The sequence below is a fragment of the Tetrao urogallus genome (genome assembly GCF_951394365.1).
Source record: "Tetrao urogallus genome assembly, chromosome: Z".
Classification (NCBI taxonomy): Eukaryota; Metazoa; Chordata; class Aves; order Galliformes; family Phasianidae; genus Tetrao; species Tetrao urogallus.
Window position 1 is genome coordinate 23,506,314 of NC_136816.1, and position 72,089 is coordinate 23,578,402.

Genomic DNA, 72,089 nt, shown 5'->3' on the forward strand with positions numbered 1-72,089 from the left:
GTGGAGAAAAAGATTTAAAGAATAAAAAGCAACACAATGCTGTGCATTAGTATTTGTGAGGGGTGAGGGAAGCTAAGGGCTGGTGCTTTCATTTGCCTTAAAACAAACAATAACCTAAAAACAACCCTAAAAAGCTCCAAGTCCATGGTACTGGTAGAGGCCAATGTGTGCATGCCATTGAAAGGCACAGTTGGACCAATCTGAAAAATGGCATCATCAGAGCAGAGCAGCAACTTTTCACTGGAGTGATCACAAAGGGTGAACAATAAGCCATTACTTCTCTCTTTTCATGAACACAGAAAGCAGTCACCAAGGCAAAAGAGAGGACACAGGAAAGAAGATGTAGAAACTCACATTAACCTGTAACACAGAAAACATGTTAAACTTAAATTTTGAACCTTCTGAGTGACCACTCTACCATAACGTTAGTTTTCAGTGATTTAACACCACACATAACATGGTTAATTAAATTAATGAACCATAGATATTGTAAAAATGTTACTGTAATCAAATTCTTCTTTGATGTGTTACACTAACTTTACTTGCAAAGATCTATAGACATCAGGATGCAGTCAGGACAATCTCTTGTTCATTATATTAAAAAAAGCCAAACACAATCACACAGTACTGCTTTTTAAAAATCAGGAGTGCATTTTAAAGTCATGCATCGTAAGGCACACGGCTATTTATAAGGAGATAACTGTGGCACGTGGAAGAATGTTCCTCCCTACTAATCTAATAATGCCAAAAAAGTAGAGATCAATACTTACTAGAAAGATATCCCCAAGGTTATCCTGCTTTTGTATCTACAAGTTGCATCTGAACATTTGCAGACAAGCCACCTCCATAGCCTCCCTTGGATTGCATTTGGTTCTGAATTGAGCTCACCTGGAGGACAAAGGGTAAATGAAGCAAAGAGAACAAGACAGGCAGTTAGAAGTGAACTGTGGTATTTTCCTGCTTCCAGTTTTCTTTTTGGATTGGTTTTCCAGAGCTCTTTTATACCATTAAAGCTACATTACTTTTCCGTGAGGAGATATGCAGTGCAGGCTTGCAGGAATTTTTGGTGCTGAAGGTAGCTCAGCAGGAGAGATTAAAGAACTGGTTCTGAGTAGAAGTTTTTTCCTCACCCCCAAAGAAAACTTCAGGTTTAACTTCAGGTTAAATTCAGGTTTTCACTGAACCATGTCAGTACTCAAGAAAATCTACCAAATCTTGTACTGATATCTAACTCCACTCCAGCTGACAAACTCTAATTTAGTTTGTTACATGAGAAACATTATTTGCCAATTGATTTGCCAGTGAAGTTAGCACCATTACATTAAAAAGTAGAATAGACAACTTATAAAACATTGGGATAACACCTACAGTACATAAGTAGCTTCAGATAATAATAATAAAAAATGCTTTTAAAATCAACCAAGAGCTCGTGGTGTATGGAAAATTTCTTACTTATCCATTTATGCAAAAGCATGTCCCACTTCACTTACTCAATATTATTCCTGTAACTGGCAAAGTATTTAAATCATACTGAACTACCAATTAGTCTGGAAACAACTAATTTAAAGGAATGGCTCTCATTACTTTTATCAACATAAGAAAGAGAATCCATAGCTCTTTCCTGCTGTGAAGAAGGCAAATTAATTATCTCTCAACTACAGGAAGACGTCTCCAACCTTACAGTCCCTTTTCTGTCTGCACACCAGAGCATGCGTAACAACTACACAACAAGCACAAAGTAACATGTGCATCTAAGGCTACAGCTTCTGAAAATGAACTTGCATCAGGGAGCCTGCAGGATGCCACTTGCAACTCTTTCATGCACAGCTCCTTCACCAGAGACCTCAGAACAACACCGGAAAGACTTATTTGTCCAGTGTGGCTTTAATACAGCTAAGCAGCATGCATAATATTTTCCCCATCTACAAAAGCAAAAGTATATTCTTTTTCACAGCAAAGCAAAATAAATGTATGCATACAAAATGAATTCAGCACAACTTTTTGCTGCATGCTGTTTCTCAAGTCAGCATGAAAAAAGTGTCTAAAACGGGTCTTTGTCTTCAAAAGTATTACGTATTGCAGTGCTGACCAAAAAAAACCTTTTTTTTTTAAAAAATCACTGAAGCAGCACAGTATTTTTTACCTTAGTGCTTTGCTCACAATGGTGAAGAAGCTGCAGCAAAGCAATATTATACTACATTTTTCCTGCAGGGCTACATATTCAGAGTCAATACTTGAGCAGGTCTGACATCACTGACTCAGTGAAAGAGAGTGCTACGATATTCATAGGGTGTTTGAAAATTTTTGCATCTAATCAAGTTGATCATCTTCTTCATTTGGCACATTCTGTTGGTCATTAGAACAAAATAAATTAGAATGTTATTTTCCCCAGAATATATCTAATATACATGTCATTGTATGCACATCTTAAGGACTGGATCCATTTAATCTGAATGACCTCCGGCTCTAGAGAAAAAGAGCTGGAAACCATCCCCAGGGCATGTTACTTTCCAGATTGACAACTTATAACCACAGAATCACAGAATCACGAAGGTTGGAAAAAACCTCCAAGATCATCCAGTCCAACCATCCACCTGTCACCAGTATTTCCCACTAAACCATGACACTCAGTACAATGCCTAAACATTTCTTGAACACCTCCAGAGTCAGCGACTCCACCACCTCCTCCAGCAGCCCATTCCAGCGCCTGACCACTCTCAGAAAATTATTTCCTAATGTCAAATCTGAATCTCCCCTGGAGCAAACTGAGGCCATGCCCTCTAGTCCTATCACTGGTTTCATGGGAGAAGAGGATGATCCCCAGCTCACTACAACCTCCCTTCCGATAGTTGTTTAGAGCCCTAATTCTGAGCCTCCTCCTTCCCAGACTGAACATCCCAGCTCCCTCAGATGCTCCTCATAAGGCTTGTGTTCCAGACCCCTTCCAGCTTTGTTGCCCTTCTCTGAACAAACAACTTGCCTACATTCCTTCAAAACTATAGAGGAATCAACACAAACTCCAAGGCGGAAGAGTAGATTTTACTCTAACCTTTAGAAGAAGGACTCAGAAATCTCTCTGGTACTTGAATGATACATACAGATATTTTTAGGAGTGCATTAGGAACTATCACTCTAAAATACAGAGGCTGTTGCATATAAAAAGTCTCCAGCAAGTTTAATCTTGATTCAGTGGCTACCTTGTGTGTTAAAACTTATATGCGAGAAATGTAATATTAAAAACTGTCAAAAAAGCCAGGTCTAGTAATCCACCTTACAAGGTAGTACTCCTTCTGAAGCACTTTCCTTTTGAGGCAGCCTGAGCTACAAGAACAAGCTTTTTTTTTCTTTTTCCCCCTAAAAAGATGCCACTCGGACGACATAAAGCAATGTTTTTTGTTTGTTTGTTTGTTTGTTTTTTTGCCTCTTACATGTAATTAGGTAGGATAAGGATTTAAAGGTTTTGCAAGGAGAAGAGGATCACACCAACTAAATATCATAAAACGTGCTGTGTGCTTTTCTCTCTCATTATATTCTTTCTTTCTTTCTTTCTTTCTCCATATGCTCACTTTCAGGATCAGGAAATAGCACAGATGGTCCTTGAGAAAAAATGCAAGGAAAATTACGAGAAGGAAGAAATATGCAAAATTAAAGGCTAAACTGAGGAATACAATGACAAAAAATAAAGCAGAAGACTCCATTGTGCAATACAAAGATTAAAAAAAATAGTAGAAGAGTGACAGACATGAGAAAGTAAGAATTCACTACTGTTAATGCTTATTTCACAAACATATAATGCTAATTTCACAAACGAGCAAGGCTCTTAACACAGAAGGCAAAAAAATCTAAGTATTTCAGTAACCAGGATACTACTGCACTCAGAAGTACAAGGGAATGAAGAACAACTCTGATGAAGAAAAGGCACAGATGAGCTACTTATTGAAAAATCAAAGTTATATGGCAAAAAGCTAATAAAACTGGAGGAGGCTCACAAAGGAGTATAATGCCTCTACCATAGAGGATGTTAAATAGTAGAAAAACAAGTGGAAATGCCACCATGACCTTGGGGATAAAACTGCAAAGAATAAGCAAGGAGACTGGATGCAATTTTACCCCAGTAAATCATCAAAGAAGGGGTAGAAAAAAAAGGTGATGTTAGAACTGGAGATTTCTGCTTCTGAAGATTATTTTTTGTATACAGTCTCTTTCTTTTATCAGAAAATATTCCTCTGGCCATTGAAAAAAGTGAAAAAAAAAAAAAAAAAAGTGAAAGATATGCCCAGTTATAATGTTCAAAATGGAAAAGTCTATGTAGCAACAGCAATCATGAAATATTATCTGGAGATGAACTAAGCATACTAGGCAAGGCTGAGGGCACGTGGGAGAAAGGCTGATGTGAAAGAGCGAAGCTTCAGGCAGCAAAGCTCCCAACAGGTGGTTCAGATGTGAGAATGAAGAAGGTTCTCACACGGGAGAGAGAAAACATTTAACGAGCAAACAGCCATGCTTATAAGAGAAATTTAAGAAAAATGGATCACTGACTTCATTATTTAAAATCACAATGCATTTATTATTTATTGAATAGATCATCAGCTTTAATTGAATTTTATCAAGTTGTAGCTATGTTTGTCCATTTACCTTACTGATGATTTAGTATAAATAATTTCTGCTCCATTATCTAGTTTCAGGGAAAACCTAGCATTTTGTTAGTCACGTCAGATATACTAGCTTTGCCTTTCCCTAACAGCTATGAAATTAAATTTTTTTTCTAATCACAGTAAGCTGCAAACTATTGACCTCAGCTTCCTACATTTAAACTGACCTTTTTCATTCAACTCTGCTCTCCACATTAATACCTCTGACAGAAGTCATTCTTCCTCTTTCCTAAAATCCACCATCTCAAAAGAAGTTTTTTCCTTTTAAAATAATTACTTAGGTTGAGAAATATTTTTATTCATCTAAATATCACCCCTTTTTGTAATTATTGACCTTAAAAATAGATTGATGTTTCACATAAAATATGGTTGTGAAGACAAAATATATCCTTGTAAGCTCATTTTCATTATCAATCTTAGCCTCTGTTTTTCACTTTCAGGGAGAAAAAATATTTAGTCCTTCAAGAATCTACAGGAAGCCATAAAACTCTGCTTGTGACATAACTGCTTGCTCTGGAAATAATTCACGTTGCAAATAGAGTTACAAAATATAGACAGTCTCATCAAGCACACACAAAAATATGTCTGTGCACCATAAAATATGGTGAACTGGAATTTCATGTAAATTACGTTTAAAATACTTTAAAGCATTTAAGCTAAGAAATCTAACTTGAATTATGAGACATGTTTAGAAGATTTTTTTTCTAAATAACTCTAGTACTTCTCAAAATGTTCCTCTATATTACTTTGCACATGCCATCAAAATGAGTTTTTCAGAGGTATTCTACACACAGTTTGCACAGTATATACAACATCTGCTACACAGAATCACAGAATCGTAGGGGTTGGAAGGGACCTCCAGAGATCATCGAGTCCAACCCCCTGCCAAAGCAGGTTCCGTACAGCAGGTCGCACAGGTAGGCATCCAGGCGAGACTTGAATATCTCCAGAGAAGGAGACTCCACCACCTCCCTGGGCAGCCTGTTCCAGTGCTCCGTCACCCTCACCATAAAGAAGTTCTTGTGCACATTTGTGCGGAACTTCCTGTGCTGCAGCTTATGTCCGTTTCCCCTTGTCCTGTCTCCACGTACCACTGAAAAGAGACTGGCCTCACCACTATGGCCCCCACACCTCATATATTTAGAAACCTGGATCAGGTCCCCTCTCAGTCGTCTTTTTTCAAGGCTGAACAGATCCAGTTCACTCAGCCTTTCTTCATAGGAGAGATGCTCCAGGCCCTTCACCATCTCTGTGGCCCTCCGCTGGACTCTTTCCAAGAGATCCCTGTCTTTTTGTACTGGGGAGCCCAGAACTGGACACAGTACTCCAGATGAGGCCTTACCAGGGCAGAGTAGAGGGGGAGGATCACCTCCCTTGACCTGCTGGACACGCTCTTTTTAATGCACCCCAGTAAGCCATTGGCCTTTTTGGCCACGAGGGCAGACTGCTGGCTCATGGCCAACCTGGCCCACCAGGACACCCAGGTCCCTCTCTGCAGAGCTCCTCTCCAGCAGCTCATCCCCCAACCTGTACTGGTGCATGCAATTATTCCTCCCATAGGTGTAACACTCCACACTTGCTTTTGTTGAACCTCATCTGGTTTCTTACTGCCCAGCTCTCCAGCCTGTCCAGGTCTCGCTGAATGGCAGCACAGCCTTCAGGCGTGTCAGCCAATCCTCCCAACTTCGTATCATCAGCAAACTTGCTGAGGGTGGATATCATTCATGTTCACCTCCACTTTTCAGTCCTGAGTTCATCTCTATTTTGTATCTCCTCCTAGCCGTTTCACGTGCCCACCAAGTCAAAGATAATTCACCATTATGTTGCCACTCCTGAGAAACTTCAGTCCTAGCAGCCCAATCCAGCTGACAGTTTCTCTTGATTTGATAGGTGTCTCAACCGGTCCTGGAACTGGGGCAAGAGAAGGCTCCAAAAGCACTGGGTACTCGGGCCTATAGGTAAGCACGTGTACAAGTCTAAGGGGGGCCCTTTCCCTCCATGCCTGACACCCCACTGGCAGGTCGGACGCTAGATCCAGGACTGGCAATCTCTCTCCATTCCTCCCCCTTTCAGTCTTTCCTCCTAAAGTTGCTATGGCAAGATTTCCAAAAGTTAAGCAACTCAAGGCTTGCTCTGATTTCCCATAAAATTGCACAGCTTGGGTAGACGTACAGGTGAGAGGACCAAAGCCTACAGGATAGCTGTTCTATTCAAATTTCCCACTAATGTACATGTTTATGTTTGGACCATGTTGCTCAAAGTGCATGATAAGTGATCATCAGATGCATCCATCTTACAGCATGATATGGAAGGCTACATATGCATGCACATGTAATTAATGAAGCGAACACCTATCAGTGTATAATCCTTCTGGAACTGACAATTGTTATCTGACGCTGTATTGTGTAAAGCATTTCACCATTGTGCTCCTTGAAAACTTATATTAATATGTATCACCATCTATCTTCGAGAAACTGTAATGTGCAAAATGTGTAAGACAGTTTGTCTGTGCAGGAATGAAGCTGCTGTGAGACTGGACAGTGGGACTACACTGACATCGAGCTGGCATTACGGAGTAGGAGACCATGCCCTGTAAGTCTGTTTTAAAATGACATTCTTTATGTCTCCTCTCAGTGCTGGTGACTGCTGTTGGCCAATTCGTGCCTATGACTTTTTTGTTTGCTTGCCTTTCAGGAGAAGCTATTTTACTATGTCTTTTCTTCCTGGACAGGTAAGAAAATGAGTCCCCAGCCTTGAAGGACATGTAGATGTGGTCTTTAGGGACATAGTTTAGTGGTAGATTTGGAAGTGCTAGGTTAAAGTTTGGACTTGATGATCTTGGAGGTCTTTGCCAATCCGGATGATTCTGTGATGTCACCGAGCAACAGGCTGTGACATCGCCGGGTGACGGATTGTGACAGCCTTGCCCTCACTGCTCATAGTGGGGTGCCGGCCGCGCCTGGCTCAGTCTGGCTCGTTCCTGGACCGTGCTGAGCAGCTCTGCGAGGCTTGGAGGTCGAGCAAGGTTTTGGCTGTGCTGTGCTGGGTCGTGCCTGGGGCTGCTCGCAGCATCTCAGTGCCTGACCCCGCAGCATCGCGTCTGTTTCCCCGGCCCTGCCTAGTGCAGGCAGCCGGGCCCCTACGGAGCGCACCCGCAGCAGCGGAGGTGAGTGGTGCGGGGACACCTGGGTCCCTCGGGGCAGCCGTGGGGAGCCTGGCCCTGTGCCAGCGGGGAGCACGAGAAGGCCCAGTCGTGGCCTTGGGAGGGCTTTGTGCAGAGGACTCGCACACCCTGGCACAGCGAGTGACCGTGACCTTCCTTCCTCTTGCAGGGCAGACAGCACCTCTGCGGCTGCGTTGAGGGAGAACAGCTCGTCATCCTCGGTTCTCCCAGCCCCTGCAGCGAGAAGACCATGGCTGCAGAAGAGGCATGGATGTGTCCTGTGTGCCGCGACGTGCGGCAGGACACGGCCTGTGTGATTCCGTGCAATCACACTTTCTGCCTTGGCTGCATCCAGCGGTGGGCGAGGCTGAGGGACAGCTGCCCGCTCTGCCGCTCGGCCATGCAGACCATCCGGGTCTCTGTGCGGGGAGACAATCAGTTCGTGGATTGCATCGTCTCCCCGCCCGCACTGCCGGTGCCCGCCGGCTTCGGCGCCACCGCTGCCACTGACCCTGACGGCGAGGAGGAACTTCTGCCACCCCTTCCACCGCTGTCCCCGGAGCCCATGGCCGAGGAGCCGGAGCGAGTGGGCGGCCTCCTGCCGGAGCAGTGGGCAGCACTTTTCAGAGTCCATCGAGACATCCTCGACCCGGTGCTGCCTTGGCTGGAGCAAGAATTGCGCCGCAACGGGGAGCTGCGATGGTGGAAGATCAACTGGCTCAAAAGCATGATCCTGGCATTCCTGTGCCAGGTGGGGCCGGACCGGGACGTCCTGGTGGAGTGCACAGAGCACGCCCTAGGACCCAGCTCCGCACCGCTCGTCCACGGCCTCATCACCGCTATCGAGAGCCGGTGCGGCCAGGCGGCCCGCAGGCTGCTGGGCGTCGAAGATCCCAGCGCTGCCCAGGAGCAGCAGGACGGCCCCGCGGCCCCGTCCGGTCCCGCCGCCTCCCCGCAAGACACCGTCGCTCGCAGCGCCGTGCCCTCCGGCAGCTCCGCGGGTCCCGACGCAGAGGAGCTCCCCGGCACGTCCAGCGGGGCCCTGGGCACACATCCTGGCGAGGAGCCGGGTCCCGAGGAAGCCGGTCCCTCTGGTCAGCGCCGCAGCCGCGGCCCCTCCGCTCGCGGCCGGGGCAGGAAGCGCTCGGCTGGGGGGGCCCGGCGCCCCACGAAGAGGAGGGCCGGCAGCGCCCAGCGCGCTCCCCCGCCCTGCAAGAGGCGGCGCCCCCGGCGCCTCTAGCGGGGCTTACGCGTTTCCAATAAAAGATTAGAACGCAGAAGCACGCGTTGTTCCCAGGGTCTGTCCTTTCCGAGGTTCATCCTTCACGCTCACACCCTACACACACTGTGCCCTACGAGACCCGGTGCTCTTTGCACCCAGTGTGGCTGTGGCACCCATAAACCCTTCTCCTGGGCCTTTTGTGCGGTGTGAGCTACAAATCACATAACCATGACCAACGCTCATGGATAGACTGCAATATCACAGAATCACAGAATTGTAGGGGTTGGAAGGGACCTCCAGAGATCATCGAGACCAACCCCCCTGCCAAAGCAGGTTCCCTACACCAGGTCGCACAGGTAGGCGTCCAGGCAGGTCTTGAACATCTCCAGAGAAGGAGACTCCACCACCTCCCTGGGCAGCCTGTTCCAGTGCTCCGCCACCCTCACCGTAAAGAAGTTCTTGTGCACATTTGTGCGGAACTTCCTGTGCTGCAGCTTATGTCCGTTTCCCCTTGTCCTGTCTCCACGTACCACTGAAAAGAGACTGGCCTCACCACTATGGCCCCCACACCTCATATATTTAGAAACCTGGATCAGGTCCCCTCTCAGTCGTCTTTTCTCAAGGCTGAACAGACCCAGTTCACTCAGCCTTTCTTCATAGGAGAGATGCTCCAGGCCCTTCACCATCTTTGTGGCCCTCCACTGGACTCTTTCCAAGAGATCCCTGGTTTTTGTACTGGGGAGCCCAGAGCTGGACACAGTACTCCAGATGAGGCCTTACCAGGGCAGAGTAGAGGGGGAGGATCACCTCCCTCGACCTGCTGGACACGCTCTTTTTAATGCACCCCAGGATGCCATTGGCCTTTTTGGCCACGAGGGCACACTGCTGGCTCATGGCCAACCTGTCGTCCACCAGGACATTGTCAATAACTACAGGATCTCATAATCTAAAATGCGAGTGACTAAGGCTTGGAATTAACACACTAGTAGTTATTCTTCAGTTTTACACAGAGCCTCCCTGTCACAATTCATTAGAGAATCATTCTTCATTGCTTTAGCCTCTTACAATGTTCCTGTACCCTGTCTAAGATGAAATATCTTCATCCACAGATGCTTACCGAATTCATTCCACTGAATAGGTCTCCCGATCCAACGTGAGCTGTGTGAACAAAGTTTGTTGGCTCCCCAATCATGCTTCGATCTATGCGTCGTCGTCTTTTCTGGAAGAAAGATAAAGAAACAATCTAGCTGAGATTAATTTAAAAGGCAGAACCAGGATGTGTCGTAAACATAAACTATACATGGGGTGTTCCATACACCATGAGACGTTCTCATGAAATTAAAAAGGAAAGTCTGAATTCCCAGGTTAATCTAAACATTGGTAATATGGTCCATTCTTTTCACTTAGGGTATCTTTAGAAGATCATTAGACCAGCACTGATACCATTCCTAAGCACTTAGGTTAACAAAGTGTTGGTTAAGCAATATTTGCAATGTTTCATACAGCAACTTCTATCCATCCATTTTTCCATCATTTAATCATGATGTGATGGACCAAATTTGACGTTTAGTTATTCAAAATGAGAATTAAGGATCATTATCAGAACATATAAGAGCATTATCAGGGCATACAAAGTAGCTAACTTATAGAACTTCTCAGCAGCATGTCATGGGAACTTGGGTCACTCATTCTATAGTAGAATAATACAGTAATGTCTCAATTGGCATCAACCACTATAATATCCCTACTGAACCTCATACACTGAGGTAACTTACACTTCTCATGTGGAATGTGAGCTGAAGGGGTGCAGAGGGTAGTGAGGCAGTGAGCTAGACTGTACCCTAGAGATACGCCAATTTCTGTTCTGAGAGTTTTATGGAAAGAACTGCTTAACTCTGCCTCCCTCTTCTCAGAGTCATGGCTTCAACTTTTATTAATATAAAAATATGCAAATTAAAAATCAGAAGCAGTAAGGACTTCCTCTAATTAAAGCTATGTGGGCTGTTTGCCTCCAGCCAAATATTGCATATAAAGGAAGAAAACAGAATACCTTGTCCTCATTTCTTAGGCCACAATCAGAACCTTAAGCAGAGCAGACCTTAAGCAGAGCAAAGCATTACAGTATGCAGCTGCCACTTGTCTATATGGTGTATTTAAAAAAATAATAGCCAAAAAGCACAACATGTATATTTCAATTTGAGGTATGTTAAAATACAGTATAATAGCTAACAAATTAGTTGAGCTCAATTAAAAGCTTCCCACTGTCCTAAAGTCCACTTGGTCTCATTTTAGTGGGATGTCCACTCCTAATCCGTACTATGATCATAAGACCACTCTGACTCAAGCCAGAAAGGTACATGCCTCATGAGTGAGCCAACTACTTTTGAAGTGCTTCTACAGACTAAATCTTAATGAATCAGACCCTCAACTACAAGAATCCACCACAGGGTGAAGCCAGCAAGCACAAAACACTCTTAATCCTTATTAAAACAAGTCTTAGGAGATTTCACTTTATCTCACTTTATAGTATTAGTGGCCTAAAGGGGGGTTGCAGGTAAAAGAAACACTTAACACACTCTAAGAGAAACAGCAAAAAAAGCTGATCTATGCCAAAACTGATGATGATTTCTCTGCTCCCAGTGTATTGACAAAACCAACAAAATAAAATAACCATAGCTATAATTCTGTGTAGTTTAAGGGCTTTCAAGGATAAAGTGTTTATGGAAATGGAGATGTCTCAGCTACAGAAGTCATTAGTATTCATAAAGCCAGGAGCAGTAATTTATCAAGATGTAAGTAAGTAAGTAAGATTTATCAACATGTCCCACCAACGAGTGAGTACTTCAGTGTGGAAACCAAAGCCATTGACAGAAACAGCAAACTACTTCTTAAGCTCAGCTTGACATCAGCTAGTAAAGCAGCGACTAACTTGGAGGAAAGACCTGATAGCAGGTTTCTAGTTACACTGGATGAGAGCCGCCAATCTAGCATGATCAGAATTAGGAGCATTCCCAGCAGGTGTAATGGACAAATGATGCTAAAGATGCATTGCTGGACTTAAATAATATTGTGGTACACTGTACTCTGACAGAGAAAGTCTCATAAGTGAAACAAGCCACTCAATTAGAACACTTAAAATTATTTCAAGTATCCTGTAGGTGCCCACCCCTAAATTTAAAACAAATAAACAGAAAGCCAGAGTATGAGTCACTTGCACACCTAAACAATACATCCGCGATTTCTTGGTTTTAGTTGAGTTTGGAAACATGGGGTCTGATGTAGGCCAAACACAGATAAACCTCAAAAGCTTGCAGATCATTCTTTATTTCTGGGGGGTGGGGGTGGAGAACAAACAAGCTCTTTTTTTTGGACAATTTCACTTATATTTTCCTTTTTTTTTTTTCATCGCAAATAGCACTAGTGAGCCAGAAACAGCATTAAGGAGTACTGGATCTCCAGAACGGCTGTAAATAATTTTCAGTATTCATCAGCTAGTGAACTAGCAAATTGCCATCAAGCGTGATTCATATCTAAGGCAAGTTTCTTAACAGAAGCCATCAGGCAGTTACACTGTAGCATGTACCCACTGACCTGATCCTGAATCAATGGAAAAACATTTAAATGCTTGAAGGATGGAATTCAACCATGTTTAAAGTCCCTCCCAACCCAAGCTATTCTATGATTCTAAAAGAAACCAAAATGGTATTAGGTGGCTGTTTTTTTTTTTTTTTTTTTCCCTTTGTTGTTATTATTACTATTATTATTTTTTGCTTCAGTTTGTCTTTACATTAGTGTTCCATATCGCATTATGAGCATACTTTAGTAGGAACTGTGCTGGTTCCTACTTACACACTTCAATTTGTATTTCTGAGTAATCCCAGACACGCTTTTTTGAAGGACCTGAACTGGAAGGCTAGCTGATGTACTCCAACAGCTAATGGACATCAAGGCCAGAGGAACAGGCAAACCAGTCTGAAGCAGAACCTGAAATATATGCCTCAGTTTCTCAATAGTGCTTTGCTCCACACTGCTCTCCTATTACTGTATGCTATTTCTGTAGTTGACACAGCCCAAGTCAGAACTGAAATGACTGATGAGTGCAGGGGAAGGGACATAAGACTGTAAGTCATTTTTTTTTCAAAGGATGTAACACAGGAGACAGCAGTAGGGCAGCATGCATAGCAAGGGTATAAAACGTTCACAGAAAATACTACAGACAACTTTTGTCAGGTCTATATTGTGTTATTTTATTGTAGCATTTTTTGAGGCCTTGCATCTGCAAATATACATGCAGTACCATTGCTCAGACACACAGACTGACTCTTCAGTAAATCTAGTACGTGTAATTTGAAAGCAGCTAAGAGACAGCACATTCATCTTTCACTTGAGAAGATGATAGCATGAATAGCTCCCTTCCATCTATGAACCGTTTGTGCCTATTCTGTGATTGTTTCTCAGTTCAATTCACATGTCTGAGCAGATAAAGCCATTCTAGCCATCCACATCTCTAACATCGCATATACCATAGACAATTAACCTGACTGAACATGCAAGTGCCCTAATTCTGGCAATCTAGCTGCAGTGACATCCTCTTTCTTGTTTCTGTACTTCTGTGGATGGATGTTTTCTTGGGAAATCCCCAAGATTAATTTACTAAGTATCTCAGTAAGATACTTACTAAGTATCTGTTATCTTTTTGCTTAGTTTTGGTTAAATTACTGAAAGATTTTGTATCAAAAGCTGAAGAAAATTTTATAACTGAATTTTCATATTTGATTCTTGCCTTATCTGAAGTCATTTATTTCCTTCTTTACTAAGGTGTTATGGCATGGCAAGGAACACAAGGGAGGTGAGATGAGAGAAGAAGACTTGTAGAGGGATCCTGGAAGTGGCGTATGAAATTCATCATTTAATGGCTTTACTCAGATTGTTCCCCTGAAAAAAATCTGCAGAATTTGCATTGCGAAGTACACAGATCGTAATCTTTGCCTCACAAAAAGAATTAAATCATACTTAAAAATAAGTAGAAGAGGTGCAGGCTTGTGTGTTAAATGTTTGAGAGGAACGGGAGCTGTTTGTGGGCCCATCCCAGTGGCTTCATTTTGAACACATATGCTACATGCACTGTAATGAGATCACATTTCAGCTGCCATAGTAATGAAGTAAAGAATTGATGTCTCTTCTAAAGCTGTGATTGATGCTTTGCACCCACACAAAGTAGCACCTCTTTTGCTGTAGAAGATTGGAATTCAGAAGGCCATGAACTGTTGCATCACATTGAAATATTAACCCTGCACATTTCTAGAAACTTCTCATAAGCTTTTTAAAAACTTCTTTTCAGAAGTTAGGTAACACCTTACTGAAGCATCTTTTTAATAGTTGAAAAAAATCTTAATGATTGAAGCTCAAAACTTTGATTTAAAAAACATAATAAAAACAACAAACAAAAATAAATCAACAAGTGACTGCCATCGATGAGCATGCACAGTTTCCTTTTAATTCTCCTTTGCTGAAATTATCTTTTCTGACCACCTCCAAATTTTGTCCAGAAGTTGGGATACACTTCCCTAGGTAAAGTAATTTCACAATGATGGCAATAACAGCGACTGCAACATTTCCAGACAACTTTTTAGCCTGTATCTGTATGTATGTACGTATGTGATGTATATAGGGCCTAAGTGGCATTCAGATCTTTTCTGACCTATTTGAGACCCTGCACTACTTAGTTTGGATATTTTTTGTGGTTTCCTACACACAGACACACAGGAAAGTTTTGGAAATTATTATTCTTTGCACAGTTAAGCATACATCTCTACCCTTCATGACATGCCTTCTCAAAAAAAAGAACGCCAATCAAGCATACAAAGAAAAAAGCACATTAAAAAAAAACAACAAATAACACCACTCACAAAACCCATAGCAGGTTGATAATTACATTCCTGAAAGTTGCTAAAAGCAAGTCACAAGTGAAGTCAAGCAGAATATCATTCAAAGAGAGTCCAATCAATGCACACAAAAGCCTAACTGATGTGACCTGCATAAGACTCCACCTCAGGCCCTAGCAGCTAGAGGTGGTGCTGTGGGTACAGGTTTGGAATATGAGTTCCAAACACGAAGTGATACACAGCAGGAACTGAAGAAATTAAAAGGAGATGCTAAGTTACTGCTACACGACAAACATGCACACAGCTTCTGAAAGCAGTACCTCTTTATTGAAATTATGACATGTGGTTCTTTTCTCCTGTCACCTCACATTTCATTTTATCTCCATTTTATACACAAGAAGATAGGGCCACACTTTTTTATCCCCACACAGCAATGGTTTTTACCCAAATGTATGTGTTGGACTGACTTTTTATGTCTTAGTATTTCAGTAATGTGAAGTCAGCTGTAAGAAACTAAGCAACAGAAAACCTGCTTCCCTCAGCATAACAAAAAGTATTAGAGGAGAAAATAGAGAACACCTACACTAGAAATAAGTCTGTGACAGAGACAGACTGCACCTTTGCACTGAATGCTGAAAATGAAATTCAGTATTTAATTCACATAATAAAATATTGCTATAATCATTTTTCTCTAAAAACTAACAGTTGTTTTTAGTTTCTTTTTCTCTTTTTTTCCCCCTTCTGTAGGAGAGCATTTTACCATTATTTCTCAGCATTAGCAAAATAACATAATGCAAGGATAGAACTTACTTTATCCCTACTAATATTGAACTCTGCAACAGTGAGAATTTTCACAACTGCATTTCCATCTATATAGTTTTGGCTTATTTTATATGAAATAAATACACAATGCATATAACTTTTTATGCAATAAATACACAGTGCATGTATTTGAAATGCTATATTAAACAATTTATATAAATACACATTATAGAACTAGATACTACACTATATATTGTATAACAAGGTATTTTTTTCCTGTAACTTAGTATTTACCTGTGCTTTAAAAAATGTACTGTGGAGTAGGTTAATTTGAAAGAAAACAGCATGCTGAGCTGACCTACACTCTACAAGGGCTGCTCCGAAAGTAATACCTCCTATTATATTATGGTGCTCCGTCATAGCAGAGGCAGATGTTGATGGTATGGCAGCAGAGATTGAATCTTCCTGCCAACATTCTGTTACATTTTGTTGTCATGTGACAGACTGCAGCAGAGGGGCAGTCTGATAAAATGGCATCAGACTACATTGTGGAAGTGCAGATGAAGCAAATGTGTGACACTGACTTCCTCCATGTAGAAAAAACGGCACCCACTGACATTCACTGATGCTTGTTGAACATTGGCAGAGATCAAAGAGCGGATGTGAGCACTGTGAGGGGTGGCTGGTGTATTTCAACAGTGGTGAGAGTGTGTCACTTCTGCTGGTGCAGACTGTTAAAAGAACAACATACAGGCCCTTGGTCATCACTGGCAAAAATGCATAGCTAATGGTGGTGACTGTGTTGAAAAATAGTGTTTTGTAGCTGAGAATTTTTTAGTATTAGCACTATTAAGCAGTTCTTTACATCTGTCATAGTTTCCATGGAAATAAACAGGAGGCATTACTTTTGGAGTGACATACATAAAATTTTGTGCAACAAGCCTCCATCCAGATCTAAATCAACACAAAGTGATTTGTACACAAAATGGCAAGTGATGCACCTTCACTTTTCTTACACAATTCTCTGTTTCATTCTAATTATTAGCAAAAGAACAACTCTGGTTCAAATTCATAATCATTACTGCTTACTGCACAAGACTATCTATATTGTTCTTCATGACAATCTGTTATTCTGGATTCTCTGTTAAGAAGTGACATTGTAGTGCAAAGCCTGCGCCTCACAGACTCTTCTGAATACGCTGAGAAACATCTACTGATTTTAACTTCAAAACAGCCTTGATATATAATTGGGCAAAAGAAAAAGGAAAAAAAAAAAAAAAAAAAAAAAACAGCAAAACCCACCATGCTTTGGTGCCTCATCTTATGCAAAGTAAAAATCTCAGCTTCCTGACATCCGTCCTCAAGCATTTTATCAGTCTCTCCTACAGTTTTAGACTATTTTTGAAAAACTAATTCCTTGAAAGGAATGGAGGTTGTGGAAATCAAGGTATTCATACAGTACACTTTAAAGTGGATGTCCCAGCAGCACATGATGCTAAAGTCACATTCTCCTGCTGGGGTGGCTTTCAAGTCAGCAGCACTCACTGGTGGCTTGCAGGCCCATAAGCCTCGCTAAGGCCAAAAAATATATACTTTTTTTTTCTCTTTTCTTACATGATTACTGTCAAAAATAGGCTTATCTCTCTTGGCAAGAAGATAAGTAAAGAACACTTAATTCCACTTTGAGGAGTGGTTGAAGACTCAATAAATTCACTTGCTGACTCCCTACTGGCAAACTTATCCTGATCAACAGAGAAGTGAATGATCCAGCTGGAGGCCCTAAAGGGCTCCTCTGCTGAATAAGGTTTTGTGGTCAGAAAATGACTACTTATATTTATTACCTCCAAAATTTTCCTCTTTCCAAAGAAGGAAGATGACTCAAAACATAAACACTAGTAACTAGCACAGATTTCAAGCTTGTCTTCGTAACATGAGGGCCATTTTTCAGACCGTTCAGTAACATTATTATCACATCTCAGTGATTGTAATGGCATCCTCTAGTACACTAAGAAGCAAGTTAGCCTCCACTACAATTTTTTTGCAGGCTTGGCTTTTAAGCAACAGAAGGGTAATTTGAATGTATTGAATCATAATAATTTTAACCACATGTTTAAATCTGTGCCACATTAGCGGATTTAGAAATAACACATCTTTCATACAAAAATAATAAAAATCTCAAACTCTACTAAAATAAAGTGAACTAAACTAAAATAATTCCCAGTACAGATTCCACTGCCGCCATTCTCATGCTAGGTATGACAAATACAAACAACGAAGGCACTGCTAGTTCTCTACCTGACAAGAGCATCGTTTTTCTTGACTAGGAGTTGGTCTGTGCGTAAATCCAATGCTGAACAGAGGGGCAATTAAGACAGGCAATTTATGCAATTTGCTAAACTGTTTTTGAAACAGGAACTGTCAGATCAAGGCAGGGAATCAGGGCTATCGTGGTTGGCCTTCTGCCACAAATAGCTCTCAATTGGCAATACTTTTTTTTTTTTTTTTTTTGAGAACTTCTGTCCCAGTCACAAAAGTGTTAATTTTTGCTAAAGCAGTGCAAAAAAGCAAGCTCTTTTAATCTGCTTCTTTGCTTTCTGGATTCTTCCATACCAATCTAGATATGCATTTCAGATATTCACCCTAAAAACAAAGTGATTTACTAAAGTTTCCAATGACATAAATACTTTGAAATAGCTGTTTACTAGCTTTGTGTTCCAGAACTCTGCTAAAAGCCAAAGATAAAAACTGAGATATAAAACTAAGAAAAGGATTTAATCAAAGCCAAGCTAGTCAATTATTTAAAGATGGGGAGTTTGGACTGTTAGAGGAGAAACTGGAAGAGACACCATCCTTCATTTTCTGTTCCTACTTTGACCTTTCTTGCACTGTACATTTTGCTTTTAAGAGAGAGCCAACAGCAAAAGCAATGGAGTCCCTGTGCAATGTCACTCAGCAGATTCTACACACGCTCATTCACAAGAGGAACTAGGTAATCTCTCAGAATAATAAGTACTGGATCACTGTGAAGAGGTGGTTTTCCGTTCTGCCACATACATGCTGTTCTGCTCCCAAATAAAGTCCGATGTGTGTAGGACAGCTGCATCCTCCAGTACAAACAACATAGCACAACCTAACAAAACTAACAGGGCCGTGCCTAAGAGCAGCACGGTGGCTGTGCTTCTCAAAACAAGCTATAGTCTGAGTGATGTATCTGAGTTCCCAGTATTGCTCCATCAAAATCAGCTATAAAGGTCTTAGAATATTATTCATCAAACCCTACATAAAAAGGACTGCAGATATAGGGTGTCCTTTGCATTTATTTATTTATTGCACTATTCTTTAGGATGCATTTCTCCATACTTTTTTCCATTATGAGGAACCTAGAGATCAGTGTTTAAAAAAAATAAAAAAAACAAAGCAAAACAAAACAAAACAAAAAACAAAACCAAAAAACAAAAAACAAACAAAACACACACACACAAAACCAAGCAGAAAGAAAGCATTCAAAGCAGAAATGCTGATACACTCTCAGTTTTAGCACTGGCATCATTACACAGCAAAGTAGTACCATGAAGCTCACAGTTAGACATGTAGTCATTATATAGCCAGTACGTTATTTCTGAAAAAGTAAAAAACAAACACCTCCAAACATCTCCCTGATTTCTGCAGTATTTTCCTTCTTTTTTTCAGCTTTTTAAACCCACAACATACACAGCTAATTCCAATATTCATACAATATGTTACTAGTATACTTAGACAGATGAAATTAAAGACACACCATCCATGGTAACATTAACATTCCAGTCAAGCAATAGTGTATATTAAATGTTTTAACATTTAACATTTTTTTTAATCAACTATAAATTGTTTCTGGCAATACTGAAATGCAGGACACTCTTCACCCTCTAAAGATGAAAGGATGAAGAATTAAAGTTTCAGTGTTCAAATGCTTTAAAACAATTTCTCTATTGTACAGGAGAAATACAAAGAAGGATAACTAAGTTAATAAAATAAATAAAATGCTAGCTACTTCCTCCAAATCACTGTATTTCAATGACAGATTTATTCTGTAAAACACTAATAATCAGAATCTAAGGCTGGTGTAATGATGCTCAGACCAGCACTGTTGTCTTCATTAACTGTAAGCGCCAAACCTGTTCCCATTAAGAGCAGATTTTTCTCAGTCACTTTCATTGGCATTTTCTAGCAGATTGCTTAGAGTCTTGATTGCTTCCATATCTTACAAACTATGTTTTTGACAGAGGAGAAGCAAGAGGAAATCAGGACATGTTTTCATGCCAATTATTTATCAGTAGAGATAAGTCGTAGGCCTCCAGCAGAGTCAGCTTTCCTGTAGTTTTCCAAAAAGCCAGGGTGCTGAATGACTGCTCCAGCTAAAGGACAGCTATGAAACTGAGACAAAGGGTTGAAAGGAGAGAGGTTTTGAAGAATCTTAAGTCATTATAATCAGAACCTAAAAAATTCATATCAAGAGCACACTGGATCTAGGCAACATTGCTTGGCATCTAACTGCCTCAAGAGACAAAAAATGAAAAAAACTAACAGCCTTTTGAATAAGTGAATGAAATAGCAGTTCATATTTTGAATAAGACAGAAGTATGGGGCAAATTAAAACAGTGGAGTAGGTCAAATCTTCCAAATTGCCATTGATTTTATGTACAACTTTACAAATCATTCTATTCTGTAAACGAATACCTCAGGCTGGATTGCTTTTTGTTATGTCAAGCAGCACTTTCATCTTTTTGTTTGTTTTTGTTTGCTTGTTTTAAAGCAAATTCAGCATATCATCACCTTTAATCTTTAGAGGTGCCTGCCTTCTAATCTGTTTACACAATATTCCCTTATATTATGATGGCGTTAGTCATCAGATGACAATACCGGCAATTGTAGCCTGCATTTTCTAAGCAAACAGGAAAAGTTGCCAGATTAGGTCAAATGACTACGGTAGACAATAGGTCATTAAAGAAATGTTTAGCTTACACATTAAAAGGAACTTTTTCTACTCCAGAAGCTCAGTCATATAGTAAATCTGTATCCATTTCATAGCTAGTAATCACATTCCTTTTCATAATACCCACCAGCACAATTTTAAGATTATATACATTCCCCAGAATTTGGCGGTCACATTTTACCACCAACTTCAATGCCTCTTTAATGTAATTAATAAAAAACCACAATCATCTAATATTCTATTTCTAACACAGGAATCATTTTTCTACAGCATCTTCAGACTGCATTGTCTGATTATAGAGTAGCAGATCATTCATCAACTAGATGAACAACAGGGCATAATGTAAGGCACAAATCTGTGATACAGGCTTGTGATTATCTCAATAAAAATCAGATCTTAGCATTTAAAATACCTGCTTTGCATGCAGTTGACAAGCATTATAACTCGCCGTACATCGGCTATTGCTTGGAATGAGTGCTTATTAGCAATCCACAGCTGGAAACAAATTTTAATACTGCAGCTTTTGGAATGAATCCAGAACTGCTGCATATGGCATACAAAAAGAGACTAAAACAGCGCATTTGTTCAGCCTTCCAAAGTGAAGCCTGCTTGTGGTTTTACTGGTCTTCTACTACCAAGAAGATGGTAAGAGAAGACAGGTTTGGAGCTACACTATGATACATTCAACAATCTCAAGCTGCAGCATACCAAATCCTGACCAACTTAGAAATGTGAATGTCCACTTCTAGAGATCTCCAGAACACAAATGATCATGGCCCTGAGAAAGCTGGTCTGGTTGACTGCTTTGAGTGGAGGCTTGCACTCGGCAGCATCCAGAGGTCTCTTCCTACTCAGTTTATTCTTCAACTCTCCAAGTTCAGATGGTGATGAAGAGAAGGAATACAGAACAGTACATAGGCTGGAACTGACTTTGCTGAAACACAGATATGGCATTCTTCCCAGAGATCAAAATCAGAATGTTAAAAAACGAGAGGTAGATTAAACAAATGATGTAAAGATACATTAGAGTGCAAGCTTTCTGGGTATATTTAATAGGCTCTTAATAAAACAAATCCTAGATAACATAGCAGAGATAGTAACATACTGAGATGTGTACCGTGTTATACTCTTTCATTTTACTTGCTGACCTTTTCCAAAAAGAACACAGGAAATACTTAAAAGGTGATGTGGCCTGATGAGAGCTACATTTCTCCAGAGGAAGAGGACTTGCAACACAAAGCCCCCCCTGCTCAGCCAAGTGAGTATCACCCTCATCAACAAACACAACTCCGTGTCCTTAAATATTCTGCATTTTGAAATTCTTTCATCAAGAAGTTAAATTTCATGCTTGCAAATCCCCCAAGATCTAATCCTAGAGTTAGCTGGCTAACTTTGCAGTCTTGTTATGTCCCCTATGATGCATTACATAAATTACATATAAGCCTTCAATACTCCTATGTATATTCCCCTCTGTTTGATTCTCTAACTCAGAATTATATATGTCCCAAACTCCACTATAGGAAAGCACAAGAGCTAAGACAAACTAAAATAAACATAACAGCCACTACCAGATATTGGATTCTCAGTCGTACTCACAATGCAAAACCAAACACTAGTCTATGTCTAACACCAGCTAGAACACTTTGTTAGAACACCTGCGTTTCTGAAGATAACAGCTCTTAACACACTGCAGTTTGTGCTACCAAGCAGTACTCATACTGCACGTTGTAATCTACGTGTGACTACTGACAACAAAATGGGACATGTGATATTCTCAGAGTGCTTCTGCACATGACTCCCAGTAATGCCATCAAAAGGAGAAGCTGGATTTTCTGATGTTACAGCACTGACATTTTTTTAGTAATAGGACTTACAGGTGCTGAAGGAGCTTGGTGGAAGCAATTGCTAGGCCACTTTCCATCACCTTTGGTAAGTTGTGGGGAATGGGAGAGGTGCCTGAGGACTGGAGGAAAGCAAATGTCACACCAATCTTCAAAAAGGACAAGAAGGAGGGCCCTGGTAACTATAGGCCAGTAGGCCTCACCTCCAATCCCTGGAAAGATGATGGAACAACTTATCCTTGGTGCTGTTTCTAGACATATCAAGAATAAGAGAGCCATTAGAAGCAGTCAGCATGGGTTCACCAAGAGAAGGTGATGTTTGACCAACCTGATAGCCTTTTATGAAGAAATATCCAGGTGGACAGATGATGGTAAAGCAGTGGATGTGGTCTATCTTGATTTTAGTAAAGCATTTGACACCATTTCCTACAGCGTCCTCACATCTAAACTGAGGAAGTGTGGTCTGGATGCTGGGGTAGTGAGGAAGATTTTGAACTGGCTGGATGGAAGAAGCCAAAGAGTTGTGGTCCATGGCATGGAGACTAGTTGGAGGCTTGTCTCTAGTGGAGTCCCTCAGGGATTGGTACTGAAACTGGTGCTATTCAATACATTCATCAATGACTTGGAGGAGGGAACAAAGAACATAGTTAGCAAGTTTGCTGACTACACAAAACTGGGAGGAGTGGTTGATAGCCAAAAGGCTGTGCTGCTATCCAGCAAGACCTAGATAGGCTGGAGAGTTGAGAGGGGAGAAATTTAATGAAATACAACAAGGGCAAGTGCCTCGCATCTGGGCAAGAACAATCCCAGGTACCAGTATAGATTGGGAACTGACCTGTTGGAGAGTAGCGTAGGCAAAAGGGACCTGGGGGAACTGGAGGACAGTTGGATGACCATGAGCCAGCACTGTGACCTTGTAACCAAGAAAGCCAATGGCATACTGGGGTGTATTAGAAGGGGTGTGATAGTAAGTCAAGAAAGGTTATCCTTCCCCTACTCTGCCCTGGTGAGACTGCATCTGGAATATTGTGTCCAGTTCTGGGCCCCTCAGTTCAAGAAGGACAAGGAACTGCTTGAAAGAGTCCAGCGCAGAGCCACAAAAATTATTAAGGAAGTGGATTAATGGAGATTGGAGGCAGCCTGGGCTGCAGTGATCATGCCCTGGTGGAATCTGTGATCTTGAGGACTTAAGGCCTGGCAAAAAGCAGAGTCAGGAGAGCAAAATTTCAGGGAAACATTACTCCCATTTTTCAGAAAGGGAGAAAGGATTACTTGGAACTACAGACCGGTGAGCCACACCTTTGTGCCTGGGAAGATCACATAACAGACACTCCTGGTTATCATGTTAAAGCATATATGAGAGGAAGAGATGATCCAAGACAGACAGCATGGCTTCACCAAAGGCAGATTTTGCCTGACCAATCTGGTGGCTTTCTAGGCTGGAGTGATGGCATAGGTGGACAGGGGAAGGGCAATGGATGTCATCTACCTGGACTTCTGCAATGCCTGTTGACACGGTTCCTCACCACATCCTTTTCTCTAAACTGGAGAGGTATGGATCTGAAAGATGGACTGTTTGATGGATTAAGAACTGGTTGGCTGGTCGCAGTGATTCTACATCTGGATGAAGATTAGTCACAAGTGGTGTGCCTCAGGGCTCAGTCCTGGGACCGGTGCTCTTCAACATCTTTGCCAACGACACAGACAATGGAATCGAGTGCACTCTCAGCAAGTTAGACACCAAGCTGAGACATATAGGTGACACACTGGAGGGAAAGGAAGCCATCCAGAGGGATTTGGACAGGCTAGAGGAAGTGGGCACATAAGAACCTAATGAGGTTCAATAAGGCCAAGAGCAAGGTGCTGCACTTGGGCCAGAGTAATCCCAGGTATTTTTACGACTGGAGAAGATTTCTTTGAGAGCAGCCCTGCAAAGAAGAACTCAGGGGTCCTGGTAGATAAGAATCTGGACATGTGCCAGCAGTGTGCACTTGCAGCCCAGAAGGCCATCTGTGTTCTGGGCTGCAGTAAAAAAAGGGGTGGCCGGCAGGGAGAGGGAGATGATTGTCCCCCTCTACTCAGCTCTTGTGAGGCCCCATCTGGAGCACTGCGTCCAGACTAGGGGGCCCCAGCACAAGAGAGATGAAGAGCTCTTGGAACAGGTCCAGAGGAGGGCCACGACAATGATCAGAGAGCTGGAGCACCTCTCCTGTGAGGAAAGGTTGAGAGAACTGGGATTGTTTAGCTTGGAGAAGAGAAGGCTCTGGGGAAACCTCATTGTGGCCTTCAAGTATTTGAAGGAAGCTTATAAACAGGAGGGGGAATGGCTCTTTATGAGAATTGACAGCGATAGGACAAAGGTAAATGGTTTTAAACTGAGACAAGGGAGGTTTAGGTTAGATTTTAGGAGGAAGCTTTTCACTCAGAGGGTGGTGATACACTGGAACAGGTTGCCCAAGAGGTTGTGGATGCCCCATCCCTGGAGGCATTCAAGGCCAGGCTGGATGTGTCTCTGGGCAGCCTGGTCTGGTGGCCAGCAACCCTATGGTAGAGGGATTTAAATTGGATGATCATCATGGTCCTTTTCAACCCAGGCCATTCTATGATTCTGTGATACCACTGCTGCAGCCACAAATCAAAAACAAAGCCATAATGCTTAATAACTATACTCTTAAGAATAAACACCTAAAGACACAGAAAATTCATGAGCTTTGTGAACATAATCTCCAAAACTTGACAATACTAAAATAGAAGTAACTTGTTCAATTTTGTATGTATGCAATATAAGACCTAAACACTCATCTGGTTTGCCAGTAGTACTGAAGTACTCGTACTTCTTACAACAGTAATAAAATTATTTATTTATTTATTTACTGTAATTCCTTTTCTAAGAGAAGTAATTCCTCTACAATTTTATATATGCCAGGTTCATGAGACACATTGCTGGCCTTTCTGGCAATCCTTCCACTGGTATTTTCTTGCTATGCTATTTTTCACCTGTGTGAACTCATCATTAGTTTTCCTTGCTATCCCAATGACATCCTCACCCGTTACCTCATCAGCATGGAAGTGCCATCACACAGCCTCTAGAACACCCACTTCATCTTCAGAGTTGGGATAGGTATTCATAAATGTGGAATCACAAATTTCTTCAGTGACCATCTTACTTTTTAGTCATATGAGCAAAAAGCTCCCAAATTTGACTGTCAGTATTGGATACGTGTTCGTCTACTTTGTGTTAGATAAACCACCTGAACAAGCACATCCCAGAATATGTTACAACATAACCAGTCTTCAATTGTACTTATAAAGACAAAGCAAAAAGGAGTTACAGCTTACACAAAGCAGAAATAGCTTTCTATCCATACAATTCTATCCATGCAATGAAAAAAACTAGTGAAATCACCTTTCAACACATTTGAAAGGTGATCCCACTAGTGCACTTCAGAAAAATGAAGCACTTTCAAGCAGTGCTCTTTCCCTAGCAAAGCAAAGGAGTCTTTGCTGCTTTGTCCAACTCAAACTGAAAGGAAAATGCTAAGCATGTACAGGCACTTTTCTGTAGTCCAGCTGAGGCATGACACAATTCCACAGCTCTTGGAGCGTAAACAATCATTAAGTACTCACATTTCATCAAGTCAGAAAACGCCCCATATTACTAGCTTTCTTGTCAAATTCTACTCTTTCAAAAAAAGTACGTAATCAAAAGTAGCAGCAGTAGTTCCTTATTCCTCTGGTAACACCAAGAAGATGCACAGATTTTGTTAACGACAAGTCTCACTTACTTTTACTATTCAGAATTTACTATCAGACTCAAAGTAGGATCAAAAACACATTCAATTGTTTTTCAGAGACTCCACAGGCTGCTCATGCAGTTCAGAAAATCTTGCAATTCCTATTCCATTTATTTGGCAAACCAGTTCCTCCTTACTTTGCAGATCACCTGCACTAATATGATAAATTTACTACTGTGAGAGAAGAACTCCTATTATTGTGTGTCTTACGTTCACATACTTTGCGACACCAGTAGTTCCATCTGCGTCTGGTAATTCTGAAGTTGGATGCGCTATGGAAATCCAGGAAATATTGTGGCTTTCTTAGTGTACTAGATTCACTGGTCATGAAAAAACAAGCTTATATTCAGGAGCTTCTTAGGGAAGACAGAATAGGAAAACATGGTTCTTTAATAGTCAGTAAAGAAAGGGAAGATAAGCATTACAACATAAGGCACTACAGAGATCTATAATCCCTCCATCTGAGGGGGATGAGAGGTATCAGCGTTAAGCTGCACTACCGGGGATGTGTGGGTTATATATTACGAAACTTTTATTCTCAGAAGGAGTGGTGAGGTATTGAAATAGACTGCACATGAAAGTGGTCAAGTCACCATTCATGGCAGTATTCAAGAAATATCTGGATTTGGCACTGACGGACATGTTTTAGTAGGCATGGTGGTGATGGATCTAAATGATCATAATGGTCTTCCCAAATGTAATGATTCTATGAATTGCCATTATTGGCAATTTCACGTCAACTCAAGTTCCACAAATGTAGTCAGCTCCTGTCAAAATGCAAGACACTGCCAGCATCAGCTACTGGCTACAGATTTACAGTCAGACAGTTTGACAACAATAACAAAAATGTTAGAGAATGGAGAAAAGAAAAAGCTACAAATATACAAAACAGAAACAGGTTTTCTAAAGATCTGGAGGCTGAGAATTTCCAAACTGGGTGCATAAAAATAAATGCAGACTATTCATTGTACGTATTTTTTCTTTACAGGAAAAAAATTGAACCATATGATACCTAAAAAAGACAAGCACACAACTTCATCTTCCCATTATCTAGAGATGTGATAAAAAAAATAAAACAGTAATTGTTGATAGGAAAATATCTATCACTCCACAGTTACAGAAGAAAATTAAGCTAAAATACCACCACAACACTCTTTTGTAGCTGTATTCAGATATCCTTTACCAACACACAGGTCTCCAGTGGTGAATCCCAGGCATGGGATTTGCAATAAATTCGTTTTCTTCCTAGATTTCCTATATGGTTTATATGCCTCATCTCCATTTCACTATCTGCACAAGAGTATCCTCTCATTCCACTGTGCTTCCCTGAGATTATGGGAAGATCCAAAGATCTACAGCTACAGGCGTAAGAGTAGCCTTCTACAGCTGCTGCCCTCAACAGCCTATTCAGTCTACATACTTCTAGATTGCTTCAAGATTTCAGACTGAGAATAGCAGTAAATTAGTTTCGCACAAGAAGAAACATAACAGCATGAATTGTTGCACATTTAATACTATATGATTTCAAATGCAGCGTTTGAATAATACACTGTGAAATGAGCAAAGTACAGGCCACTGCTTTAAAGTTAGCCTACAGAGGGTTTCTCGGAGCTTCTTCATCCTTCCACTTCTGATCTCTGGAAACAGTGCAATAGAAACACTTGAAAAATAAGAGGAATGGGGTAGTCTTTTTCACATCTTCACTGCTCTCTCTTTCATTCGCTTTATATCGCTCTGTTCCTGTCATACACAGAAATCCAGAGAGATACCACCCTTCCAGATGACTGACACATCCAGCCTACATTTTACTTCTCAGAAGCCTTCCCTTCCTTCTTGACTCTTCTCTTTTTGAGTGATTTTTATGTCTGTTCTGGTCCCCTACAAACACCTCTAAACTTCGTCATTGGACAGGCAACCAGGTAGGAATTTCACCCAAGTGATGCTAGTAATTCTTACTGCAAAGAACTGATTGACAAGTTACTATTGTAAAGGCTGCATAAATTATAAGACAGAACAGTATTAAGGAATTGTCCTACTTACAGATTCTGGCAATTCCCTCACATTCCTTAGTCCTAAATAATTTGTAAAGGATATGTTAAAATCCCTGAAAAAAGGGAGTATGTTTTTTTCAGATATTTATATTTTTTTCAGAAATTTAAAATGTTTATCTTTATAAAATAATCTATATTTGGTGTATGTGCAAGATGCTTTTTATGCAAAACCAAAGATTATGGCTTCAGAAGTAACCTTAGCTCTATGACATAATTTTAGACAATCTTAAACAACCACGTCTTATGCTTTAGAGTGCTAATTTAAACACATCACACGGAAAATCCAAATAATTTTTAAGTACTTGGGGTGAACACCTAAATGGTTATTCCATCTGCAATAATGAAAAAAGTCAAGAACTGAAGAGACATCAAAGCTCTCAACATTTCTTCTTTGGAATCATAAAAGAAAAAATTGAAGAATCCAAACCTTTCTGCCTTTCCCAATTCTGTTTCCCAGGCTTCATCTTCAGACCACTATCCTGCATTCTGAGACTGTATAGTTACAGGGCATGCTTACTTGTAGTCTCTTAAGCAAACGTGCATAAACACAACATAAATTGCTATGGTTTTATGTTATAAAAACATACCATTAGGTATGGCTAGGGAACAACTACAGCACTGAACTGAACCACATTTAGTGCATCCTGCAGCATTTCTAGTCTTACATACTGCAAACATAAATGTGCCTGCTGAGTTAGGTTATAAAAACAGTATCTGCCCTTACAATGCCTGCAGGGCCAAAATAGCTTAAGAGCCTAAGTTGAATTCTATTCCTTCTTGGGCATGACCAAATTATTTACTGAATTCCAATGAGCTGAAGCAAAGGAATTACTTGCAGAAAACTTAACTGTGCCAGTGTGAGAAAAGTACTCAGCTTGATTCAGAACTCTGAGTTTCCAGAACTGGCAGCTGAAAGTTCTACCAATTTTCAAAGGTGATTCTTTGTAAATATTGATCATTTATGCACATTTAATTGAGCAACAAGCTACTGTACAGTAAAAACAGGTTTTTGAATTGTATTTCAGACTATGCTTGGAAAAGCAGCTTTTGTCTGTCTTCTTACATTAAAAAAACTACAAGGACACCAAAACCAAACCAAATCCTCACATTCAATTTATCATTTTTTTTACATTTTAACTGAGGAATAATATGAACATTTTCCCTATCTTCCTAAGGTAAGATAGTTCAGATCAAGCTATGGCCTTCATTTCAAATTGACTAAGTAGAAGTAAGTATTTACAATGGTGTAAATTAAGAGAGTAAGACAAAAAAAATTACAGAATGTCATTTTGATGGAATGAAACCTCATACCAACAGCATACCATTTTGTTGTCTTCAGAAGATAACAAAGATGTCCTCACATTTGTATTTGTAAAATATTATGGCAAATGCTGCAAAGAGGTTATTTCATATAAGCATTACACACTTTAGAAACTCCTATTTTAATTAAGCTCTTTAGATATGAAAAGTTGTTTGAAATGAACATCAAATGAATTCAGTGTATAAAATAAAACAGATTTTAATTAACACAACCCATTTTAAAAACTAGTGAGAATTAATGTTTGCCATAACATTTAAGCTTTGCTACCTTCATTAAAAAAAGTCATGATGCTTCTCAGGCTCACTGTTGGTAGCAGCCTAGCATTGGTTATATAATGTTTTACTTTGATTTTTAATTTACAGGAAATGTAATATCCACATGGCAGAATGAGCTTAGATATCTTTGAGAGATTTAAAATATGCTCTGAAAAGCAATAATCAGCATCCCAAAATCTTCTTTCTCATCCAAGTTTCATTTCCTTATTTTCTTAAGTACAAAGACTACTTTTCCTTTGCATTACAAGTTCACAAGTTATTTCATTTTCTAAGCTTAATTCTGCTTTTACAAAAAGGAAACATGCTCCTGATACTTTTCCATGAAGAGGTACTGCAGGCTCTCTTGCTTACTTCATGTAGATCAGCACACGTCATTGTTCTGGTATTTCCTTTTCTCTTCATAAGCTCATCAATGCCCAGCTATGTAAAAGCACAACTATAACCACAAGCATACTACACACACATACACAAGTGCGTGTACTGGCATATTGTAATGGATTTATTCAGAATACATGTCTACTTCAGCTCACTGCCCATTTTAAAACTAATCTACTGTGTAACCAACACCATGGTGCCTAGGCATTAAAATATTTTTAAGTTGCTGGCATCCCACAAGCTATATTTAAAATACGCCATGTTTGTTCCAAGCAGAGTTTAATAACATGTGCTATATTAATGTTGCATTTAGACATTCATATCTCTCAAGAAATTTACCTGAAATTGATTTGTCTTGGAAGCTCACTATGTTCACAGGAATTTTATGAATCACAAAAATTAACTTCCTTTTATAAATAACACTCTCCACTGATATATAACTGTAGTTCCCAGTTGATTACGAACAAGCGTTCTTTCTTCAGGGAATTTCATTTCTGATAGCATCAGTTTTTCAGATAAAGCATCCCAAAGGGCAAGATATATGCAATTATACATAACGAGATAAAGATTAATAATTAGAGCTTATGTCACTTTGGGGTTTTTAAAAAGACAGTTGTATAATTCCAATGTAATCTCCCAATTAACATCTACTTGCCAATCCTTTTGAAGTCTGTTCCTTCATTTTATTCTCTTCCAAATCATTTCTCTCTACTGACCACCATGTCTTATGTGCCTTGGCACTTTTTGTCTTCTCCTTTCTCCCCATTTAAGAGGAAAGAATTGGAATCTACTGATTAAATACCATACACACAGCTCTCCAAATCAATTGGCCTTGTGCCTCCCAGCTGAGTCAAACCTTAGCTGCCAAAAAACAGTTTAAGATCAGAAGCATCCTCCAGGCTTTCAGTGCTTAAAGCAGTCTGAGCCTGTGAGGGACCCTGATGCCAACTCCCAGAGCATTCACCTCAATTCAGCTGCTACCACATTCATGGCCCATTGGAAATGCTCTCAGTATTTGAGTTGAGAGACTGATGAGACCTCAGTTTTCTTCAGCAAACCCAGAAGGCTATGTGACATTCCACAGCCTCAGAGGACAGTTGCAAAGCAGCAGTGAGGCACTCCCATGGCCAGGATGCATGCTTCCTACCATACCTAATGCGTGGTGAGCCCTACACTGCTGCTCAGTGTGGCTCTGTGCAAAGAGATGCTGCCATCTCTCAGCTACAATGAACTACAGCTCTCCTGAGGGTAACCCAAGCAGCTTAAAAAGTAAAATTATTTGAAAACTGGATTCAGAGAGGTGTCACTTCCTTACATCTGAATCTGAGACACTTCACAACTTCACCTCTTCTGCCCAAATTCCAGCTCAGAACTACGCAAGTGAGCAGTTCAGAGTGTCAAGCCAAGCAACCCTGAAGACGCAAGTGAGAAAAATCACTGCAAGCGGTTATGTGTTGAAGTCTCTGGCTTAAGGAGCACCTTATAAAACTCTGAGTACACAAGAAGAATAGCTATAATACAATTTAATGGGAACTTTAATACCATGCATGGCTGATATAAACAAGAGTCATAATAGGAATTGCAGAAGGTTTGAGGAACAGTCTGAAAAGGGAAAACTTTCATGATTTTGGTAATGTTAGGAATTAAAAATGTAAGTTAATGTGGAGATATTTATATTTAAAACAGCCAACTAAAATGTGTATTTTGTGAGTTATATTACATGAGTTGCATATTGGTCTTAAGAATCAACTCTAATGAAGCACCTCAGGTCCGCTGCAGGGAAGCTGCAGTAAAAATACAGAAGGGTACCAGCTGAAGTAGTTACAGAATCACAGAATCAAAGAATCACAGAATCACAGAATGGCCCGGGTTGGAAGGCACCTCAAGGATCATGAATCTCCAACCCCCCTGCCACAGGCAGGGCCACCAACCTCCACATTTAATACTAAACCAGGCTGCCCAGGGCCCCATCCAACCTGGCCTTGAACACCTCCAAGGACAGGGCATCCAGAGCCTCTCTGGGCAGCCTGTTCCAGAACCTCATCACTCTCTCTGCAAAGAACTTGCCCCTGACATCCAACTCAACTTCCCTCCCTCAATTTAAAACCATTTCCCTTTGTCCTGCTGTTATCTACCCTTTCAAAGAGTTGATTCCCCTCCTGTAGGCTCCCTTTAGGTATTGAAAGGCTGCAATGAGGTCACCCCGCAGCCTTCTTTTCTCCAGGCTGAACAAGCCCAGCTCCCTCAGCCTGTCTTTGTAGGGGAGGTGCTCCAATCCCCTGATCATCTTCATGACCCTCCTCTGGACCCTCTCCAACAGCTGTCTGTCTTTCTTGTACTGGGGTCTCCGGATGGGGTACTCCAGATGGGGCCTCACAAGAGCAGAGTAGAGAGGGACGATCTCCCTGCTGGCCACCCCTTTTCTGATGGAGCCCAGTTTGTACTCTCTAAATTCCCTTTCGTATAAAAACAGTCAAAGGTAAAAGGCTGAACATTTAGTTGCAGGGCAACAACTGACATCTCTGTTCATTAATACAAAGCATACTTTTTTTGGAGTCTGGAAGTATAAATTTTTCAAGCTCTGAGCTAATGCTCACTGCTCCTAAAAATGTCACACACATATTCATAATTAAGGATCATAAAATATTCAGTTAATTACAATGGGGGAATGCTGCCTTTCTTTTTTACTTTCTTTATAAATATTTTTATACTCAAACACCATAACAGATATTTCAAGACTGTGCAGGGACTAATTTAAATTTAAAAGAAATGAATGTAAAACAGTCCAACCAGGCTAAAAGCAGCACAAGCAGATACAGTTCAAGAAAGAAAAGCTAAGTATTTTGCTGCTTATTGGACTCTGACTCCATTTCAAAAGATGTTCCTGCAGCCTAGCTCTACAGCACCACTGAAGAGCAGAAAGAAGGAATTCCAAACGTCTGAAACTGGTAGCTCAACACATAATTCAATACGACAACTTTGAAATGTGAGGCCTCTGTGGAGCCGTCACCTTTACATTAGACATTTCCCATAGGCTTCCTGAACACAGTAAGCTCATCAAACTTGATGAGTAGGAGACCCTAAACATTTTGGTAATTTTGACTCAGAATCTGAACTTGCTGAATATGGCAGTATGGAAGTTAGTGCTTCTCCAGCAGCAAACATGCACCAAGACTGATTTGTTCTGCATTTGTTATGAGTACTGAAAGCGTAATTATATTTACTGTGCACAAATTGTTGAGAATTATAGTGGGAAATGGATCAGGTGTGTTAGCCTATCTAGTTTTTTCTACCTCTTCTCATTCATGTGAACTTGCTCTACTTCTCTCCTAATAAAATTTATTTTTTTACTTTATCACAACTAGGAGAAAAGGGAAAAGAAAAAAAATTACTGTCAAGTCTCCAAAACAGTGTACTTTTCAAAAATGTTAAGGCAGGAACACCTAGCATATCTTAATGGCCCAATTCAATTCAGCTGCATAAAGTTTGAGGTGGGAAGGGACCACTGCAGGTCAGCAGATTCAACCCCTACTCAAGCAGGGACACCCACAGCAGGCTGCCCGCAACCATGTCCAGGCAGTTTTCAACAACTTCTAAGCAGGGAGACTCTATAGAACAGGCTGCCAGAGAGGTTGTGGAGATATCTCCTTCTCTGAAGATACCGAAAACCTGCCTGGATGCTCTCCTGTGTAACCCACTCTAGGGAAACTGCTTTAGCAGGTGGTTGGACTGAATGATCTCAGAAGGTGCCTTCCGACCTGTCACTCTGTGATCCCACCACTTCTCTGCACAACCTCTGCATGTGTTTGGTCAACCACACATCACAGAAGTGCTTCCTGATGTTCATAGGGAACCTCCTGTGCTCCAGATTCTGTTTCTCCTGTGTTCCTCTTTTCAGAGCCCTGAGCACCAGAAGTTAAATTCTTTTACAACCTAGTTTGAAATCATTTGCATAGAAACCCACTTCTCACAAATGCCCAACATTCATTTTTGACCTCCATGACACTGTTATTCAACCGGAGATAACACAATATTGCTTGAGGTGAAAACAAATTTTTTTTTTTCTTTTATCTTATGTTGTGCTTCCTCGCTCAAAGTTTGTCAATTCTGTTTCGCATATCAAAAATGACATAAGGGAAATGTCACTTTCTAAATTACTTCTAACATTTGTGGCACAATGTATCATAAAAACGTTTATCAAAATGCAAAAATCTTAAACAGGAGGCAAGCAACAGAGAAGGAACTAATTAACTGGAGAAGGAATTTTAGAGCTAGCCAGGTGAGAACAGTTTATTCCTTTATAACAGAGCAATATTTTTAATGCAAGGTCAAGGGACTATTAAGATCTCAACTGTACTGAGCAGTAGCACAAACCAGGTGAGAGGGCACCAGGCTGTGACCAAGGACTTCTTAGACTCTGCAAGATAAAAATGGACAGGACAGAAACAAATAAGGAGGAAAACAGCAGTCTCCAGGTATAGGCAATGAGTTTAACATAGGTAAGAAAACAGAGAAGTGTTCTACAAAAATCTTCAAGACAAAAGGCTTACAAACTCCTCCTAACAAGCAGTGTAGATGGTAGTGGAGATCTGGCAGAATTTACTGAAACATAGCACGGGATATGGTGACAGCACATATGTACACGGAAAGAAAAACTTATCACTGGAAAATGCAAGATAGATAGAACCTAAAAAGTGTATTTATAGGAGTGTAAGAATGCTGGTGCAATCACAGAAAGTGCTACTTTTCCCAAAATAAAACAAACAAACAAACAAACAGTGGAAGGTCAGATCACCCATCCACTGAAATTAAATTTCAACTATATACAGAATAGAGAAAAAAAATGTTTCCATAACTATTTCTTCAACAGATCAACATCACCTCAGAATCTTAAGGAAATTGGCTGATGTAGCCAACAAGCCACTCTCAATGATACTGGAAAAGTTGTGGCAATTAGGTGAAGTCCCTTGTGACTGGAAAAAAGGGCAACATCACACCCATCTCTAAAAACGCTCAAAGGATGAGCCTAGGAACTACCAACCTGTCACTCTCACCTCTGTGCTGGGGAAGATCATGGAACAGATCCTCCTGGAAGCTCTGCTAAGGCATGTGGAAGGCAGGAGGTCATATGAGAAAATCAGCATGGCTTCACCAAGGGCAAATCCTGCTTAACCCACCCAGTCGCCTTCTATGATCAGGTCACTGCATCAGTGGACAAGAAAAGAGCCACTGATGTCACCTAGCTCAACTTCAGTAAGGCCTTTAAGATGGTACCCCATCATATCAATATCCTTCTCTCCAAATTGGAGAGGTATGGATTTGATGAGTGGACTGTTCAACGGATGAAGAACTGGCTGCAGGATTGAGTCCACAGAGGTGATCAGTGGCTCAATGTCTCGGTGGAAACTGGTGACAAGTGGTGTCCCCCAGGTCAGCGCTGGGGCTGATACTCTTTAATATCTTCATCAGTGACACTGACAGTGGGGTCAAGCGCACCCTCAGCAAGTTTGCTGATGATGCCAAGCTGTGGAGTGAGGTTGACACAACACATCAGAGGGACAGGATGCTATCCAGGGGGACCTACACAGGCTTGAGTAGTGGGCCCAGGTGAACCTCATGAGGTTCAACAAATCCATATGCAAGATCTTGCACCTGGGTTGAGGCAACCCCCATTACCAACACAAGCTGAGGGACAAAAGGACTGCGCACAGCCCTCCTGAGAAGAACTTGGGAGTGCTGGTGGATGGAAAGCTGGACATGGGCCTGACCAGGGCAGAATAGAGGGGGAGGATCACCTGCCTTGACCTGCAGGCCACAGTTCTTTGACCTGGAAACCAAGACACACTGGCCTTCTTGGCCATCAAGGCACACTGTTGGCTCATGGCCAACTTGTCATCCTCCAGGACTCCCACGTGCTTCTCCACAGAGTTTCTCTCCAGAAGATCACGTCCTAACCTGTACTGATACTTGTGGTTATTCCTTCCCAGATGCAAGACTCTACACTTGCTTTTGTTATACCTCATCTGGTTGCTTGCTGCCCGACTCTCCAGTCTGTCCAGGTCTTGCTGAATGACACCACATCAGCCACTCCTCCCAGTTTTGTATCATCAGCTCAGTTCCTGAGGGTGGACACTAATTCCCTCATCAAAGTTGTCGATGAAGATACTGAACGAGATTGGACCCAGTACCGACCCCTGGAGAACACCACTAGTCACAGGTCTCCAACCAGACTACGCCACTGATCACAACCCTCTGTGTTCAGCCAGTCAGCCAGTTCTCACCATCTACTCATCTTTCCCACACTTTCTCAGCTTCATTATGAGGATGTCATGGGGGACCGTAACAAAAGCCTTGCTGAAGTCAAGGCAGATGACCTCCACTGCTCATGGCCCATCTTTCCCTATCATGGAGAAGATCCCAGGATACTACAAGACTAAAATCACACATGGGAACATGTTTCCTCCAATTGTCTCACTATTTATTTTCGCCTCTTTGCATACTCCATTCCTTTATTTATCCTCCTATTGCAGAGAAGAATACAGACCCCTGTTGAAACATGCCTCTTTCACAATCATCTTAGGAGTCTCAGAAGCACCAAGTGAAAGCAACATTAGCAGAGCTAATAAAACAGTTTTTTTTAAAGAAGCAACACAGTATATCTGTCCAGTGTTGACAAAAGACAGGGGCTGAAGCTGCATGGTGATACATTTCTGTGAAACATGATGGTAATACCTCAATACCAAAGGAACCTCCTCAAATGCACCAATATACACTAACACTGTTACTGTAGTGCTCTGGGATATGCTATTAGAGGGATAATACCAGTGAAACTAGGTAAGTAATATGTTTTTCTAACCATAGTATTCACAGATCTGTTTGCAAAGGCATGGTTCAAAACCATGAGAAAGCACTTTGAAAGCACAAGTATGTAATTCTGGAAGGTCTACAGAGCAACCAAAGTGACCTCGAAGATGTTACTGTGTGCAGTCTAAACCAGCTTTCTGTAAAAATGATTTAAATGTCTCAGTGCCTCTATATATTTTTCATTTTAAGTGTACTACAGGTGGAAAAAAACAGGCTGTACAGAAGATACCTGATACGATATGCCAGCATTTGGCTAGAATGAAGCAACAGTCTGCTCTTGCACCCTGCCTTTAAAGAGAAAAAGAATATCCTGCAACTCAGAAGAAGTTGTGAATATCTCAGAAACACATGCAGTCACTCAAATATGTTTTCTTTTCTCACTAGTCATGTGGCTTTAAACTTATGTTGATATCCACAACATTAAAGATGTCCCAGACAGCAGCACCTGTCAAAAATTATGAGAAAAAATATCACATTTCAGAGAACATAAATTTACAAACAACAGGAACATTTTAAGCTTCGAGCAGGGTAAGTAGAAAATTAAGCAACATCCTGCTTTCAGGGTGTTTATTCTGAGACGCTGGTTGCTTTTAATGTTGCTGCAAGATGAGATGAGGCCTTCCCAGAAAGAGCATGCTTTACGGCAGAACATGAAAGTGAAAGCTGGAACATCATTCACTGGGCCATGAAAAAGTTGAGATGTAGAAGGTAAAATGAAAGAAGGCACATGAAACAGATGAAACTGGCTAGACATTACATTTCTTCTGAGAAACTTTTGGATTGGATTACACTGACAGATTAAAGGTATCACAGGATTGGATACACATCTGCTATGCAAGTCTGTGTTTTTTATCTATTCTGAGAAACTTTTAGAACAATAAATATCAGTATATTTGGATGAACCACTTCTAACATCCAAGTCTCCTGAATTACACAGTCCTTGCAGAGGTAGGGTGAGAACAGTTTTCTTAACACCTGTCTGGCCTAAGAGTTTGCTTACACTGATAGAATACATATCTATATGTGCATGTCACAGAATAAAAAAAATCCGTACTTATTCAGATGCATGTTTCTGATTAAATCCACTTAATGCAATGGTGTGTGGCAGAACGAAGGCTGTCCAGGACAACAGCGCACAGTAAAATGAGCTCATCTCTGTGGCGGAAGGACAGCTAAACATCCATGGTGAAACACAAGAAGGCCAGCCCACAATGGTTTCTTTTTTTTTTTTTTTTGAGTTGTCTCCTGAAGGATAAATCACTTTATAACAAGCAAACTCCTACAACATACACATCCTTCTTTCTTAATTGGAAAAGTAGGGATTTGAAGGATTGACTGTTCGGTGGATCAATAATTGGTTGGCTGGACACAGCCATAGGACTGTGATCAATGGATTTGGAGACCGGTGGAGACCGGTCAAAAGTGGTATGCACTAAGCCCATCTTTATCAATGACAGAGATGATGGAACCAAGTGCAGCCTCAGCAAGTTTGCAGATGACACCAAGCTGAGTGGTGCAGTCGATACACTGGTGGGAAGAGAAGCCATCCAGAGGGACCCAGAAGTAGGCCCATAAGAACCTAATGAGGTTCAATAAGGCCAAGTGCAGGGTGCTGCACATGGGTTGGGGCAATCCCAGGTATTTATACAAACTAGGGGAAGACTTCCTTGAGAGCAGCCATGCAGAGAAAGACTTGGGGGTCCTGGTGGATGAGAAGCTGGACATGAGTCAGCAATGTGTGCTTGCAGCTGGAAGGCAAACTGAGCTGCATTATGAAAAGGGTGGCCAGCAGGGAGAGGTAGGTGACTGTCCTCCTCTACTCATCTCTTGTAGAATCATAGAATCACAAGGTTGGAAAGCACTACAAGATGTAGTCCAACCATCCTACTACCACTGCTATCACAAGCACTAAACCATATCTCATAGCTCCTCATTCAGGCACCTCTTGAACACTGCCAGGGACAGTGACTCCACCACCTCCCTGGGCAGCCATTCCAGTGCCTGACCACTCTCTGAGAAAAAAAGTTCTTCCTCATATCCAATCTAAATCTCCTCTGGTACAACTTGTGGCCATAAAAGGACTGGATTTCACCCTGCTTTTTCTAATAAAACTTCTTTCACCACTGTCCAGCCACACCTCAAGACAGGCTGGGGACATTGAGTCACAATGTCCAGATTTCCAGCTGCTCTCTGGCAGTACCAGGTTAGGTCACCTTCACGTTTCCTTCCCTTTTCCCCCTCTACTGAATTCAAAGATATACAAGCTTCCATTTCAAAGACTTTGGACAGATCTGAGATTAAGAATAGGGAAAGCAAATGTGCAACATCCATCTAGAAGACATTCTTCTGTCCCCACTAAGCCAGTAGTTAACCCAAGTTAACTGAAGTTGGTCAAATGGCATTAATTCAAAAAAGCATAAAAAAGCCATAAAATCTGCACAATGAAATTAATTTATGCAAAAAGCAGCGTTAATATTCATACTTACAGGCTGAGGCTGTTCTGCAATGCAGCAGTTGAAACACAACCAGAATTCACTCATTGTTTACAGTCTGAAGTGTGATCACAGTTGAGAACCAGGACTTGATCTCTATAAAAGTATCCCCAGGTCGCAAGTTCTTTAAATAGATTTATTTGTGATGGTTCTGATGTGGGAATTTTTCCTTTCTTGAACTCTTCTCTCAAGATACTCTCAGGACAAACACGATGTAGTTAAAAAGTTACTTCAGAAATCTTCTCTCAACAGACTGGTCCCAGCACCATGGAAATGTTACTTATGCTTCTTTGGTCCCTAGCGTTATGTGAACCTGAAAACAGAAGAACATTATATTAAAAAGAAATAGGATACTGAATTTCATACTCCCAGAGAGCCACCCATACCAGTGATTTTGTGGTAATATCTTGACTACTGAATGAAGAGATGCTAGCAAACAAGTCACATACTAATTTCTTCAAAAACTACACAAAATGTCATATATTAGAAATTCAAATGAGGCTTAGATTCTAGTTTTTTATAATGAAGCAGTATAATGGATTTGTGTCCAATCTTTTGGCACTCAGTGTTCAATCTGTTTCTAGTTTTCTAATGTTGTTTTAGAAAATCACAATTGACTATACACCCCTTTAACTTATGGAATTCAGCCTATTGGCACTTAATTTATTTACCCAGTCCATTCAGAGAGCAAGGACGTAACACAGCTGTCAAGCAAAAAACAAGCTTTCCTAAATCCAAACAAAAAAAAATCTGCAAAAAGGATAAACTTGGTCAAAACAAAATGGCTTTATTTTCATTCTGTCTGTTCCACTGCTACATGTACAGTTGACCTCAAAAATAGGAGATTACTTGTAGAGCTTGAAACTGTTTCCTTAAACCTTCAAAATTCCTCACGTGGAACAACTGAGGCTCCAGATTCCAGTCACTCCTTTGCTATAATAATCTTTATTGGCTAATCTCCAACCCAGTTTCTTTCACTAAGTTTGCAATAAAAATTCCTCTCAGATTTCACTGAAATCATTTGCCTTGCCATTAATCATACACTGGTTTGCAGAGAAATGAAATAGAGAGCATTTTGAAATTTTTACATATGTAATCCTAAAAAATTCTAAAGATGGCTGCATCTTTATTTAGATTCATTCAAATTTCCTTTGTGTATAGCTATGCATCATTATTTGTATGCATTTTCTCACAGTATGAAGTAGTTTAGGACACCATGGGATATAGAATCATAGAATCATAGAATCACCCAGGTTGGAAAAGACCTAAAAGATCATCCAGTCCAACCGTTCACCTCAATGCCTTTCTTGCAGTGAGGGGCCCAAAACTTGACACAGTACTCGAGGTGCGGCCTCACTAGTGCTGAATATAGGGGAACAATCACCTCTCTGCTCCTGCTTGCAACGCTGTTTCTGATGCAAGCCAGGATGCCATTGGCCTTCTTGGCCACCTGGGCACACTGTCGGCTCATGTTCAGCCGAGCATCAATCAATACCCCCAGGTCCGTTTCCTCTACGCAGTCCTCCAGCCACACCGCCCCAAGCCTGTAGCGTCGCCTGGGGTTGTTGTAGCCGAAGTGCAGGACCCGGCATTTGGCCTTGTTGAAACTCATCCCATTGGCTTCAGCCCAGCTCTCCAGCCTGTCCAGATCCCTCTGTAGGGCCTCGCTACCCCCAGGCAGATCCACGCTTCCAGCCAATTTGGTGTCATCTGCAAATTTACTGAGGGTGCACTCGATGCCCTCATCGAGGTCATCAATAAAGATATTGAAGAGGACAGGCCCCAGCACCGACCCCTGGGGAACACCACTCACGACCGGTCGCCAGCTGCATTTGACTCCATTCACCACCACTCTCTGTGCCCGGCCCTCCAACCAGCTCCTCACCCAGCCAAGAGTGTACCCATCCAAGCCTCGGGCTGCCAGCTTCTGCAGGAGAATGCTGTGGGAGACAGTGCCAAAGGCTTTGCTGAAGTCTAGGTAGACCACATCAACAGCCTTTCCCTCATCCACCAGATGGGTCACTAGATCATAGAAGGAGATCAGGTTGGTCAAACAGGACCTGCCCTTCACGAACCCATGCTGTCTAGGCCTGATCCCCCGCTCATCCCGCACATGCCGCATGAGCTCCCTCAAGACAATCTGCTCCATCACCTTCCCTGGCACCGAGGTCAGGCTAACAGGCCTGTAGTTCCCCGGATCCTCCTCACGACCTTTCTTGTAAATGGGTATACTAGGTACATCTATGTGTATATACACACGGTGAGGCAATTTTTAATGGGTGTGGATGAGTTGATTCTGTGGTACAGGAGGCCCACTTAGCAGCTGTCTATATCAATTCTCTACATACGATAAAAATGAAGCCCTTAATTTACTGCACACAAGCCAAGGTACTGTACCATGCAGCCACAAGACAGGTACTTTCCAGTCCTGTTGGCTATCAGGCACATGCAGAGAAGGAGCAGTACCTTTTCTGTACTAAGTTGAAAGCCTACAGGTAGCCCTTCCACTTCTTACCTTTCAAGAGACTAAAGGAGGGTCTTCAAGAAATAAATACATGCTGTGATAAAACCATCTAAATAAGAAACACCAGCGAAATTATTTCTAGCTGTGAAAGAGATCTCAGTAGTGTTTAAAATAAGTTTATATGCATTTCTTACCTAGTTATCAGAATAGAAAAAACTAAGATATTTTACCATGCTTCTTTATAATGAATACTATACAAAGCAAAGCAATTTGAACAGCTAAAAAAAATAATCCTTCCACATAATCTCTATTTTGTCAATCTTACTTCAAAAAGAGGCCTTATTACAGTGCTAATACGATTTATTTTCACTAGTTAGAAGAAGATCTTTTCTACCCCCAAAATGACCATCTAAAAACCCCAAGTGTCACAAAGCTACAATAAAACATGGGAACAATCAACCAACAATGTGAAATGTAATACTGTAATACTTCAAATAACTTTAGACATTAAAGGTCTGTAAGGAAATTCTAATGTCATAATTAGGTAAAGTCACATAATTTTCTCAATTTTTCTAGTCAGTGAAGGTTTGATTGAGTTCAAGCAGTAAGAGTATAACATAAAGCTTGTAAGAAAACACACTGCTCCCCCAGTCTCAGAATATGCATCCAATGTAATTATTTTCTGTACTTCATTCAATATGTAACAAAACTGGAATTAGAACATGGTTAATTTCAGAAATGCATATAAAATTAACTTTTTTTTTTTTTTTTTTTTTTTGATCCTGTAACTGTATAGCTTATCTCTACTTAAAATTAAGGCTTCTGCTATTCAGAAGATGGACTCCAAAGCTGCTCTGAAATGAAGCAATTCTCTCCTAACTCTACCTACTCAAATTATGAGCAATTGAAAAATGAAGTACTCAAACTTACAGCACTCTGAAGCTTAATACACCTCAGTCTGCATAAACTATATAAACAAGTGTCTTGCACTGGTCTTCTCTTGTTGGGCAAGTGATGCAGAATTTTTATGTGCAGCTCTTGAAGTTCTAACAATGACATAAATTTCTCACCACTTCTTTTGACAAATTCCACATTTTGCATATCAAGTTCGTATTTTCACAGAGGGTTAATTTTCTCCCATGCTCTTGGAAAGCCATGGAAATTCCTCTGCTGACCAGCCTGCTCAGTTCCATGCTAGCAGCTAGCACACTCTCCTGCTTGCTGCAGCTTTAAGCACCGTGCTCACCTGAAGCCCTGAGAACAAAACTGAAAAGACTGGCTATGCTACTCTGAGCCCTGAATGCTTTTCCTGGTTACAAAACACTCAAGTGTGCAGAAGACCTTCTCAACCCAGTCACAATCATTGTGCTGGACTTGAATCCTCACAGACACGATTCTCTCTAAAACTGACTTTGATCCTGTGTGAAGAGCAACTGAATGCCAAAATTAACCTGTTATTGCTTTAGTAATAAGCATTTTTTTCTATCAATTCTCTTCTAATTATTTTTTTTCAAGGTAGAGAGAGGAAAAACATCTCAGAACTCTGGAGAAAACTGACTGTAACTGCATCCTTTAAAAGGTAAAAAAACATTCACAGGTATTTATTAGAGTGAAGGAATTTTATATACCTCACTCTGCTATACACGTGTTCTTTACAGTGGACAAGTTAATATAAAAGACCAGACACAAATCTGCTGCACCAAAATGGAAAGAAAATGCTGAAGGCAAGAAGAGATACTGACACTTGACAACATGACTCTTGATCTTATGCTGTTACCAGAGCCCCTGAAGAACACACTGAAACAGGAAAATTGCTTTTTCAAATTACTGGAAAGAAAAAGATGACCACAATGACCAACATCTACAAGCTGGGCAATTATGCAGTACCAGTCCTTCAACAATTTGATTATAAAGTGTTTCTATAGACCTGGACTATAGCAAATCTGAGCACATTTTATAAGATTCTGAAACAACACCTCACAGCTTGTTCTCTGCTTTGTCACATATTCCAGCTGTTAACATGGCATCATGCGAAGAACATATTCATCTCTGTAGACCTGCCAGATCAAGCAGACAGTACCTGGGATGTTTGAATGCAGTTGAAGCACGCAGTTCGAAAAAAGCACTATTACTTCTCATTTTTGCTCTTTACATAGCTTTATGATGCTCAGAGAAGCAGAATATCACACAGCTCAGGCTGAAAGCCCAATGTGCTTATTCTGTCTGAACTACAAGGACAAAATAGTGATCGGTGTCGAAACATCTACTTGCTTTTTTCCACTTTGAACTTTCCGAACACAAAGCCATATTTTATACCACACAATTCATATTAGAAGAGCATGTAAAACTACCATGCCAAAATTCTTTGCTGTGTTTCAAGTTTCTTATATCTTACCTATAACTTTTATTTTACTCCATTTATAAGAAGTATGGAAAAACAAATACATAAAAAGAGGGATGCATCATTATTTAAAGTGGAATAATGAAAGTGAGCTTTCTGGTTTCCAAATTTATTCCACAGAAGCTGATCTAATGCCAAAAAAACAAAAAAGATAATGTATTGCTTACTGTTAAATACCAGTCACAAAGGTGGAAAGTGCAAAAACTATGTTAGCAACTGAAGGGTGGAAACACATTTTGTTATAGTATCAGTAGTTTATCTTATTAAACTAGAAATAAATTTTCTAGGCTAACAAAAAAGCAGGAAATATGAAAGGATAAAAAATGAATCGGACATTTTCCCAGTTGAGCTTTTCAGAATTACTAGCAAAAAGGAATTAGAGAGAATTTACCTGAGTTGATCCAAACAGGGATACACTGCATTCTGTAGAGAGCACAGTTGTAATAAAGCTACTTATTAATTATGTAGGTTAAGAACAGCCCACTGTTCTATTAAGTTTCTTTCAAGGGTCAACCTTCTATATCCTCTAGCTGCATACTGTTTGTTATAGCTTCAGACAGGAAGTGTGGTAACAAGGCTCTCACAATTACTTAAAGCAAATAAAACCACAGGAAGAGAAAGAAAATGAGTGCAGGTGTTAATGTCTGAATTTTAACTAACTTGCCTCAAAGCTCAGACTACCATTTAAGGAGAGGGGGAAAAATTACTAAAAAAAGAAAAAAGAAAAAAAAGAAAGAAGTGTACACAAAGTCATAACTAAGTATGCTATGTCATATTATAATGGATCTGTTATGCTTAAGTATGCATACAGTAATGGCTAGGACTACTACATTTTTTTTCGTCTCTAATAATTGATAGGAAAGAAATTTTAAATATGTATGTATATATATATATATATATTTTTTTTTTTTTTCCTTTAGATTCTCCAAAGAGCTATTGTAGAGTGTTTTTTTGTTTGTTTTTAAATTTTTTTTCATATTGTCCCATTAATCTCTATTATGGCTGTACCATTTCTTCTTGCTGCTTAGAGGATACGCTCAAGTGGCAGCAACAAATGACATTAAGCTGCACCCAAACCCCAAACTAACAAAGAGGTCAAGCTTCTGTACTCCTTCCATGCTCTTTAAGCTGTAGCAACTGAGGGATGCTTTCCAGATCTCAAAGGAAGCTGGAAGTGTTTCCTTCCTTGCCAACCTGTTTTTTAAACTACTTTTTGAAACAAAGCAATATGTAGGGCAAGCAATATAGGCTTAAAAAAACCCACTATCTATTGAAAAATGTGCACACATTTTATCAGTCTGCCTTGGCAGGGCAGGGCAGAGGCAATCAGGCAATTCTTCCTTTCCCCATCAGCAAAGCAGATGCTGCAGGGGATTTTGCTGCTGCTTTCAATGGTCTGGATATCCTTTGCACTCTCAGATGCTGAGATATCTGAACTGCAAGGAGCTCTTGCCAGATCAAAGATGTTATTCAACATCAGCACAAGCTAAGTAATGCAAAAATCCCTTTTCCACTTCCCTCTAACTTTCCAATATCTATCCCTGTCCCTGCAATATACTTTGAGACTTAGTTTCAAAACAATGAAGTTGAAATTCTTCAAACTTTAAGACTTTCTTGTATATTTTGAACACTGAAAGTATCGGTCCTGACTTTGTTTTAAAATAAATATTTTATTCATATATTGTCTTATTTGAACATTATAACTAAATCTGCTTAGAATTAAGATTTTATTTTAGTGTTTTATTTGAGGATTACTGGTTGTAATTGATCATTTGGACTCAATCCCTCCCTCCCCTTTTTTTGCCCTCTCTCCATACTTACAGTGAAATAGTTTTCATCAGTTTATTTCCCAAAGTAACTTGAGAACAGGTTGTACTTCAAATCAAGATGAATACAAACTAATAGCCATGGAGGCCTAATAAAATTGCTTTGTTTCCAATTGAAAAATTTCAGAAAATATGGTCTAAGATGAAGATTCCCTTACAGCTTACTTGAAGGAAAAAGTTTTTTTTGTTTTTTTTTTTTTTTAATTCTTGTTGTTGCTTATATAACACTGTCAATCTCATATTTTACTGGAACAGAAATGCTTCAAGTTTGTTTGTGTTCTCAGTTGGTAGCAGGCCAACAATGATTTCCCTGCAACAAATGCACCCACTTAACAGGAGGGAAGGCAGCAAAAGATGCAGGAAGGGAGCTACAGCAAGTCAGCCAGGTATTTTTTTACCAAGTCATTGACTTAAAGAAAGCATTAAAATAGTACAGGAAGGAAAGCATACTACACGGTCAAAGAAAACAGCTCACTTGGTACAAGCAGTAACATTGTGGGTGCTAGTGCAAAGTTTAAAGAAGAGTCTTTAAGCATCTTTAAAACATACCGGTAACAGGAAGCTCAAACAATTGTTTTACCACTGACCACTGTCCTGATGGTTCACTCTCCACCCACAATTCCCTGTGTTCTAATCTCCAGTAACTGCTAAATTTTGTTCTGTAGTTCAGTTGAATGTCCCAGCCTCCAAGGTCCCTATTGCCCTGTGCACAAAATTAACAACTGAAATAGACAATATTGCATGTGTCTCATTAAAATTCCAGTATTGTTCAGTCAGAAACAAAACACTTTTTCAAGATTTAATCAAATTTTACAGGCAATACTGTATAAGCGATTGTGCATGACAGGCAAGCTTTTGCCCTGTACTGATGTTTTAAAGCTGCCTGTGCCTTCAATTAATAATGACATGGGACCAATGGAGCTTTCTGACAGGACTTGTATACACAGTTCATACTAGTTCCTCTGTAAAGATTTGTCATACATGTAAACAGTAACATTCTTCTTTGAAATACAGTGCAAAACATCAAATAATTCTGCACTTTGAAAATACCTGAAGACTAACAGAAAACTAAGATCTAAATTTTTTATAAAAATGATAAAGGAAATTCTAAGACAAAATAGATACCTTTTGTCATTCTTAAGACCTAGTCTAGACATAATGTATTTTCTCCTATCTAAGAAAATCTATTAATAACGAGTGAAAATCTTTAAGAATCTACGCTAAGCACACTGCTATGCATACAGGAAATCTAAGTTCACGATTCTTATCAATTTCCATTGACTAACAGGATTTTTTTTCCTAAATTTTCAGTTGATCAATAATACTACTACTTAGCTGACAATTCCTGTTGAAGGTAACACAAAAGAAAACAAGAGTGGATGAAAAGAGAAGTTATTTATCTTGACAGGTAATACCAGTCAGAGGGAAAAACTAAGGAGTCAAAAAAGGCAGGCTCTGAACAAGGCATAATTTCCACAATGAATGGAAACAGAAAATCTCTATGAGCAATCCCCCATTTTTACTTCTACGCTGATGACAAGAATTAGTCAGCATCTGGGTCCCTGGAGTTCTCCATCCGAACACTGTAGTTATACAACAGTGGAACAACAGCCTACTGAAAAACAAACAAACAAACAAAAAGGAACCATGACAAACTATTTGTTAGGCCATATGAGTTAATCAAGGGACTCTTATCTGTTGTTCTAGTATGATAATAGGTAAAAAGAATTATTCACAGCATTTAATATTCCTTTTTTCAAGGAAACCAATGTTCCAAAGCAATTTCAAAGGAAGGTTTAGGATAGAGAAAAGAGTAAGTGGGAATCAATAGGGAAAAGGCCATGAAAACTATGAGTAAATCATAGAGGCAACTCTTCAACAGAATGGTAAGAGCTTCATTTCAAAAGAAAGAAAATAGGAATATGGAACACTACTATTTGTGATACTAACTTACTGTTGTAACTCAGCCGGCCTTGCAGTAAAGCCTGCCATCCTATCCAAAGACACGATAAGCCCTAGGAACCTACTGTTACCATGTCCTTGCCTCACATCCAAGAGCAAAGCAGTTCTGAGACTGACAACATAATCAAAGCAGAGCCAGGTTCTGTGGGATGAGACAGGAAAGTCTGTTTGGCAGTACAGGATGCCAGGAAGGCTGAACGTCACTGGTGTGCGGAGCCAGGTGCACAGACTCCATTCCCACCTTCCCTGGCACATTGTGTGAGAGGACTCCCTCAGGAGGTTCTACTGTTGCTCACTCAAACCAAACTCATACAACTACCATGCATACCTCAGAATAAATTAGGCTGCTAAAATAGAACCAAATGGGCTTATTAGGACTTGATCACCAAGACAAGCATCTGGAGCTACACCAGTAGACTAATGATGTAGGCCTCAAAAAGTATGCTCTAGTCAGAAACAGACGTACATGTGATAACACTTGCCACAGCTGCACTTGCTGTGAGACAAGAGCAAAACTGAAGTTTTGTCTTCTTCCCATCAATACCTAGAGTCCTGCTAAGGCAGCACCACAAAACACGCAGCACAATGTAACATCCTGATGCCAGGGTCAGATTTCATCTCTCCATACAATTATATAGCAAAGGCTGTCTCCTCCCAGACATTTCTCATCTCACTGAAGCAGAAAGAAAATCTAAAAATAGCTGTAGAAATGAAGAAGCTGGGTCTGTGTAATATAACCTATATCTTCCATAATGCAGTGAAGTGTCTTAATTCTAGAATTCCTGAATAACTGACAAAACAGTAAACAAATCATTTGTGTTTTGTGTTCACCTCACAGTAAATTTAAACTAAACTGCTAAGAAAGAAGAACATGTGGCTTCCACAGTACAGGTAACCCCTCCTGTCAATTTCTAAACACCAGAAGCCTACAAAATACTACGACTGCATGTGTCTGTGTCTGTATGAAGCCACACACAAAACCTGTAACTCTGTAACTGCGATGGTCAAAAAATATTTGATTCACTGGGCTAAGATCATCACGTTATGTGCAGCAAATATGACAATAGCCATAAAGCTAACAAACTCTTACCTCTACGATCCTCAAACAGCACACCTAAATAAAAGAGAATAATATTGGAAAAAAGTTTCTAGGTTAGATGGTAAAGAAAATTCGCTGCAGTCAGAAATGCAGTCAGTCTGAAATGAGATTTTAATAGGTCAGCAATACCTTTTCTTCTCCTGAAAGTAATGATTATTTTTCAAAACAGGATGAGATTTAGAGAGGAGAGAAGGATGGAGAAAAAAGTTTTCAGGAGATTTTTGTCACTACAATTGTTTATGCTAGGTTATTCCACCTCTCTCTTTTGGGACAACCTTCAGATGCAGCTTGATTCAGACAATTATGAGGAATTATTTCCAGTTTCTTCCCATTCTCCCAAGGTTGTGAGCGTCACTGAGAATGATACTTAGTATTCAGTTAGGATCTTTACAAGAAATATTTCACCTCAGGCAGCTCTTGCATGTCTTTTTTTAAAACACTGATGTAATGTTTATCTACTCACTCAAAGGCTGGAGTATGATAAACTTATTCAGAAAGAAAACAGTGAAAATTCTCAAAGATTTTAGTTTTGTGATAGATATGCATTTATTAATGTTATGGTTGAAAGTACGAAACAGGTTTGTTGTTTGGCATACTTTCTTATACACAAGAACTTTACCAAATAAGGGTTTATTATAGATCAATAAAGCTTAAGAATTCAGGCAGAGTTGTGCAATTTTAGAAACAAATATTTTGAGAGAAAAGACACTATGCCATAACATACATAGAAAAACAGTCAAGTGAAGATACAGACAGCTTGAGACAAAAATACGTGCTGCGCAACACATATTTCTAGTGCTAGAGAACTTTCAGTGGAGATACCAGAATTGTTGACCTAGTTAAAAAACAAACGCAGATCCAAAATGTTCCAGAAACATTATAACAAAGTATATATTCTCAACAGAACAACCACTCCTGTTCTGAAATCTGAAAGTACAGGAAGTTAAACTGTCTTGTCACAAACGACCTGCTTATCATGCCAAGAAACGATGAATTGTATTCCCTATGTACCCACAAAAAGTTCAAGGTCACTGCAACCGAAGAGTTGATTTGGAAAATGCCCTGTGGGTCATATTTCAGCAGTGGTTAAGTCTTGAATTTTATTGCCAACGTAAAATCATCTTAAGTGATCTGGCTTTCTTTTCTTAACACCATGTATACAGTAGAATATGGCTCACCTGTGCTGGTAACAAACCAGTGAGCAGATAAATGTGGATTAAAAGACTGTAAATTCTTCAGACTTCTCCAACTAATTTTAAGACAAGTTGTACATAATTGGAAATGCTAAACAAGTTCACTTAAGTTTTGCAATCTTAAAATTGCTGACAAAACCATCAGCAATATGCAGGGCTTGCCTGCTCAATACTGAAGTAACTTTATATATCTCAATTCTCAGTCAATGGCTCGCTATAGGGAAGTAAGCAGACTATGCACCAAGTCTACGCTGACACCAAATAACCACAGGATGACATACTATAACCCCAGAGTAAACTTTCAGCTACATTAATTACAGTTCTCATACAACAGAGAGAAGGTGACATGTAGTTAGAAATTACATTACCACGGATACGCTTAAGAAACAGAGTATCATAAATAGGTTATGGTTTCCACAATGCAAACTCAGTCTGCCAACAATTTAAAGCATGCTTTGAATTAATTTCAATGATAATTCCTTGCACACCTGCTATTATCTTTCCCAACAACACTTCTTTCTATTTGCTCTTAAGCACATTTAGCACTAGTAACACCCTTCCTATCTCTTCATAATACATGCTAGAGTAAATTCATATCACACAATAAAAGTTACAGTCACTATGGGAAGAATTATTACACGACATTTGCAAAGCAGAGCCAGGCTGGCTACTCAGTGTGTCCTAGTCAAAAGTTAATCAAAACAGTATTTCTTACTTCTAAAAGCACAAGCTGGAGGGGGTGTGTGTGGGGGAGAAGAAGTACATCAGAAGACATTAAGAATCATATGACAGGAGACTGATTTTCATGTTTCAATCACAATCTAAAGAGTGGCTCTAACAAGGAAGGTACAGATTGCCACATTTCCTCCAGTGATCCCAGGGTCATAGCTTTCAACACAACATCCACTGCAACAAAAATCTTGTTTGACATCCAAGAATACTGCAGTGTGAAGAAATCAGCCACTTTAAAGCAAAGAGCACACTCACTAGCAAGCTCACTCTCTTCTTCAAAGGACAATAAAGAAAATCTAAACAGCACAACATTTTTCTCAATTTACTTTCACAGTCAATGGTTTAATTGTTAATCTCCTTGTGAGTAGAAAATTTTTCCTTGTACACTAAAATCTAACCCCTGGAAAAACTATCTGCTTCTCAGAGGTGGTCTGAGAAACATATCTTCCACTATGTGACCAGGTGGTCAGAAACTGATGTTCCAATCATACTCTCAATTGCAGAGATCAGGAATCCTGACAAGGCTCTCGTTATAGTAAAGAAAGATTATCACGCTCCTCAGATCTTCCTAACAGTCTTGGCTCACATGATTAAATGGGAAGTTCTGCTCTGGATTAAGAAACGTCTGCACAACACACTCCCAAAAAAATCCTAACTCCCTCAAAAATCTCCCCAAACCACACTGCAAATTACCCCTATCCATAAGCACGGGGCTGTAGGTGAGAGAGCTAGCTGCCACAAGCAGGCAGGCTGATTTCCAAGCACCCCACAGAGCAGTCAGGACCCCTCCTACACCAGCCTCGGAGCAAGACCCCTCACCAAGCATCCCACCTGCCTTGCAAACACTATGCCTCGACTCTTGGCATGGGCAGCTGGGGTCACCAAGAGCTAGAAACATCACTGTTTTTAAGATAAATTGCTGCATGTTGCTCTGTTTCATGATAGCACCAAAGCTGCTTTGCATGAAAACTGAAATAACTATTTCCAGACTAATGCAACAACAACAAAAATCTGCACTTAAAGGATCTGCTCTCTCCCTTTTCTATTGTAAGAGTTTCATGCATGAAGTACATTTATGGGTACAGGGCTATTATAAAACATTTACTCCTTTCGTTATTATTATTATTATTATTTTTAATCAGAGCTCAGAGATGCTTGTGCAATTTCAACATTTTTGTGTAACACTGCTGTTTCAGTTTCAAAGATGAGTTTTGTTGGCCTCAAAGGGAAAAAAATGATGCCCATACATAATGCATACATGAATTCCTTATTTAGTTGATGCTACCTGGAAAGTCCCACGCATATTAAGATAGTATTTTCAAACACCACAAGCAACAAAGGCAGAGTAATTAATACATGAGTACAGATTTTTTTCACAGATGAATGAATATCAAACTTAATTGCAAAGGGTAAATCTTGCTTATTTATTGAATTTATCTCAAATATGAATGTTCTTTTTAAATTTGTGTAGTCATAATTTCAGATGCATAAAACTCTCCTTTAATTAAAAAAAAAAAAAAAAAAAAAAGTTTATTTTGCCCAAAAGCATTACCTTTGAGGACAAGTTTGACAACTAGCACCCTGTACTATGACATTCAGCTTCCATGACCCTTTCCTACTCAAATACAAATTTAATCCATTCAACTTAAGCTAGTGATTATACAGCTTAGCAGTAAAAGCTGTAAAGGCAAAACAACAACAACAAAACAAAACAAGAAAACCAGAAAAGTGATTATTAGAAAAAAAAAAAAAAAAAAAACAACTTTAAAAAACTTCATAAATTCTTACTGAATTACAAAACTGCCTCAGTAGGCAAGTGGTGGAAGTTCCAATTTTTGTTCCAACAAACAAAAAGCCACATAATGGCAAAGAAATTAACAAATGAATGAGCATATCTTTTCCATTCGATTCTTAAATTATTCTGTGGGAAAGAAATCAAAAGATCTCCATGCAGAACAAAGCCATATTAACAAAAATTTAAAAATGACTCAGTAACATTAAAAGGGCTGATAAAAAACTCTGAGAACCAATACCAAATAGGCAGAAGAACTAAAACTCTGTTTTTGCAGCATTTTGATACATGCCTGTCTCTTGATCTCGTGCTATGGTGACTTCACTGAATTTCTGAAGTCAAGTTTTTGACTGGAGTGTCGTAGCAAGCCTGGCAATTGCTAAATTACTGAAAAAATCATGTGTACAAATGGTTGCATTATTGTTAATATCTTTGCTTATAATTCATCATCATGCAACTCACTGCTAACTATTCAACAGGAGTCTTATTGCTAAATATTTAACAGGAATCGGTTTAACTTATAAAAAACAAGACACACAACTGTGAGGCAGGAAATACAGGTTCTATTCTTGGCTTTGCCATAAATACACTGACTTTGAGGAAGTCTCCTGACCTCTTCGAGTTAGCATGCGTGTGGGAAACTAAGGCACAGTGATCGTGTTATCTTATGAGTCAATACAGCTAAGAACATTCTTAATTATAAGTACAAGAGATTTCCACCAGTTCATTGATTTCAGTTTACGTATTTTAGCAGAACTTGAAACTGCATGATGGTAACACAGTGAGGGCAACACTTCCCCCAGCAAAACAGGCCATAAGGAAATGTTAGTTTTTAGAATTCTGTATGTTACTCTGAACTCTGAAGTTGCCAGTAACAATCTGCTTTGTAAAACAAAACAAAAAAGAAAACACCTGAATATATTGTGCTGGTAACTTAGAACAGGGATAATTCTTAAAAAAGCTTTCCGTTTATCATGTATCTGTTTTCTTTGTATTCCAGTAACATACCTATGAAGTCATGTACTCAGAGTGTTTCATGAGAAAATTGCTTTTTTTCAAAATGAAATCCTGCCAGTTATTGAATTTTGTTGCTTAGAATTAATAAAATATATGGCCTTTTGGAGATAGGACAGCAATACAACATACTGCTTCGTAGCTAACACTATTGCACCAAGACAGGTTTTAGTGTTTGTGTAGGTGGAAAAGATAGAGAACGCAGTGACCTATGGAAGTGCAGACAGCACTGCACTTTCAAATGTATCAAATTCAATGCACAGATGTACAAAACTGAACAATTTTGTATTTTATTTGCATGAATTTTCTTAACATAACAAGATCTGTAAAAGCCTAATCAGTATTCTCAATATTAAGATTTTATAGTCAAAACATGAGACTACAGATTAGAGGCAAATGCCTTGCAAATGAGAAACTATAGAGGAAAAAAATAAGCTAAAGAAATGTAAATATGGCTTGGAAGGAAAGCTGACTTAAAAGCTTACTAAAGCTGACCTACAGCAGTTACAGTCTAGGAGAAAGAAAAAAAAAACATCGTATTTACTGGTGTATGAATTTGTCCGTATGTCACCATGACAGAAATCTGCATTTCTTTATTGTCTTTTACCAAGCACTGCGAAAAAATGCATTCTTAGTCAGTCAAAAAAAACCCACAACAATTAATAAAGTCAGTGATGTCAGCAGTTGACTTGTGGCTAGTCATATGCTTCTCATGTGTTTTGTATTTAGTCAAATTTTCAGTTTTTTTAAAAAATGGTTTTTAATATAACCATAAGGGAGTAAAAAAAAAGGTCTTAAATATCAAAGTTTGCTGTGAGGACAAACATCAGCTAACTCAAGAAAGTCTTGATTTAAACACAAATAAGTATTACATGAAGTGGGATGATATTTCTTCTAAACTGAACTCTATAGTATTGCTATCTTATATTCTACAGAAAAAGAAATTAAAGTCAGAACTGAATGAACACAAAGAACTTCAACCTTTAGCCTGATTTGTGATCTTTTTTTCCTTCAGCATTCAAACATCATCAGCAGAAAATGAACTAAGAGTAATCTATTATTTCCCTTTGAGAACCTTTTTGATGATTAATTACAGTCTTAAAAGTCTGCATCTTTAATTCAGAAACAACTCAGAGTTAACAGGCCTCAAACAACTTCTTATTCTGTTTCTCAAACAATCTTTTCACAACCTCCTCACTGCTTCCACAAGGCAAGATACAGCAGAAATGGCTCCTTTCTTCCTTATAATTCAGGAAAGCACCTGTAAAGTACACATGACAGATCACACATTGCTTGCCTTTTATTATGTATGACATTCTGAGTAAAGGGATGCAAGGGAGTTTTTTTAGACAAGCTTATCAAGGCATAATTTTTCTATATGGTTAAGGTGACAAGCAGTCTCACCTTCAGAATTATTTCTTCAAAAATCATTTCTTCTTGTTTGAGAATCCTTTCATGCTTTTGTTCCTAGAAATTCTATTGAGGGAGGACTCTACGCTCCTTCCCCCTGTCCTGTTACAGTCCACATCTCCACACCAGACTGGTTCCATCCTCAGACACTGCCCCTACCTAATTTTACCCATTCATCCTTTCTTCAAGAATCTCTACACCATGCACCTACAGCGAAGAAAAAAGATGACCACATACCACACTCTGTAACGGCCAACACAGAGCCTGCTTACAGCAGATAACAGCAGAATGAGAACTGTTATCACTGTATGCTAGCACAGCAATGAATCTATGTTCCTTTTCCCATTGTAAGCAAGCCATGTTTTGCCATTACGTTACCCCTAAAGTATTCGCTTCCACACTGAATTAATACTGCCACATAAACTAAGTTCAGGTGAATTTGTTTTGGAGTAAGAAAAGGGAAAAAATGTGATTATTTACAAGAAAACAGATTTGAAAACAACATTAATAATTCCTATATACAGATCAAAGGCATACTATCTCCAGGCAAAATCTTTGTACTATTTTGGCAGAATCTGTTTGCACATAGGTAAAGAAGGGAATACAAACCAAAACACATGTGAGAATATGAGTTTCATTTCATCTTTCCAAAATTTTGACATAAACAAAGGCAGCCAAAAACCCTAGTGAAATCTGAAAAATAAACAGTACTTCTCATACCAAAACAATCACTAGACATACAGTACCGCTGATAAACTTAAAAGGTTTTGAATAACTAATACACAAAATTTACACTTCCTTGCTATGAAAAGAATGTTGCTGCCAACCCAAATAAGATTCTCCATAAACAAGCACGAAGACTCAAGTGTTTCTCACATCAATCAGAACTGTTTGCACACTTGAAACAAGGAAATATTCAAGATCAGCTACAGATTTTTCCAGACAGCAACACAACAAGCAGTCTTTTTGTAATGCACATGACAAAGCCAGAAGGCAAACAGCAGCAGCAGTCTCTGCAGTTCTTTGCATCAGGAAGGACTGCCAGGCTCGTCCAAGGCCTTTCCTGTATGCTACACTGATAAGATGCAGAACAAGACACCAAAAATGATCTGAATTACAAGGCTTAGCTCATAACGGATTTAACATCAGATGCTCCCAAATTTAAGCTTGAAAACAAAACAAAACAAAAACCCAACCACTGCCAACACCACATTCCCTGTGGCCTAGTGTCTTACCTCTTTTGACAGGTAAGTTTAGTTAACCAACTATCTCTCTTGACAAATGCTTAATTCCCTAGACCACAAGATTACCTAGGTATTCAGAACAACCATCCTAGCTGCAAGTGCTGTTATGGAGAAACAGTACAGGTCATCACAATTCCCCATGTACAAAGCCATTGCTTCTTCAGGTACTGCCTGGGTCAGAAAAGCCAATGAATACAGGCAGGTGCTTCAAATGAGATCGTGCTGTGTTTAAACACAGTTTAAACTTTGACATTTGCAGGGACTGTGGCAATTTGGAAATACAAAGCACTAAGTTGAATGTTAGCTTCATTTTCTCTTAGAAACTGCTGTGGCAAATGACCAAGAAACAATAATTAAACAGAAAAAGTTTTGGAAAACTCAAAGAAGTCCCAACTACACTATAACTGTAACAAAGGAGGTTAGAGTACAGATTTTTGGATTTTGAGAGAAGACACACTATTTTCTATAGCCCTATGGAAATTTCTGTCCCTTTTCACCGGTTACTTTGTACTCTTAAAAATTTTGCAGCCACTTTAAAAGAAAAGAGACTGCAAAAGAAAAGACTGCAATAACTTTGAAATATTTACATTCGGCAAATGCCCTCTTGCTGATCTTTACAATACTTCTGGTGAGCATTATTTTTGCACACAACAGAACTGCTGGCAATCTCCATTACTACTAGAAGTTTAAGCTGTAAAATTCAGTGCAATCCTCACTACTAAAAGAAGACAGAGAAGGATTGTTGCTGCATTCACATTTCTGGATGTTTTTTTGTTTGTTTGTTTGTTTTTTGTTTCCTTGTTGCTGCGGTTTGATTTTTTTGTTTGTTTGTTTTTGTAAATTATGTAATAACATCATAATATTTCATATGTGCAGTCTCTCCCAATGGAATATCTGGAATTGAGTCACTAGGATTTTGCTGGGGGGCATATCTGTTTGTAGAACTGATCTAATTAAATAAACTCAAATGAAAAGCAAGCAGCAACTAACTTGACTGAATTGTAAAACTTCTGTAATTACAATAATTCAGTTTGCCATGCAGAATTTCCCTATTTTAAATGAGATCTCATCTCCTCTAATGCCATACATCTGTTCATTTATTATTTTCTGTGTGTGTGGGGGTGGTGGTTATTCTCCTTGAATCTGCTGATGAAGAAATCCTGTGTCTGTCAGGAAACAAACAGAACTATAAGCTAATTGCTTTGCCTGGCATTACAACCTTTTATCTGAAAGCTCACATTAAGGTTAAAAAAAAGTACACATTTAGATAAAAGTTACACATGCTTTTTAATGAGGTTTTTTTTTTTTCCCATTATGTTTGACCTTCCTTAAATACAGGCGAGCTCTTTAAGAAATTTCTGTAAAGAACACAAGATGTAGTTGTTGAATTTGGTATTTAAGTAGAGCCTGAAATCCCATCCCAGTCTAAAATAGTTTCCTTATTTTTCCTACCCCTTACAAAGATAATCTGAAACTCCAGTTATATCCAAGTATTACGCAGGTGCCAGTCTTTTGCCTTTGCACCTTAAGGCATGTCAGTAAACACACATATTGAGGGAATACGCCCTTCCTAGCCTTCAGCCCTCTTTCACTGCATAGGCTACGTAAAGAACTAGTAAATGAAAAGGCAAAAGAAAAAACAAAAGAACTAAGAATTGAATACCACACCACATTTACAATCAAGTGGCAGTAAATCCCGCTCTTACAGTTTTCAGTGATGCTGTGACAGCTTTCCACCCTGCTCCTCTGCAGGACATGATCATCTCTGTAGCAGAGTCAGCAGATGGAACAAGTTTGCTCCAGACTCTCAGCATTTCAGGTCAGCATGTCAGCCTCACCAGAGCTCACCCAGAAACCATCGGATCTGCTGCTCTGTTTGCTCTGGGTCCTGACTTATGCAACAGACTGTTGCATAAACACTGAGGACTGGATTTAGGAAGTAAGAAAGCAAAAGACAAAACAAAAAAAGTATCAATCCAACTGAAATATATCAAATCGTTGGAAAACAGTGTAAGCAATGTAACTTTTCATGTTGCCTTTCTTCATTACAGTAACTAGTGGAGCATGAGACAGTAACAGCAGCTTCAAGAAAGGTATGAGTGGATTTGACTTCCCCTGGTTCTCCAAGAAGAGATGGGGATGATGGCTCAAGTGCTAGGTTCAAGGAAAGCCATGGCTGCTGCCCTTTCACAGGCACCACCAGTCACTTCTTACAAGCCCTCTGCCACTCAGCCACCGATCATTTGGTTGAAGGTATTCACTGTCCAGTCATTCTTTCAAATGAGCTCTCCCTCTTTCCCAAACATGCAGAGACCTGTGATGGATACAGCTGCATATTCAGCTGTTCACATCAGCAGCAGTATCCCAATTCATTAAGGACTCTCCGTGCAAACTGATCACATTGCTGCGTCTTACAAATAAAACACGTATTATGAATTTCTTTAGAAAACATCTGTTAGAATAAGTATAATCACTTGGTAAGAACCAATACAAATCTTACAAATAATCCTGTCAACACACACACAAACACTTATATACATATGAATATATACATATATACCTATGCACATATATATGTATTTACAATAAATTCATTTCTCAAACCATTACTTCTTTAAAGATTTTATGCATCTATACTAGAAAAATAAATTCCAGCCAAATTACTTCACCTTATTCAACCTGTGACAATGAACTGTGCACTGTATCAAATAGCACCAGTCATTCTTCAAGAAATACACTTATCTAATTTAGTTTTAAAATGACACTCATGCACACACAAAAGCACTAAAGTTTTTTTCTACTCTGTATGAGAACATACTTACAGTATTATGTTGAAAACTACAAATTTCTAAAACTCAGAATAGGTTACAGTTAAAAGTAACAAACAGTAACAATAGTAGCATGTAATTAATTTATCTTTATGTTAAAAAAACAAGAACAGAGATTTCCAGCTAAATATTAAAAATTAACAAAGAGAACCTAGAAGACTGACAGGCACACAGGTTCTTCTAACTGTTTCTTCTAACTGCTGTGCCAGGAGCTTAATTTGATCATACTCAAATGTGGCTGTTCTCCTTTGGAAAGCTGCCCTAATTCTTTTCTCCCGTGCCTTGTTGCTAGGGCTGCAGCTGCATGATCTATTCCTGTTGAAGCGCATGTCTTTGGGGGGGACACAAAGATTTTCATTATCTTTTTCTCAGAGCACTGGACCATCAGAATTGTGCATTCCCTCCTTTTTCCCCCCAGCCAGGGAGTACTCAGAGAATCCCAGCCATTCAATCAGACTATTTACATATGGACAGTTGCACCAGGAATCTCACGCCTTAACTGAATTTCATACAACTCTCCAATTCAGTAAACAAGGTCTACAAACACTGTTGAATTATGGTCTGTTTATCTTCACTATGATTGTATGAAAAGTTAATATTAGAGCCCTGCTTCAGAACCAGTGAGGCATGATTTTCAAAACCATTAAGAACCATCTCCTTATTTGCTAACCTTCACATAACAGTTGACTTTAAAAATCCTGGTCATCTTCTGCATACACATCCTTACGCTGGCTAGGACACAGAACAGCAAAGAACACAGCTACCAGACCAGTACACAGGGCTGTTCATTGACACTGAACTTCCTTCTCAGTAATTAGATCTTTTATTATCATTCTATAAAAATGCTAATATGGTTGTGTCAGCTATGAAGGGGAGAGGGATATGAGCAGTGTTTCTATTCAGAATATCTTGTAAAATTTTAAATAGTAAGAATAATAATAAAATCCCAAGTTAAAATTATTTTGTGGTTAACTCTGGTACTGTCTTGCTTATTCACGTATAAAGAAGTTTTCTACTATTTGTAGTGTCATCAGAAAGAAAATATCCCAAAATAATTGGTGTTCACTTTTGATTCCTCTTCCTCTAGGCAAAAAACAAACACACAAACAAACAAAAAAAACCTACAAACAAAACTACAGAATAGCAGAAAAAGAACAGGAAATAAAAATAAATGAATTCTTAAAAAGAATTCTGATGTCACTATATAGTTACTCATAGAAGAGCATTGGTTTTTTAGATGCTACATGAAAATTAGTAGTTTACAATGAAGATGGAGAAGAAAGATTACTTTTCCTGGAAAGCAAACCAGAGCAATCATCAGTTTTACAGTAATAAGCATATTTAGAGAGTACACAGAGAATAGAGGTATTGTAACATAGTGACTATTCCTCAGTATCTCCTATTACTGTTACTCAGCAAAGAGATAGAGTAGAAATCATCTTTCTTCTAGGCCCATTTTTTTTCAGGTCCTATAGTAGCTTAGCTAAAATAACTTTTCAGTTCGGATTAGAAATTCCCTACCTGAAAATCTGTTTCTCCAGCAACTGTGGAGAAAGCATTTGGGATTTATGCCAGCTTAGAGGAACTCATGTCTCCATAAAAGGCAGTAGGGATTGCAGTGCTGGCTGCCCATAAGATTAACACTGTGTTCTGACAAGGTTACACGCTCAGCCAGATGATGACTTCCAGATAGAGTCTAAAACCAAAAGAATGTTGCCGGTTCCATATGCAGACACCTGTGATCTAATTTTGGAAAGACTGTAGACAGATGCGTAATATTTTAATTCTGCATTGACATACGACATTTGCAAACTGTCTAATCTATTTTCTGCTAGCCTTGTGAGAAGCAGGTTAGACCATCCCTTTAAAGAAAGGCAGTGGCAAACAAGTACAACTTCTGGAAGGAAACTGCTTTAAAAGTTCATACTTAGGAAAACAAAATAAAATAAAGCAAGATACTTATAGTTAACTATTTTGGTTTTTGTGCCATGCAACAACTTTGTGGAAAATAAAGAGGTTGGTAGCATAAATAATACAAATAATACAAATACTTCCAGTGCAGTAGGGACTTAATTGTTCTTCTAACACAGAATTTGTGATGTCTTAACCTCTAATTGTGATCTTTCATCCACAGGTATACAAGAAAATCAAAAAAGGTACCTGTACCATGTTTACTTATAACAGTTGATTCCACCTATTCTTGATTCCACTGGAATACTTGATTTCACTTTTTTACTCATTTTCCTAGCCAAATTTCATACCTATCTCTCCATTTCCTATTGTAATGCTCCATAATTGGGATCACAGAACAATTGCTAGAAAGGCCCTAAGTTTTTATTTTGAAGACATGCGTTTGATAGAAAAAGGGGGGGAGGGGGGAGAGGGGAAGAGCCAGCAAACACACCTAGTTCACATTAGACAACACTCAACCACCATAAGTAACTCAAAGAACAAAGATGCTTAACAGTCAGAGGTGTGGTGGAATAATACGGAGTTACATTGAAATAACTCTAATTCTTGAATATGTACCACAGTGAGTAACGCTGTCTGGTGTTCACCAAGAAAGTGCATTTGCTTCTTATGTCATGTCTACATCCATTTCTAAGTGCTTGAAAATATTTATTATATACTTAAAATCAAGCATTCCTGTTGATCTACTGAGACGTGCACAAAGCCATCAGCCTCATCTTGAGACTAGAAATTCAAAACAAATGCTGATTTAATTTTATAGTATTACAGAATGCTACAAAATTTAGACATCAATAGTATCAATACTATCCTATCAATAGAACCAATAGTAATAACAGCATATATTGGACATCAGCTCATTAATTCTGTACTGATTCTTTGATGAGAAAAAAACAAACAAACAAACAAAAAAAAAACAACTAAAAACTGTGGGGATTTTTGAAGGAGTTCTGAGCACACATCATCTACAATATCTTGGGGAATGATATACTGAAAATGTAGCATCTCATAAATAAATAAATAAATAAATAAATAAAAATACTTTCCAAAATGTACAAATACTTCCAGAATGACCATGTAATAGCGAAAAGCTTTACAGTTGAAGTGGCTGATATTCCTTCTTTTCAAAATTGCTTGTTCACATTGAAAAAGTGTCCTCTAAATACAACCAATTTCTGAGACACAACTTATTGTTTCTGGACAACTATTAACTCCATTAACATTGTGAATGTGTTTGAGTTTTCTAGCTCATCATCCCATTAAGGACTTCAGAACAATGTGTCCAATAGCATTTGAGTGCCAGGTACACCTATCAGCATAGCCACACCAAGAACAACCACTACAGCTACTTGAGACAGAAGCAGCTGAAAGAGACAGGAAAAGACAGAAACGTAATGAGAAAGGATATAATGGGATAAGAAAGGGAGAGAAGAAGCAAGGCAGAACAGAGAAAGAGACCATGCTCCTGAAACAGGTCTTATATTTAAACACAAACAGATTGAGTGGGAGATTTGATCTTAAACAAACAAATAAATGGGGTTGGAGGGTGAGGGAAGGGAAGTAAAAGCACACGCAATGATACCACAACAGATAAACAGCTGCATTAGGAACCCTTGCATCTAAATATTCAGAGGCAAAGATAGGAGATATTGAGGAAGCAGACTAAAAGCAGGAGAAGAGGGTAAAGAAATAAAGGAGTAATCACACTTATGAGAATGCAATTGTTGACAAAATATATTTCTAGATATTTTTCCCATGCCATTTTTGTCAGAAAGAGAAAATAATCTATCACAAACTTATTCTCCCAACAGCAGAAAAATCAAGTGGGAAGATTTGAGTACAAATTAGTCAGGTGATATGTACTTCAGAATCAGCTGGGATTACACAAACACAGGTCACCGTGTGCCTTTTAGTTTATGTGCCCAGCCACAAATCGTTAAAAGGCAAAAAACATTCACTATAGTAGCATTCTAGTCAACTGGGGCATTTTGAGTAAAAAGCCTTATTAGAAGTTTCTCAAAACATATCTGGAAAGTTTGGTAACTGGTCTGCAGCAGTGCCAAGTATCCAACAATTTCCACTTCACACCTGCCAAGCAAGCACTCTCAACTGCAGTTTCATCCTGCAGTTTTACAAGTTAAATGGCAATTTTGCTTCACACTTGGGCCCTACTTCCTGCCCAGTCTAAATAATTAATCACAATGCTTTTCCATGCACCCAACTCAATGCTCTGAATAAAGTGAGGGACGTGTAGCATTATCCATGCATTAATCTTTGGGAGAAAGTATTTCAGATTTCCTTCACATAGAGAAATTACCATTCCAAACAATACTAATACTAACTTGAAAAGACTACTCTTGAAATGGGAACTTAACTGGCATTACCATCCTCATTTTCTAATCCACTCATGTTGATTAAAAAGCAAACCAAATAAAGTCACAGCAACTCCCCCACTACTCATTCCCTGCTCTATTCAGTTCAAAAGCAGCATTTTTCTTTTTGCTGTTCTATGGGATTCAAGTAAACTATGGTTCTAGGCCAAACTTCCAGTTCTTCAAACTCCTGCTGCAGCTATACAATGTGCTCAGGATATTGTTCAGCATCTGAATTTAATTTGTCCTCAAGGCTAGTTGCCCCAGCTTGACTGACAGGATAACTGTTGACAAATAACTGAAACAAAGTCTAATAAAACAGCCTCAAAAGAGCAGTTAGTCATACATAATCCACACAGACAGGCAGCATCAGTAAAAGTCTGCTCCCCTCTCCCTCCCTAGTTGAGTCTGAGATAACATTCCCAGTAGAATTAGTAAATGTGAATCAAAAAAGACAAGAAGGGATGGAGACTGCTGTACATTTCAATAGAGAAGGAAAGACAGACAGGCATGACACTTCTTTGAATGCCCTCACTCAAATAAAGAAATAGAATTCTTGAAAAATACTGCAGCTGGCTCACACCTAAGAAGGCAGGGGCAATAAGAAATTACTTTGTTCACTATATTAAGAAGTGCTACATTGCAGAATATTGTCTTCTGAGAAAAACTGATATTTGAATGAACAATTTCAATAAACGTTTCAGATCAGTCTCCCTTGAACACTTAGTAGCACCTAAACTTCTGAACTAAACTGTGACAACTCGGGACATAAGCACATGCAAAAGAAAGCAAGACATCTGTGAAACATTTATGTCTGAAATAGAATGTTTGTAACATTTTCGAGACAGTATTTTTAATCTAGTTGCCAAAGATCTGAGTAAGTGATTACTGGAACACATATGTTCTCCAAGGCTTAAAGTACCTTCTCAATTAAGGGAGTACCCTGTAGCAAGCAGTACATAAAGTTAAAAACAGAGCTAGAAAATAAACCATTCTGTGTCCTTCCTTGTGCTATAGCAAGTGTTGGTCCAAAAAAAGATGCCAAAGTGATATCAGAGTATCTTCTGTGGGCAAAGCGGAACTTGAAATTAAATTACACCATTAGCAAACATCTGTCTATCATTTACTCTTTCTTTCTTTAGAACATTAACATAGAAGAGAATATTATACTCTTCATTTTCTTGAAGAAAACAAAATACAAAATATCTCTAAATGGCCAGTCAGAATTTAAATCTGTGTTTAGGAACAAAATTTAGAAAAGATAATGGAAAGAGATCTTCCCATAAGTTCTCTTTTGCAACCAGCCTGCTGCACAGACCAGATTCTTACATTTCATATGAGGACTTCTCTGCCTCTGCCCAACCAGGCTTACATGACTTTAAGTACCTCGTTACTTCATGCTCTAGTGTAGTGTTCCTTAACTATGTAATGCATGTATACTTTCTGGTAGCACTACACATTGGATGCTAAATACAAAGCTGATGTACAAATAGCAAGCACTACATCCTGACAAGGACTATTAACACTCCCCCCAGTCCCTCCTGGGAAATGAGACTTCGGTGCTCAAGTAGTTTCAGGACATTCTTCTTCAGCGTGCTAATTGCAGAAGGCAGTCCGTCCTGAGCATTATGGAGGCTTGGGGACTTTTTCAGGACAAGAACCTGAAAATATAACTACAAAGTACACTGTGCTTAAGAGGACAGGAAGCACACACAAAACCATCTTTCACACTCTATATAAATGTATCCAAATTAAGATTACAGCATATGTCTGCACTTCCAAAAAGAAAAGAAAAAAATAGAATAGAACTCTCCCATCTGGTAGAGAGACTTTAAATATCATTATAAAATATACTCTATAGTTAGCTAGAAGTCAAAATGTAAAATCTTGAAAATGAAAGATCTCTCAGAGTGCGCATGCAACATTCCAAAGTGCAGTCACTGAACATTATGCAGGTATACTTCAGTTATACTTTCTGGCAGCATTTATTTGGAGGCCTCAGGCTTTCTAATCTCTTCCTGTAGACCTAAAACTACAGGAGGGCTTACCCACAATGGACAAAGTAGTTTAAGTATTCAATATAGATGTCAACCAGTTTTCCCACCACACTCTCCAATCCTAATTTTTGGTTAATATTCTCTTCATAAAGACAGGTATAATGAAAGTTGGCTTCCATTATAGCAATTTTCTTACTGGATTTTACTGACTTACTTCTGTTTTATGTTTTCCATTTGGCAAAAAGCTTCACTGACTTAATACCACAGGTGTACTTTACTGTGAAAAGCAATAGCAAGTGTCAAACAGCAGACTTCTGCATTAACATTGCTCTGGATCAGCTATGTTCTACACTGAAAGTAAATGAAGTATTTCAGCTCTTTAAAAAACAGTTCCATTGGCTTTATTCCCTGTATAAGAAGCCCTATGAGTTAGTCACACAATCCAGCTGCACCCCAGCGATTTGACCCAAGTTTAACAACTGAAGTGTAAGACAGATAGAAACACAGTTGGTGCAAGGGACAACAATAAAGAAATGTGAGTATTTGTATAGAAGAGCATGCAAAAGTAAGTAACACAAGGGCACAGTTTTCACACTTGTGTTACTGCGAGTAGTCAATCTGCAAGATTAGTGGGAACTTCTGAGTGAAGAATGGAAGTTACGTTAAGCTGAAAAAGAGCAGTCATTCATACTAAAAAATAACACCTGTTATTTTTTTTCCTTTGCTTTTAAAGTGAAGAGCACACATCAATTTAGTCAATTATTACATTGAAAATTAGAGTGATGAAAAGACATTTGATGAAGTCTACGCAATTCTGCAGTTACTTACAGGAAGTGAGAACTCAAAGAAAACCTTACATGGAAAAGACAACCTACAAACCAAATTTTAACACCATATACTACAAAACTAAGGCAACAGAAAAGACGATTCATATTATGAAAATAAGCAGGTTTTCCTGTAGTGGTTTCCAAACAAACACAACCCATGAATAGTCTGCTAAGATTCTAAGTTAGTAGTTCTGACAGCAAGAGTACACCAAACTCTAGACTTTCAATAGGATAAGTGGTATGTGGCAATACTGGAATGCAAAAGGAATTTTTTTTTTTTTCTTTTTTTTTTTTTTTTTCCCCCAGATCATTCTGAGTTTGCTCCATACAGTTGGAAAGAATTGGTTTCAAAATATTATAAGGCTAGGTAAGGAATATACTAACCATGATGAAGAGCCACAACTCCTAATGCCATTCTCTCATTACTGGAAAAACATCAACAAATCAAATTCACGTGACAAGTCTGGCTATGTGAAGATGCAAGTCCAGTCACACAACTGCAGGGGCTCAAGGGAAGAAGCTACAGGCTTCTCAGTAAAGAGGCAGCAAGGAATTGCCTTGGTGGTGCTGCGCTGCTCTGCACCGTCATTTCATGCCACACTGAACAGCAAAGTACTTAAAAACAAATGAAGAAAAGCATTTGTTTTCTTGTTTGAACACTAGAACAGAACAGACTACAAGATGTTTATGGAGATATTACTCTTCCAAATTTCAATAGCTATCAGTGAGGCAGGCCAGGAAGGCTACACTTCCTGACCTGTAACTGAAATTTCCTGCAGACACCCCTGGAATACGCACAGAAAGGGAAGTCAACAGGTTAGAAATACCCATTATACTTCACTTGTTTCTGGCACAAGAGCACAGTACAGATATTTTCACACTGTGGAGTTCTTACAAACAAGGAAGGACTAGCTGGGAATGTGAAGGCTGAAGGCTATGTTGGATGTAGTGATCATGAGATGGTGGAGATCAGGATCTTACAAGGAAGAAACAAGACAACAAATGGGATTGCAATCCTGGACTTCAGGAGAGCCAGTTGTGAGTCCTTCAAGGATCTACTTGTAGATATATCATGGGTTAGAGCACTGACTGGTAAGACAACCCAAGAGAGCTGGTTGACATTCAAGTACCAATTCTTTCTAGACCAAGACCAGTGCAGTCTTGAGAATAACAAATCAGGCAAAGGCGGTAGGAGACCCACAGAGATTAGCAAGGAGCTCAAGGTAAAACTGAAATGGAGGAAGAAAGTCAATGGAAAAGGGGTCTAGTCATTCAGGAATGATATAGGAATTGTGTCAGGGAGTATGCAGATGCGATGAGGAAGGCTAAGACTCATTTGGAATTAAGTCCAGCTAAGGAAGTTAAGAACAACACAAAGGTCTTTAAGTTTGTCGACAGCAAAAGGAAGAGCAGATGATGAGAGAGCAGTGAAGGTTAATCTATCTTGACTTCAGCAAGTTTTTTGACAATATCTCCCATAATATTCTCATAAGTAAGCTTAGGAAGCATGGGACAGACTAACAGTCTGTAGAGTGGAAGAAAACTGGCCTATTGCCAGAGTGACCAGAGGGTGGTGATCAGCAGTGCAGTGTAGCTGAAGGCCTGTAACTCGCAAGGTTTCCCAGGTGCTGGTACTGCATCCAGTCTTGTTTAACGTCTTCATCAGTGTCATGAATGAAGGAACAGAATGCATCCTCAGCAAGTCTGCCGATGATAGAAAGCTGGGAAGAGTGGCTGACACACTAGAAGACTGTGCTGCCATTCAGCAAAACCTGGACATACTGATGAGTTGAGTGTAGAGGAACCTTGTGAGGTTCAACAAGGGTAAATATAGAGCCCTACACTTGGGGAGGAAAAACCGCACACATAGGTACAGGTTAGGGGATGACCTGCTGGAAAGGAACTCTGCAGAGAAGGATTTGGTGTGCTGGTGGACAACAGGTGGACCATGAGCCAGTAGTGTGCCCCTATGGCCAAGAAGGCCAGTAGTGTTCTGGGGTGCACTGAAAAGAGCGTGGCCAGCAGGGTGAGAGAGGTAATCCTTCCCCTCTTCTCTGTCCTGGTGAGGCACATCTGGCGTAATGTGTTCTGGGCTCCTGAGTTCAAGAAAGACAGTGAACTACTGGAGAGAGTCCAGTGGAGGACCACAAAGATGATGAGGGGGCCACACCATCTCTGTTACGAGGAAAGGCTGAGAGACCTGGGACTGTTCAGCCTGGAGAAGACTGAGGGGGGTAGTCTTATCAGTGTTTATGAATACCTAACAGGAGGTACTTAAGTGAGTGAGTACAGGCTCTTTTCAGTGGTATGTAGCAATAGGACAAGGGGTAACGAGCACAAATTGGAACACACGCAGTTCACAGAATCACAGAATCACAGAATTGTAGGGGTTGGAAGGGACCTCCAGAGATCATCGAGTCCAACCCCCTGCCAAAGCAGGTTCCCTACATCAGCAGTTCCACATGAATGTAAGGAAAAAAATCTTTACTTTGAGGGTGACAGAGCACTAGAACAAGCTGCCCAGAGAGGTTGTGGAGTTTTTCCCTCTGGAGATATTCAGAACCCATTTAGACACTTTCCTATGCAACCCGTTCTTGCTTTAGAAGGGGATTAGATTGGATGATCTCCAGAGGTCTCATCCAACACTTATGATTGGGACTCTGCAATTCTCTTTGCCTCTTGTCTCCCTCTTCTCCCATTGTATCACTGCTGACTGTCTCCAGTACTTGAATAGAAGCCCTTTCCCTTCCCCACTGGTTTGCTCCTGCACCAGCTCTCACCCATGCATAAGCCCTCCTGATACACTCAGCATCACCCTGATACTGAATATACCCTGATCAGTATCACCCTGTTCTCCTTAAACATGCTACCTCCATTCCTTGGTCTTTCTCTTCAATCACAAATCACCAACATTTTTCACCTGCTGTTATTATCCCTATAATTTGCCACTCAAATGCCTGTTGTCTCTTCTCTCACTTTCACCAACCTCCACAGGATGCGTTTTTGTTTTATTACTTCATCTGAATACCATTTTCTTCTCTCTGCTTTCTTCCCTAAACTCCTGACAGAATCTCCAGAATGGACATTTCCCATCTCCACATACCATGCCAATTCCTCATTGAAACATTTTTTATAAGGTAGGCATATAAGCTTCTGGATCTGTTCCTGAGACATAACAGCACTGAAGCAGGCCACAGATGAAACAGCAGGGCTAGAAGAAGCAGGGTGCAGCTCCCGTTCCTGATGTACGACACCATCTACCCTTCCAGTTTCATATGCTGGTAATAAAAAATACCTCTTTGTTAACAGATCTCTCCAGGGTAAATACATGTGTGGACTCCTCCTTTCCCAGGCTCTCCGGCACTGTGCTTACAACTAATAGCAAAACCACAGCTGAAAAAAGCAAGTATGCTCATAGAAAGGAAGTGCTTAACATGAAAGATAAGTCTAAACATGTCTGTTATTGCAGTCATACTCAAAACATTTCAGAGTTGTCAAACAAGCTCGGGAAAAGGGAGAGAGAAAGAAGAAAAGAGGGAAAAAAAAAAGTCATTTTGGCTATTAACAAATATTTACATGAAATTCAGCTGACTTTTATTGTGTTTAGGGGAAATCATTGTTTGACTGTTGCTCAAATTTCATGAATGATGCTCAGAAGCACAGAGAATGATGTAAAATAGAAAAATATTTATTTCTTAGTACTTGAGTAATTAAATATTATTTTGCATGCTCTGCTCTTAGAATAGAATTCTGTAATGTGTTCACAAGACACATCTTTTCCTGAGAAAGCAACACATGCAACACTTTTTTGTTCATATTTCCTAAAGTACTGTAATCTAATAATCTGTCTTGAAAGTTCATATGGAATTTTTAGACAGAACAGAAAACAGTAAAGAAAAACATTAAAGTATAATTTAAAACCTTCTGAATCCACTGAACTCAATTCTACATAAATGCGTAGCAATTATATCAACTATTCAAGCTGATATGGAATAGATATATCCTGGAATTTTGTTAAAGGTGAACTCAGCTCATTAAAAATAATGGCCATTAATCTACATTACATGAGAGCACACCAAAGCATAAGTACTCGAGGGAAATCAAGTAGTATAGACAGGCTGAATGAGTCTTTCAAAGCTCTACAGCAAAATACCATAAGCGATAACACACGATGCTAAATTTAAGTAAAATTCTTAGTCATGAAAGAAAACCAGAATTTTATCATTTTACTGAAGAATTAGATATAGCAAATATATTTCAAAAACTTAATTTCATCAATGAAATAGGTATGTAAAATTGACATAAAATAATCAAAAAAGCCAGAGAGAATATACTTCAGTACAATAATTAGGGAAAAAAAATAGATAAAATAAGTGGAGCTACACGTATCAGGAATACCTGAGTCTGTTGGGCCAATAAGACAATTCAATGCTATCAAAAATAATTCATGAAATTAATTGAGGGTCACAAAGTACCAGGATTTCCTATTAAAGTTGGTTTGAATTAGGTATGAATCTTAACCAATGTTTTTACATTTGTTAAGATTACATGTACATTTACATTTATAATGTTTGTACGAGCACAAAAGAAATTTGCTTCATGTAATTCTGCTGGATTTGTCATCAGGGACTCATAGAATCATAGAATGGCTTGGGTTGGAAGATACATCAAGGATCATCAAGCTCCAACCACCCCGCTGTAGGCAGGGCCAGCAACCTCCATACCTAATTCTATACTATGTTGCCCAGGGCCCCATCGAACCTGGCCTTGAACACCTCCAGAGACAGGGCATGCACAACCTCTCTGGACAGCCTGTTCCAGCACCTCACCACTCTCTCTGTAAAGAACTTCCCCCTGACATCCAACCTACATTTTTCCTCTCTCAACTTAAAATCCTTTTCCCTCAATCCTGCCATTATTCACCCTTGTAAAGAATTGACTCCCCTCCTGTTTGTAGGCTCCCTTTACATACTGGGAGGCTGCAATTATGTCTTCCTCCCACAGCCTTCTTTTCTTCAGGTTGAACAAGCCCAGCTCCCTCAGCCTGTCCTTGAGGGGAAGGTGCTGCAGCTACCTGATCATCTTTGTGGCCCTCCTCTGGACCCTCTCCAACAGCTCTCTGTCTTTCTTGTATTGGGGGTCCCAGACCTGGACACAGTACTCCAGATGGGGCCTCACAAGGGCAGAGTAGAGAGAGACAATCACCTCCCTGTCCCTGCTGGCCACCCCTCTTCTGATGGAGCCCAGGATACCATCTGCTTTCTGAGCTGCAAGAGCACCTGTTTGCTCGT

At 39.6% G+C, this 72,089-nt stretch overlaps 1 protein-coding gene across 1 annotated transcript; it reads right to left on the reverse strand.

The window, feature by feature from the left end:
* Positions 1 to 789: 789 nt before the first annotated feature.
* On the reverse strand, positions 790 to 39,717 carry CDC42SE2 (CDC42 small effector 2; the record flags this gene model as incomplete). Its single annotated transcript, XM_079548458.1, has 3 exons — positions 790 to 888; positions 10,155 to 10,256; positions 39,664 to 39,717. The coding sequence occupies 3 exons, from the start codon at positions 39,715 to 39,717 to the stop codon at positions 790 to 792; spliced, it is 255 nt and encodes an 84-aa protein (XP_079404584.1).
* Positions 39,718 to 72,089: the final 32,372 nt, after the last annotated feature.